The following is a 68,527-nucleotide window of genomic DNA, read 5'->3' on the forward strand; positions in this document are numbered from 1 at the left end:
ACCCGGTGTGCCGGCGCCGCAAGGCGGAGGATTAGCCTGTTGAGCCACGGCGCCGGCCCTTTCATACTTTAAAAAGATGTATTTATTTATTTGAGAGCCAGAGTAACACACACACAGATCTTCCATCTGCTGGTTCACTCCCCAAATGGCTACTGTGGCTAGGGCTGGGCCAGGTCGAAGCCAGAAGCGTAGAACCCCACTCAGGTTCAGGTCTCCCATAGGGGTGGTGGGCCATCATTTGCTGCTTTTCCAGGCACAGTAGCGGGGAGCTGGACTGGAAGTGGAGCAGCCGGGACTCTGCCCGGCACTCTGACGTGGCGTGCAGGCATTAAAGGCAGCAGCTTACCCCACTGTGCCAGGGAGCCCCGGCACACCCCCCACCCTGCCTTTCAATCTTACTGAACTCCTGCAGGGGGCTTTTCTGGCCCCACGGGGCTTTCCCCAGACCAGTGAGTCCTCATCGGCTGGGGGTGAAGGACTCAGTCTCCCAGGAAAGTGTGCACACATGCAGGGTGCTCACTTTTCTCTGTGCGTGCCCCTGGGTGTGGCGGACGCTGCCCTGTGGTGCCCAGGTCCTCTTTGGGGTGGAGGATTTATGCCCCAGAAGCCAGGAGCAAGGCTGGCAGGCAGCCCACGGCGCAGTCCTGGGGGACTGTCTTGTTTTGAAGAAAGCCGCCACCCCCAAAGCCACGCCTCCTTCAGGGGCAGGTAACTGGGGCACAGATGCTGGAACCTTCCGTCCCCTGGGGACCAGCTTACAGTGCCAGCTCAGCCACAGAGCTGCTCTCCGGGTGGGCCGAGAGCCCTGGGGCTGCCCTGCAGCTCGGCTTGTCCCTCTGCCAAGCCCGCACCCTTCTGCCCGCGCCAGACCACTTTCTGATCAAGGTCCTGCACGGGTCTCCACCCCGGGAGCCCGCTGGGCTTGAAGCCGGGCAGAAGGGGTAGGCGTTGTGCTGTAGCAGCCAAACATACCCCCTGGGAGCCCTGCAGGCTGCGCTGGCGTGCCTGGGACCAGGCCCACTCTGCTGCCAGCGGTTTGCTGCTGCTGCGCCTGGGGGTGGGGGGAGGCAGGAGATGATGGCCCCAGTACTTGGGTTCCCACTACCCATGCGGGAGATCCGCGTGGGGTTCCTGGCTCCTGGCTTTGGCCTGGGCCAGCCCCAGCCCTGGCTGCAGTGGCATTTGGGTAGTGAAGCAATAGATGGAAGATCTTTCCCTCTCTCTGTTACTCTGCCTTTCAAATGAATGAATGAATGAATGAACAATGAATAAAACTTTTTTTTAAAAGCCCTGTAGAAGTCCCTGGAGGTCGGGGAGTGCTTTCACAGTATTGTCTGTGCCCACAGCCGCTGTCACTGGGCAGGGATCCTGGGTGCTCCAGAAACATTGAAGGCACCGTACGCATTTTCTTCCGGTCCGATGCTGTCTCTCTATTGTCCCCAGCAGGTGAGCGCCCATCAGACATCCCAGAGACAGGGACAGCCCCACCAGCAGGAGGCCAGCGGGCCTGCTTCAGGGGGATGTGTGAGTTGCCAACGAGGCTGTAAATAACCATGGGAACAGACTCAAGCTAATTGGTTATTACAAAGCAGGGGTGAAGGGGCCCGGCGGATGTCAGGGCTGAACAGAGGCGGAGGCTGGGTGGAGGGGGCTGGGGGCCGGCAGGAAGCGGGTGGCAGTAATGGGGAACAGCTCTGCTTCCAGGGCAAACCATTTCCCTGCTGGGACCCGTGAGGCCCCCACTACTGGGAAGTCCTCCACGGGACACTGCCGGGCAGGGCGGCGAGGAGAGGGCCCTCGGGGGCGGGGCTCCGGGGCTGGCTCCTGCGTCCACTGGGCGTGCCGCAGGGTGTCCTCGCTGGGACACCTCCACAGTGGTCAGGACCGTGCGGCAGCACCGTGCGAACCGCTTGACTCGTGGCATTTTGTTACATCTTCACAAGAGACGCCAGTTCTTCCTTCTGTAGCAGGTCAGGGGGGTCAGCTCGGGACCACACAGCCGATCCCGGGCAGAGACGGGGTGTGCAACCCAGGCCAGTGTGCACTGCCACCTGTGCTTGACCCCATGAGCTCGGTCTCCACGTCTGTGAAACAGCAGCCACCGATTCCTCCTGCTCTGGGCAATTAGGGATTAACCAGCCCGTGAGAACTCCCAGAGGGAGCCCAGTGAGCGGTCCATTCCACTGTCTCATCCCCCTTGCCCACGCCCCTGCCTCAACACTTCCCTGGGCTGGGAGGAAGGGTGGCTCCAAGGACAAACGTGCGTGTCCCCAAGTCCACGAGTGTCAGCCATGTGGCCGGCGCTCACTGAACGCTGTTGACCTAAGTGGATTATCTGGGTGTCCCCCCCCCCCACCTGCTGCCAACCTCATGTCTCTAGACTATAGACTACATCCTGGGGACCGGTCTCAGCCTGTCGCCAGTCCGTGACACGAGGAGCTGCAGCAAGTACCGCAGGAGGATTCTCTTGGTGCCACGTGGCTCGGCTCTGCAGCCACTGGGGTTTTCAGGGTTTTCACAGCAGAGTGGAGCAGAAACAGATGGAGATGACGCCCCAAACCAACAAGGGGAGAGGGGAAGTGGAAGGGAGGGTGAGGGACGCCAGTTCCTGCCCGATGGCTCAGGTCTCTCCCACAGGCAAACCCCAGCCCGCCCTCCTGCCACCTCCACAGCGACTGCAGATGTCTCTACCTAGGGGGGGCGTCAGCCTTGTTTCCCCCAGAGGCTCCCGGGAGAGGTGGTGGACATGTCAACACTTACAGCCCGCACCTGCAGGTGGGTCCTCCCCTCCTCTCCTCCCACGGGGGCCCTGGAGCTGGAGGCTGTGCGGTGGGGACAGACACCACAGCCTCGGAGAGACGAGTCACATCCTTGGCTTCCCTCAACCTGTGCAAGTGCCGAGTTGCCATGGCGACGCTGCAGCCCCGAGATGCAATGGCTGCAGACAGCATGGGTGGTTCTAGGGCTCACAGCCAAGGGTGGACGCTGTGTGGTCTAAGAAGCCAGGTGATTGAGCGGGTGGGTGGGGGAGGAGAGGGCAGCCCCCTCGAGGCCTGGCTGGTAAGCGAGGGCCGTCATTGAACCCAACACACGTTTGGCGAGGGCTCTGCTCTGCACCTTGTAATTACTGCACCAGACGGCAGCGCTGGCTCCCTGTGCTGGGGAGGGGTCGGGGGAGGCACGCAGGGTGCCCTCAGCCACCTGAGCCAGCGGGCCCTGGCAAGTGCCCTCTGCTCTCCTGGCTGACTCTCCCCACAACATTGCCCATCGGGAGCAGGGGCTTCCTCTGACCTGGCTTCCAGGTCTGCGAAACCCAAGGTGGACAGAGGTGCCGCGGCCAGAGAAGGCACCCCGTGGAGCACCCTAGGTGCCACACCTCTGCCTGCTCCAGTGCGCTGGGAACTGGGCCTGGAAGCGGCTCTCGGTTCTACTCGCTCCCAAGGGCAGAGGCCAGTCGCTGGCCCCCTAGGGCTCAGCCTCTCTGGCTGTTAAGCCCGGGAGTGGGAGTCAATCAACCGGACGGACTGGTCTCCAGCAGGCGCTGGCCAGCAGCCAGCGAGCTGGGTCCCACCACTGCAACAGGCCCTGTGCTTGTTTCTGTGTGGTCTGCGGCTTCCTTCGAACCACGACGGCAGGGCGAGTAGTCGCGACAGATGCTCAATGTCCCCACACGGAGACCATTTACTATCTGGCCCTCCACAGCAACTTTGCAGATTTGTTTCGCAAGGACTGGAGACCTTGTCGGGCTCCACCTAGTCGGGACAGCTTTCCAAGCCCCATCCTGGCCCCGCCTACAGGGACCCCTGTCCCCTTCCAAGGACCCTTTCTGCTGGAAGAGTGCTCCGGCAGGCTGGGCTCCGGGAACCGCAGTGTGGGGCAATGGCGCCACCTGCTGTGAGTGCATGGAAGCACTTCTGCCCCTGGAGCCTCAGACCCCAACTCCTCTGCCTCCACTCCAGGCAGGCCAGGCACAGGACCACAGCACCAGCGCCAGGGCCTGGAGCTCCTGCCCCTACTTCGCAGAGGGAACTGCAGTGCACAGCAGCACAGGCCTCACCCAGGTCGGTGAGTGGCAGGTGCAGGTCCCTGGGGCCCCAGACCCTCCCAGGAAGCAGCTGGTGATGGATATGTCACGGATATGCGGCACACACAGCCTGACCGTGGATCCTCATTCTACCACAGTATTTTTTTTTTTTTTAAAGATTTATTTATTTGAAAGGCAGTTACAGAGAAGTTCCAACCACTGGTTCACTCCCCAGATAGCCAGAACTGGGCTGATTCGAAGCCAGGAGCTTCTTCCGGGTCTCCCACTTGGGTGCAGGTGCCCAAGCACTTGGGCCATTTTCCACTGCTTTCCCAGGTGCATCGGCAGGAAGTGGGAACGGAAGTGGAGCAGCTGGGACCCCAATCAGTGTCCATATGGGATGCAGGCGCCGTGTGTGGCCGCTTTACCCACTGCACCACAGCACTGGTTCCTCCACTACACATTAAGGAGTTTTATTTTTTTTAACCTTTTGGATCTTGGTTCCTTGGTTGTTGAAATGATTTTTAAAATAAAGATAATTAAAAATAACTGTTAGCAATATTGACTCCCTTAATCTTCAGAATGACTGAGACATTACTGTCCCATTTCACAAATGTGAAAACTACGGCAGAGCGGCAGGTGCTTTGCTTAAGGTCACAGAGCTAGGGTTCAAATCCAGGCTGAGAACGCGTCAGGACTGCGAGGTCCGGCGCTCAGCAGACACCCACTTCCTGCTTGCCGGGCGTGGTGGTGCCCACGGAGGGCCCCGAGGCGCACACGCGAACATGTGACACAGGGGAGGCCTGGTTCGTGACCCGCACTGGGCAAAGGCCTCTGGCCGGGGAGGGAGCGGAGAGGCCCGGCCCACGGTATCTCCCTGATGCCGCTCCTCCAGGCACACAACGTGGCCACTGCAGCGTAAGCCAGATCTCCCAACTATAAATACACCTGCTCCGAGAAAGGCCGTCCAGGTGATGAGGCCCCAGCCCCCACGCGCCCCTCGGAGAGCTGTGATGCCTCCGAATGGTCCTGGTCGCCAGAGCCCAGCCAGCAGCTGAGGGCAGTCTGCTCGCTCCTCCCACTGAATCCAGAGGGCAGGGTGGGAGCCACAGGCCCCTCGCCACACCCGTGGCTCCTGATCCACGCTTCCAGCTGCCACCGAGGGCGGCCCAGGCCCACAGCTGTGCTTCCGCGCCGCTGCCCGGCTCACTGCCGCACCTGCGCCACCAAGTCGTCGTCCTCGTTGTCGTCGTCCTCCTGCTGGCTGCTCCGCAGCAGCAGCTCCAGGTCAGGGCTGGAGCCCAGCCCTTTCAGGGGCTTGGGGCCGGGGTCACCTGGGATGAGAGACCACAGCTGCGGCGCGTGCAGAGCCAAGTGGGCCCCAGAGGCGTGGCGGCGGCGGCAGCACGGCCAGGCCTACTTTCTGAATCCTGGGGACAGGCAGTGCGGGGCACACGGCTCCTGGGCGAGTCCAGAGCCACCTGGCCCTCGCTGGCAGGGCTGGGGCGGGGTCGAGGGGAACTGGGAGGTGCTAAGAGCCTGGGCAGGGGCCTCCGCGTACCTGGGGAGTGGAGCGCTTTGAGGGCCACGTGCAGGCATATCCCCGAGAGGCAGAGGGCGAAGCCCAGCCAGTTCACCAGGCTGATCTGGTCGCCCAGCAGGTGAGCTGCCAGCAGCAGAGTGCAGACTTCCTGGGGCAGAGAGGGAGGGAGGGAGGGAGGGGATGAGCTGGCGCCCTGCACAGGGCGGAGTCAGGGCCCAGGCCGCCTGCTGTGCCCTCCCGCCAGCCTCTCCTCTGCTACTGAGATGCAACACAGAGGTGCTTTCCGCAGAATTCTGCCTGTCAGTTGTAAAAGAGGCAAACCAGAGGGGGCGGGGCAGAGTGGGTCCAGCGCAGATCAAGGCCACAGGAGCGAGGGCGCTGCGGGGCTCCCCCGTCCAGTGCGGCATCACGCAGGGTCCCTCACAAACTGCCTGCAGAGAACCCCAGCGGCCCCAACCCCTGGCTGGCAGCTCTCCTAGGAGACCGTCAGGAGCCCTGCATTTCTGCTGTAGCCTGGCCTCGGGCCCTGAGCGTGGAGGGCTGGAGAAGTGGCGGGGGTGGGGCAGGGAGGAAAAGGGAGAAGTGGGGAGGAGTGGGGGGAGAGGGGCAGGGCGAGTGGAGCAAGGCAGCGGTCAAGGAGAGACTGGCCACACAGGGCGCTCCCTCATAAGGCAACTACGCCTTACTGTGCCTTGGGCAGGCATCACCAATCAATCACGGAACTCTGCCGACAGTGCACGCTGGGCCTCCTCCGCTGACGGTCCAGGCCACTGCTAAATGACCAGAAGGGGCACCCCAGGCCTCGGAGTCAACCATGGCGGGGAGCCCCTTGCTGAATACCCCCAGTGGGGTGGCTGTTCCTGCTGCCTCCCCATCTCTGCCCCACTCAGAGCTGCACACCCAGCACCCAAGGGCCCCCTCCTCCTCTTCTCTGCAGAGACCTGCCGTACAGGAGCTGGGGTGGAAGCTGCAGGCAGAAGCCCCTCTGGGGCTCCCCTTACTACAGCACTGGGGTCACCTCCAGGTCTGTACCTTAAAGATGCCAGCGATGGAGAGGGTGAGGCTGGAGGTTCTGGAGACCAGGAGGAACTCAGAGAAACCCAAACCAAAGGCGAGAATCCCGCCAAGCAAGAGGCTCCCAAGTACCCGCAGGAGCAGCCCTGTGTCCTGGAAACGGAAGATTTTCTCAGATGTGGACAAATGGAGACCTGGAAGCAATGGGAGAGAGGGGGAGGCTGGGTTCGGGGGTGCTGTCTCAGCACCTGCTGACGTCCGAGGCCCTGGGCAACAGGTGCGGGCCAGAGACCTGGCGACACCGGGAAGCAGCGGAGGCTGCCAGGGCGCCCGGGGCCATGTAAGCCAAGCATTGAGGCAGCGAGCGCCGGAGCCCCAGGCTGCCCGGCACAGACGGAGAAGGCCCCGCCCTGCGCCTCTGCCACACCCACCTGCTGGGCCTTGGCCGGCTTCAGAGGCCCCAAGGAAAACGCGTATCATGGACAAACTACACATGCGATGCCAACGGGGCTTCTGGGCACCAAAACGAAGTTGTCTTCTAACTCCACCTCCCTACAAGCCCCGTGAAGCCCCTCGTGTTTACCTCCTGGTGTGGAGGGGTCGGGGCGTCGTGTGGTCCTTGCAGCTGTGAGGCCGGAGGGACCCAGGAAAGCTGGGCAGTGCCTGGCCCACGAGGCTCGTCCCTTGGTCCCACTGACCAGTGGACCCCGTACATCTCCACTTTAGGCTAGATCCTGCTGGGGCAGAGCTAGGGGACTGGGCCTTTGGTCTCCCTACTTATGAAGGGAGTGGACCGCGTGTAGACCAGGTTGTGGCTCTAAGGAGCACTGTAACCTGCCAACCATTTCTTCAAAAGAAATCACATAAACACATAAGGAGGCGACAAGGACCAGGGGCCCTCACTCCAGACGCACACACAAACAACTTCAGGGACAGCCACGGCCCCGGCCCCTCCAGCACTGTCCCCGAGTGAATGGTCCCCGTGGGGTCTCGGCAGGGGGCAAGGTCAGCCCCAACTCAGCACAAGTGTAGCAGCGGGCTGCCGCAGGGTGGGGGAGGGAAGCAGCGGAGAAACACAGAGTGACGGTCCCCCCCCCCAGCCGCCTCCCAGGGCAGGGCGCTTGTCTGCGCTGGGCTCAGCGGTGCCGCAAAGGCACAGTTCGGGGAAGAGCGACATAAGTCATGCAGGCGCTTGGGGGATTAATTTACCAGAAAAGATTAAAGGAGCTAAATCCATGCAGCTTTGCTAAGTGACGACGACCAGGGGCTTTTGGCCTTGGGTTTGCAGGGACGGGGAATGGCGTAAACACCCAGCGAGGGAGCGAGCGCGGCGCTGGCGCCGAGGGGGCAGAAGGAAGGAATGTGGAGATTTTAAGAAGGAAAAAAACAAGGCTCTGAACGGAAGTTTCCCGGACAACGGGCGGCAGAATAATCTTCCCGGGGAGGCTCGTGCCGCCTGCAGCCTACACAGGTGTGGCTCAGAGTTTTCTGTAAGGCCCCCGAGGGCAGAAGGACAGACAGACAGAGGACAAAGCCCAAGCCCAAAGGCCCAGAGGTGGGTGGCGCCTCCTTGCCCCCCTCCTCTGGAGGATGATGGCGGGGTCGGGAGGCGGGGACAGCCACTCCCGTCCCCAGCCCACCTCTGCACTGCCGGGACCCCTGGGCACTGCTGAACCTCCGGGCCCATTTCCCAGCATGCCCTGCCCCTGCCTGGCCCTCGTGCGGGCAGGATGCAGCCTGGGCCGGGCTTGGGCAGGCTGTCCTCACTCCCACACCTCAGCGTCTCAGCTGCAAAGGGGCGGTGGGAGAACTCCGTGAGTCAGTATGCTCCAAACAATGAGGCCAGTCCTGACGTGCCCTCAGGGGTGGGCAGGTCACTGTCATGGTCACCTCCTTGCCAGCTAGGATTTCTCACGCGGGAGCCCAGCCAATGTTTGCTGGGCTCAGAGCAGGGGCCTGGGATCTGCCTTACCAAGGTGCCCCTGAAGTGGATGACCCAACGTACCTTCAAACACGGCAAAGAGAGGGAAGAGCCCCAGGAACATGAGCGGCTGCAGGTGGAACATGGTGTCGATGGGGTTCTGCAGGCCTGTGGGGCGGGGAGACGGGCCCCGTCAAGCCGGGCCTGCGCTACCTCCACCTGGCCCGTGCTGGGCCCCTCCCCGGGGCGGCGGCACGTGCTCACCGAGCTCGGCCTTCTGCAGCAGCATCTGCGTGAGGGTCCAGCGAATGCCGCCGATGAACGAGGCGCCCAGCACCAGGGCGAAGCCCTCCACGTTGAACTGTGTGGACTTGTAGGTGAACATGAAGAGGCCCCCGGCGATGAGCAGGACCACCAGGACCAGGGCTGCGCGCTAGGGAGCAGGGAGCAGCTGAGCTGACCCGGGTGCTCGAGGGGCAAGAGCTCAGCACACCTAGAGTTGGGGGCCCTGCGTCCTTCACCCCCACCCAAGGGTCCCAGACAGCCCCCACGCACGTATGCACGCACAGCTGCCGGTCCACGGCTGTGTCCCCAGCCTTCCGGCCAGCTCTGAACACTGCAGCGCTTCCCCACGGTCCCCAGGCGGCCCCACCTCTCTACACCCTCCTGCTTTCTCCTTCACTCGGAACCCTGCCGGGCCTGGCACGCTCTCCGGAAGGGGAGTCACTGCCTGGGCTGGGCCCGTCTCCTCTCACGCACAGCGCTCAGATCCCCCGTTTTATACTGAGCACCTGCAGGGGCAGGAAGGAGAGAAGAGCAGCTCGGGCCTCACCAGCTCCTCCAGCTTGAAGATCAGAGAGAAGATCAAGATGAAGAGGACAGCGGACGATTTGGTCATTGTGTACCTGGAAGAGAACAATTCCCACAATGCAGCACGGGCGCCTGCGGCTCAGACCCCCCACCCAGCAAGAGGCCCCGGAGCAATCATGGCGGGGCAGGGAAAGGAGGGGGACCGCTGGGCAGCCTTGGTACAAAGATCAGAAGGAGCCGGCCTGGGTCTTCCGGGCAGCACTGGCTGAGAGGCCTCTAAGTGCCACCAGGGAGCAGAGGCGGCAGGGCTGACACTGAGCCCAGAGTCCCCTCCCTGACTCAGCCCTCAGCGGAGACCAGGCGGTGGGAGGGATGAGAGGAGTGGAGAAGGACAAGCGGGCAGGACCAGGACGGCACGCTCTGCAGCAAAGCCACGGCAGGGAGCGCCACTGCGCAGTCCCCGGCCACACGCCCCCGCCCCCACCCTGCCTGCTCTGCTCGGTTTCCCGCGCTGGGCAGCGGGTTCAGCTCCCCCGATTTCCCTTCCCGGAGAGCTGCTGGCTGGGAGGGAGGAGCCGAGAGCGCGGAGGGCACTCACAGTGAGACGGTGATGTAGAGGAAGCTCCAGTTGGACAAGCCCACGTCGAGGGCCGTCGCCAGGGCTGCGGAGACAGTGCCCTCGCCACACTCAGCCTGGACACGGCTCGGAGGCCCCCAGGCCTTCCTTACCACCCAGTAACTCCAGGGTTAACGTCTGCCCAGCCAGGCAGGAGCGGGTGTGCCTGGCGCTGGGGCCTGTGGGGTCCCACTCCATTGCAGCACTTCTCTGACGAGGGAAGCTCATCTCCCCGTCCCCTAGGAGCGGACTTCTCTCTTCTCCCTGCGCCTCACCCGCCCTCCCTCCTCCCCATCCTCACACCCTTTCACTTCCCTTTCAGAGTGCCCAGACCTCTGGGCCCATGAATGCCCCCAGGCACCCCCAGCCCGCTCAGGTCAGCCTTGAAGGCCTGGGCCCAGGAATCCTGAGCACCCTGCCTTGGTTAGGCCCCATGCCCCTGGGTCCCCACCACAGCCCTGCATAGACTCCAGCTCCAGGCCCAGAGCGTGCGCTCAGGGCGAGGGCACCCCAAGGCCAATACCACAGTGGGGCTCTCCGGGGCTGTGGGAGATGGGGTCAGCAGGAGGCAGAGAGCAGCGAGGGGGACTCAGGGGCACGAGGGCCTCGCTCTTGTTCTTGGCTGAAGGGTCCCGCCCCACCCCAGGCACGTACCCGTGGGAGCCACTCTTCTGAGGTAGTCGGCCCAGCTGAGCACCACGCGGGCCCTGTGGCTGGAGCACTGAACCAGCGCCCTGCACAGGGCGGAGAAGAGGAAGATCACGGCCAGGTGCAGCATCGTCATGAAGAGGGGGAAGTGGAAGCTCTGCGCGGGCCCAAAGCAGACGCCCAGGCCAGCTTTAGACAGCCTGCCCCTCCCCGGCCCCTCCCCCACCGCCACCTGGCCGCCGGGGCTCCGGGTGAGGTGGCCAAGCCTTCGAGGGGCCCAGTCGGCCTCCCTCTGGAGCGCCCACCGGAGGGGGCTGCCCAGGGGCCTGACCTTGTAGTTTCCACCACTTCAACACACTTGCTAGCCACCCGCTCAGCCCTCCCCTCAGCCTGTGGCCAGGTAAGAGCCCCTGCGCACCAACACACGGTATGAGCTGAAATCCCAGACTGCCCGGAGGCTGGGCGGTAAGGAGTTGCTGCCTTGGCCCCCAAGGTTCCCGGCTCACCCCTCCACGTCTCCCGCTGACCCACACATGTAAAGGGGAGGCCCAGCTTGGTCACACGGGGAGGCCCCCTGCCCTCCCTGCCCACAGGTACCTTGGTCAGCCATTTGTTGTAGAAGGTGATGCCGATGGAGAAGCAGTAGTAGAGCAGGACCAGCCCCAGCGTCAGCACTGCCTTCCACACAAAGGCCACGTCCAGGGCCCACCTCCCCATCCGCGGAGGCCGCAGCACCCCAGCTCGGGGCCAGCGGGGACGGCGCCTCTCGTGAAGAGCGCCCACAGAGGGGCCCTGAGCTGGACCTCAGCTTTCAACAAGGATGTCTCATGGCCAGAGCGCTCCCTGCGCCGCCATGTCCGTGCTCCGCGGAGCCCAGCCGTCCTCACCTGCGGGGCTGCTGGCCCGAGCCGACCCTTCCCATGGCCAACGGGCGGCGGGGCTCACGGTGCCCAGGTCCGCTGCTGGGGAGACAGAGAGGCAGCTGGGCAGGCGAGGCCGAGACCGAGTGTCCTGTGACCACAGGCCCGTGCCTGGCTCCACGCAGGAGCCCAGAGCCAGCACAGGCACTCACGGAGCTCCAGCCCACGGGCCGCCACCTCAGTGACCTGGAAACGCGGGTCGGATCACGTCACGCCACGCTGCCGAAAGCCTTTCTCTTAGGTGAAAGGCCAGGGCCCCAGACGCACCGGGCTCAGCCCTGCTCCCTGAGAACCGCACTCCCTGCAGACCTCCAGCCCCCCACCCCCCACCCCGGTCTGGCCTACGCGTCTGAGACACGCGGCTCTGTCCTTCCCGGCACGTGTGCTGAGTGTGGCGTGAGTCACGTTGTGTCCCCAGCAAGGCTGAGCCCCAGGAAGACAGGGACAGCACGTCCACACGAGCCTCCTGCCCACCTGGCGTCCTGAGTTCTCCACTCGGCGACAGAACGTGCGTGCACCGCTCAAGGCACCGATCTGGTGTTAAAAGGGTTAACATGGGCCAGGAAGGCCACAGCCACCTTGCCCTGGCCTGCATCAACTGCTCAGCCACTCTCTGCCTTCCTATCAGTGCAGCCGAGCCTAAGGAGAGCCCAGAGCCTGGCAGGTGTGCGGAGGGCGGGCGGACCTGTCTGTGCCTGGAGGAGCACTGGCCCGGGCACAGTCACACCTGCCACTTCGCCAGAACGTCCCCTCCTCCCTCCCTTCCCCAGCCTGCCTGTGGGGACAGTCTCAGCAGACCCCGCCCCGTCCTCCCCCCTCAGTATCGCCTGCTCTGCGCTCTGTACTCTGTACCCAGGGTTATCACTTCCCCTCTGGCCAGAGGCCCGAGGATGCCCCGGGGCTACAGCTTTCCTTAGGGGAGCTTTGGGAACCTGCAGAGGGGCCTGGGGCCTGCTCCGGACACGCAGTGAGGAGGGCGAGGTAGAGGCCCTCCACAGGACTAACTCCGTATCCCGCGTGACCGCGACCCCAGCACAGATCTACCTGCTATGCAGACACGCGTCCAAGAAGACAACTGCCACGGACGCCGAGGGGAGACTGAACTCACGGTCAAATGGGGCCATGTGTTCTTATCTGAGAATCCACGTCACTGGCGGCAAGGGCACTGGGGGCCTCGAGCCGCCAGCGCGACAGGGCCGTGCCAGCCTGCCCGTGCAGCTGTCCCAGGCCCAGAGGCTGCCGAGAGGAGAGGCCCGGCTGCGTCACTGGCACTGGGGAGGCAGACACCGAGACACACGTTCCCCCATCGTCAACTCCTCGCCTTGCAGGTTACGGCTGGGGCACCGCTGAGTCGTAGACAAGGAGGTGCAGGCAGCTTTATCAGCCGCGTTCCATTTCAGGGTAAGAGCGCTGCTACGACACATCTGCAGTAACGACGACTTAAGACTTGGTGGGCTGAAGCCACTGCCCTGCACGACCTGCGCGGTCTCACTCTGCGGCGCCTCCTCTGGGCTGCCAGCTCCCGGGTGAACCCCAGCTCTGACGCCCTGTGAGCCCAGGGACGTCCTCTTCACGTGGGCGTCTAACAGCAGGCAGCTCCCGTCCGCTGTGTCCAGAACTGGCTCCTGCTTCCACAGCCGCCCCCTTCTCTGCCCACGCCCAGCACAGCAGGCAGCGCCACCACCCATCCCCTGCCTAGGCTGAGCCCTCGCTCGCACCCCTGCTTCCTCCGCTCAGCCCAGCAACTCCTGCCAGCTCCACCTTCCAGTCTCCCGCCCTCCACCTCCACCACGCAAGCCCCTAATCTCCCCAAACGCCTGAGCTGTCTCCTCCAGGGCTCGCTCTGCCCTCCTGCGACTCCCCGGCGGCAAGAGCGGGCCGTGCAGGCCTCGAACCTGTGTCTACTGGGTTTCTCCTCTCGGTGGGCAGGCACCCTCTCCGGTGCACTGGAGGGTGTTCGGCAGAGTCCCTGGCCTCTGCCCACCTGATGACAGCAGCATCCCTCCCCTCTCAGTCCCAGGTCGCGACAACCAAAACTGCAGACACGGCCACCTGTTACCTGGGGGCCAGAACTGCTCCCCGTTGAGAACCACTGCCTACCCTACAGCGGCGGGCGCCGAGAGCTTTCTTCCCGGCACCGTCCCCTGCCCAAGCCGGGGCCGCCACTGTGAACCAGCTTCCTGCACCGTCTGCTTTGGCTGCAGGTCCTGCTCCGGCGTGCCAGGGCCACCCCTGCACCGCTGAAATCCCCACCTGCCCCCAGACCTGGAGGAGGAAGTGCCCGTAACCTCCTGCCAACAAAAGCTCAACGTCCACGGCACTCCTAGCCCACAAGCACCCACAAGCATGACGCCCGGCCTCAGCTGGAAGTCCCCTGGAGACCACCCAGCATTCATCCAGCGCCCTCAGGCCTACACTGCGGGGCCCGTCTCCCCTGCCCTGATTTTACGGTAAGGAAAGACAAGGGTCCAAGTGCTTTTTCACATCTTACTTCTCCCTACACGGCCTCAGTAGCCCCAGGGGGCTGAGCTGGGAGCCGTGGCCACATCCGGGTCCGGCCAGGGCACTGCTGAAGCTCTTAACACGGGCCCCACAGCTCAGAGCTTGCAAGTGGGGGCTTTGGAGTCAGAGACCTGGGATCGAATCCTGGCACTCACTCTGCGTGACCCTGCCATGGGATCTCTGGACTCACCTCCAGCCGTAATGGGAGCTGGAAGGGAGTCACTGGGCTCAGGTACCACGCGTGATGCCGGCTCACAGTAGGGGCCCCCCCTCTTCCTGGTCTCTTAGAGCCAAACTTCCCCAGAGGCCCCTGCTGCCGGCCCGGCCCCCTCACCGCCCACCCACCCTGCTCCCTGTCTCTCCTATCTTACACAACTCACCCCTTCCCTTCCCGGAGAAGCCTTCTGGATGCCTCGGCCCACTCACCCACTCACTGGCCTTGCTTCTGCTTTCTGGGTTTTTCTGCTGACACCTCCCCCTTAAGCCAACCAGCACGATGAGGTGCCCGAGGGGTGGATCCTGGTTGCTCCGTTTGGATGCTCCGCCCAGCCCAACTCCTCCCCACACCCAGTGGACTTGCCAGCGGCTGCTACATTCTTTGCATAAGTCCTTTTTCTGAAAGTTTCAGACCAGGGTATCTAACTGCCTGCTCGGCAGCTCCACCCAAGAGAACTTGGGGCCTTGGGGCCGGCGCTGTGGCGTGGCGGGTTAAGTCGCCACCTGTGACACCAGCATCCCATATGGGCACTGGTTCCAGTCCTGGCTGCTCTACTTCCGATCCAGCTCTCTGCTGTGGCCTGGGAGAGCAGTAGAAGATGGCCCAGGTCCTTGGGCCCCTGCACCCGTGTGGGAGACCTGGAAGAAGCTCCTGGCTTCAGACTGGCCCAGTCCTGGCCACTGTGGCCATTTGAGGAGTGGACCAGTGGATGGAAGACCTCTCTCTCCATCTCTGCCTTTCAAGTAATAACCGTGAGAACCTAAGCTGGCCTAAGATCTCTTAACTCCCTGCTTCCGCTCTTCTGCTCGTCTCTCACCTCCTGCTGTCTCTCACCTCCTGCTGTCGGTCCCCGTCAACAGTTCCTGACCCCTCTGCTTCTCTGCACCTGGCCTCAGCCCAAGCCCCAACTGCTTTCACCTCCTGACCTGCAACTGGCCTCCCAGCTGGTCCCCAGCTCCCTCCTCTGGACCGCACCAGGCAGCCAGGGGTGGCTTCAGGGCAGAGAGGAGACCCCGCCCTCAGGGGCCACCCCTGGGCACGGCCAGCAGGGACGGCCTCTGCCCTCCACAACGCGCCCGCACCGTGGTCTCCGCGTCCGCCAAGCGTCAAAGTCCGTTCTTGGCACCTGCTGTCCCCCAGGCCTCTGCTCGGCCCCACCTCCCCAGGCCCCCGCCCCCATCCTCGTGGCACTGCCATCGCCTGACGTGGTCTTGTTTGCTCACGTGGTCACTGCCCACCCTACCCCGCCTGCACGGCGGGATGCGGCCTGGGCCTGGCGCCCGCACGTCCTAGGTGCTCGGTCAACGCCAGGTGGACGGGCGCAGGGCAGGTGGCTCGCAGGCAGGCGCCGGAGACCCCCGGGCCCCCCAGGCACGGGGGAGCTGAGGCTCAGGGAAGGGCAGGAACTCGGCCGCGCCCTACACGTCCGCGCGCAGGGCATGGCCAGGAACGCGCCGCCCGGGCCCCGGCCCGGCCCTCCTCGCCCCCCGGGCTGCCGCCGCGCGCCCACCTACCTCGGCTCGGGGCGCTCCCAGCCTGATCCCGCGGCCGGAAGTACGAGGCCAGGCGCCGCCACTTCGCGCGGGGCGGGGAGGGAAAGCGACTTCCGCCGGAAGCCGCCGAGGGGGCGGAGCCGGGCGCTCTGGGCGGAGCCGGGGGGCGGGGCTGGGCGGAGCCGGGGCGGAGCCCTGTGAGCCTGGGACTTGCTCTGGATCCCCACAGCCGAGCTGGGCGTCCTGCCCACAGCAAGCGTCCCCCAGACGGTCACCTATTTCCTTTTATGGAACGAATTGCTTGTCTTATGCCCAAAGTGCCGCGCTACCGTGGAGGAAGCTACGATGTTAAGTCTCTCCCGAGCTCTCTCTCCCCTTCTGGGAGCTGAAGCCGGCTGGAGAGTGACGTTTGTGAACTGTTGTCTGTGTGCCTCCATCTCAGTTTCAACAGGTGGAGCTGGGGGCGAGCATCCCAGCGCGAGGAGGCTCCAGCCAGCCTTGCCTGGAGCCCAGGCACTCACACCGGTGGGTGAGGAGCTGAGGGGCAGGCTGCAGTGGCCCCAAAATGTTAGTCTAGGGAATTCAGCTTTTCCTCCTCTTGCAGGATCCATTAAAAGGGGCAGTATTTGTGCGCAGGGCGAACCACTCGGCCGGGCCGACTGGGCTGCACGCTGAAGCCCACTTTTGTTCTCTGCTCTCCCCCTGGGCTGTCCGCACCAAGACTGGCTGCAAACATGGATCCATGCAAGTGACTCAGCTGGGCTCCCCAGCCCCTCTGAACAGACGGCTCCAGGCCAGAGTGTAAGCAGTGCTTTGTGCAAACTGCTGCTGTCGCCGCCGCCAGCTGGCATCAGGAGGCGTTAGTTCATTCAGTGCTTACCAAGCACCTACAATGGTCCCCATCGCTGCCCAAGGTCTTGGCTCTCTTCAGTCCCCAAGGCCTGTACTGCGTGCACATTCTATGCCTTTTGAAAGAGCTTGTCCTCACCCCCTTCCCTCAGACGCAGGAGAAAACATCTATTTTCATCACTGCGGTCATTCAAGTCTCCCAGCTCCCAAGGACGAGGTCTGGAGCAACGGCCTAAAACACCAGCTGGAAGGCGGGGCCTGGGTCCAGCACACACAGGGTGAAGACCGTGTCGTCTTTGTGGGGCACAAGTACTCGCGCTGTTCCCTGGCTGGGAGAGGAGGCGGGCGTGTTCACGGGGGCGCAGTGTGCCGCCTGCTGCGCCTGGCAGGGCTGAGCAGAGAATCCTGTGCAAGTCTGTGAGCCCCCATCCCCAGGCTGTGTGCGTGTGCGTGGTGAGGGCAGGGTGGGTGAGAGGCGGCGGCGGCGGCTCTGGGAGGGTGGCTGAGGGCTGTCTGGGGGAGCTCTCCGGGCTCCCAGGCTCCCCGATATGAAGGCCGGCCTGCCTGCCTACCTGCCTGCCTGCCGAGGTGACTCCCCAGCCTGGGGCAGGGAGTCCCGGGGGCCACAGTCTGTACAGGAAAGAGTATTTATTGAAAACACCGTTACCGACAGGAAGCTGGATTGCTCACTGCTCACTGCTGGAAGTGGCACTTTTGTTCCTCAGTTTTCTCCCCCCCACCCCAGCATTCCATCAGGACAGGCTGATACTGTATAAATATATATACACGGCTGTATAAGTATGGCCTAGAGAGAGAACACGTAGTCCAGTCTTCACTGGGCAGTACCCACCACGCCAGCTACCGATGCTGAGTGCCACCGTGTTCACCGACAGGAGAGGCTACGCGCGTGGTTACGAGTGCTGAGCACCAGGGAGGCCCCGCTGGCAAGCTGTGGCCTCAGCCGGCTCCAGCCAGCTCCCTGAAGTCATGGCCGATGGCGGAACCCATGGGGAGGCGGGGATGGCAAATCTCCTGGGGATTAGAAGCACAGAGGAAAGCAAACTGGGGGGGGGGGGGGCACAGTTGGGAGGGGCACAGTTCAGGTCAGTGGGAGATTTCTCCTGAGGATGGCAAAGAGAGAAACATGGGGACGCGGTGTGGCCTTACCACAGTCCAGGCCAGGCCTCCGAGGGGCTTTCTCTGGAGCCGTCCCGCAGGCTAAGAGGGCCGGACTCGGCCTTGGGGGCTCTGACCGGCCCGGAGGAGACCGTGTAGGGACGCGTTTCCGCCTGTTTGGGCAGGAGGGACCTGGTGGCTCGAGACCAGAGGTGTTTGAGCCAGCCCTCAGAGGAGGCAGCAGCATCTTGGCACCGGATGAGCTGGGGCAAGCCCTCATGGAGAAGACAAAGCAGAGGCCCGCGGCCTGTACTGGAGCTGAGACACGGGCACAGTTGCCCACGGGTGGCCCTGCCAGGCTCTGCACGCCCAGCACATCTGTCCCCTGCACGCAGCCCTTCCTGGGCCAGCTCCTACTCACAGGGGACCCCGCCAGCCGGGCAGCAGGCTGACGGCGGGAGGGGGACCCGCTGTCGTGAAGTCCAGTTGCACACTCGGTTTCTCGGGCTGGCAGGCAAGGGCATCTGCTGCTCGTTCCTCGTGGCCCATTCCCAGGCTTCATGGCTGCGGGGAGGGCAGAACGCCCCGCCTTCAGGACTCTCCGTGGACAGGGGCCACGAGGAAGTGCTGGGTGGCCCGCGTGGGGTTGAGGAGCGGCTGGCATTTACCGGCCACCACGATCGCTACAGATTCTGTACAAGCGAGAGACAAGGCGGCAGGCTGGGAGTGCGGCTCCCGGGCCCCCAGCCTGGGTCCTGCGCTCCCCGGCTCCGGGCTCAGCCGTAGTGATAGACGAAGTCGTAGCTGCTGGGCTCCTTGGGCACGGGCGGGGGCGCCTCGGGGATCTGAATATTCTCCAGGTCCAGCAGCCGCAGCTTCATCTCCATGCTCAGCAGTGTGTCCAGGTCGCTCTTGGTCAGCTCACTGGACATGTCCTTTCCCAGGAGGGCACTGAGGCCGTCGATCCAGATGCAGTACTGTGGGGAGCAAGTTGCGAAATGTCACCTGCTGGCCCCGGGGCAGCAGGAGCTCCTGCCGAGGCCCCTCTGCTGCCGGGACTCGGGCAGTGCCCCGGCAGCGTTCGGTATGGGCAGACGTGGTAACGGCAGTGATAAACCACTTTCCCAAGAGACCTTTTGGTTTTTATCAAACATGGCAAAGTGAGACCTAAGCAGTGGGCCGTCACCTCCCCGAAACTCCCCCTAGAATTAGGAATGGGAGGGGAAACACGCACTGGGTGAAAAAAAGGGACACACGCAGGAATCCCTGTAGGATCCTAATTCTGTTCCAGAAATAGCAAATTAAAAGCAACCTAGTCATTAAATGTGTAAACAAAAACTGTTTAAGATGGGACCAGAGGGTCTCAGGGTGACAGAGCGCCTCTTGCCTGCCCAGCCCCCATCCCCTGAACCCCTACCTCCTGGACTCCGAGCGCCTCTGCCCCCCCCCCCCCCGTGTTGTTCCCTCCCCCAGGCCTTTGCTCACCTGCTCCCCCACCTGCTGTTCATCTCCTCCCAACCAAACCCCGGCGCTCAGGCCCCACCCCAGTGTCCCCTCTTGCAGAGCCCCGCTCTGGTCCCAGCTGGCGGCTCCGGAGCTCACCAGGACCTGGAGCCCAGGGGACCCTAAGTCAGAAGAGCTCCATCCAGCTCACAGCCCATGCTGGACTCGCTACAGCGTGTGGGTGGGAGCCCCGAGGAGACGGACTCCGTCGAGGTCACTTGGGCGGGGGGCCACAGAGGAACTGAAAGGGGGGAGTCTCCCTCCCTCAGGCAGGGCAGCCGTCCCCAGCTGACCCTGCCTGCCCGGAGGCGACCTGCAGCCGCTGCGGGAGTCGTGCCGAGCCCCGGCCCACAGCACAGCAGGCCCTGGCGTCCAATGGCCTTGGCTACCCAGCTGCACAGTCACGGTGAGGGCTCCCTACCCAGCGCAGCGTCACACTGCTCACCTCGTATTTATTAGGTGCGATGAAGTTCAAGGTCTCATCAGGGTCATACAGGATGGAGAAGGCCAATTCCAACACCTCCTGCAGGAGAAAGGGGTTCAGTTCCTTGGCGCAGTGGGACGGCCTGGGCTGTGCACACCAAGACCGTGGCCAGAGTCCTAGCAATCGGGCAGCATCACCAAATGGGAGGATTCAGGTGCGCGGTGAACCTTCGAACCCCCCCCCCCCCCCCCCCGGCACACGCACAGGTGCGGCTGGAGTGGAGCCGCTCCTAAGATGTGGTGTGTGAAGATGGGAGAAAGTTCGTTCTCCGCACTCGCACTCTTGAATGTCAGAGCCCACGACGGCCTAGCCTATGGTTTTTATGCTTCCTGGCCACGACAGCGACGTCCTCTGTCGTGCTGTGATTAGCGTGGGGGATTCTGAACAGCTGAAACAGTCACAGCAGAGCAACGGGCAGACAAGGACAACGTGAGCACCAGGAAACAACTGCAATGGGCTGAGGCAAATTTGCTCGGTTTAGTTCATAAAAATACTAAAAAGCAAAAAGCATACACACAGACTTGGCCACCGCCGGAAGATAGCAGGGGATTCACTCGCTGTTCCAAAGCGGTCCACACAAGCAGCAGCACACGTCTGTCCCCCTTTCCTACCAGCAGGGCACAAGGGCAAGCTTCCCGAATCAGAATAGTTCGGCTCTTAAGTGAAAAGGGATGACCGCACGACTATTGCTCATTTGCGAAGCTGAATTTACTCCTGGGATGAAGCAGCCAGCACCGCCCGTCTGCGGCTGTCGGAGGAGACGGCAGGCACTGTGCTGTGACAGGGTCCCGCCGGCACTGGGCTGGCCTCTGGATGCCACCACCAACGCACAGAGCTGGCACAGGCGGACAGCTTAAACTGTGTCACGGGGAAATGACTCGCGAAATCCCTGGAAAACTATCAGACAAGCAACTGGCATTTTTGCCACCAAACTGCAAAGCAAAGAATGGAAAAGACGGAAGAGAGCATCCAAATTAAGAAATGTGAAAGACTAATTATCACAGCAGCCTTGTTTGGATCATGATTTGAACAAGAGTAGGTGTGTGTGTGTGTCTGTGTGTGTTACACACATAAATAGGTACCTTATAACCTTTATGAGACAAATGGTAGAAATTCAAACATTGATGAAATATTTGAAATTAAATTACATTTTTATTTCCTGTTAGGTATGATAATGGGATTGTGGGTATGTGCAAAGACTCCCTATGTTTTAAAGATCTATACTGGGAGCTGGCGCTGTGGTGTAGCGGGTAAACCCGCGGCCTGTGGTGCCAGCATCCCATATGGGCACCAGTCCGAAATCTGGCTGCTCCGCTTCTGATCCAGCTCCCTGCTAATGCACCTGGGAAAGCAGTAGAAGATGGCCCAAGTCCTTCTCCCTGCACCCACGTGGGAGACATGGAGAAATCTCCTGGCTCCGGGCTTCAGACTGGCACAGCTCTGGCTGTTGCAGGCTTCTGGGGAGTGAACCAGCGGATAGAGGACCTCTCTCTCAGTCTCTCTCTCTCTCTTCCTCTCCTTCTCTCTCTGTGTAACTCTGACTTTCAAGTAAATAATAAATAAATCTTTAGGGGAAAAAAAGATCTATACTAAATATTTGCAGATAAAATGATTTAATTCTTGGGGTTTTCTTCAAAGCACTAAGGGAGAGGAACAGTGGATGGCAGGCTCTGCCTGGCTGCGAGGCCACGTGATCCACATCCGGGGTTCCACCTAGTCTTACGTACGTCCCAAGTTCTCCTTAAGGACACAACACGTTCGGGAAGAATTTCAATGGAGGGAGCGCCCAGCTCAAGCAGCCGTGCCCCGTCAGACCGCCCTCTCCCGGCCAGAGCTCACCCTCCGATGGGACGGCCCCCTCTCACCTTGTTCTGTTTCAGAGCACTTTTCTCTTTCATGTGGGGACAGTCTTTCCCAGTGACGATGGCCTTAATGTCTGCAACAGGAACTGACAGAGGGTGGCATTAGCCTCTGGAGGCCTGTGCTGGAGTCGGTGCTGGCAGGGAAGCCTGGGCAGAGTGCCCAGGAAGCGCAGTCCCCAGCCTCAAAGGCCACACTCGCTCGGGGGGGTGGGCGGGAGGGTGGCCTTGGACGGCTCCCTCCTCGGCGGTCATTTCCCATAGACCAGGGCCTGGCGAAGCTGTGTCAAAGCTCTCCAGGGGTCACTTCGGGGCTCCTGGATTCATCTCCCCAGGGTACGGGGCCTTGGACACCCCTCCCTTCCTCTCCCCCTCCCCATAAGAAAGCTGACAGTGGCACCTGCTTGCCAGCCGCCCTGGGGGCCATTCTGCATGTATTACTCACGCTGTCCCCTTCGGAGGGAAGTGAGGCTATTACTCCTGTTCTACAGGAGAAGAAACCAAGGAAGGGGGCAGAATTCCCCAGCAGGGAAAAGGCCAGGATCTGAATCCAGGATGCGGCTTTGGAGATTTTGCTCTTAACTACTGCCTTTCAACTTGGTCATGATCCGCACACGCGTGCCCACGGCTGATCGCATGCATTCTCCACACAGCCCGGTGAGGCAGGCCAGGCAGAGACGGCCTCTGAGAGAGGGAAACAGGTCTGGGGCAGTGAGGGCCCGAAGGCCAGGGAAGCAGCTTGACACGGCCAGCACCAGCACGCAGGTCTCCTGATGGGCCCAGCTACCACGACGCATCGACAGAGCGAGAACCTACTTTTCTCCTGCAGGGATTCGAACGTCACCTCCCCCTGAGGGTTGTCGTCCAAGTCGCCATAGTGCAGGACCTTGTGGTTCAGGGCCAGGCGGCAGTACCAGAAGCGCTCTGGAACACAGGGGAAGCCAAACAGGTCAAGGACGGTGCCGGGAAAGGCCCGGGCCGCCAAAGGGCAGCGTGTGGGCTGCCTGCTGCCCGCGGGAACGCCTCCCACCTTGTCTCCGGCGATTCCCAATCTTGCGGAAGCTGCTGCCCTCACAGAGGCGGTTCAGGCGCTGCTGCTTGATCAGCTCCAGGATCTCGGGCTGGATCTTCTCCCTCAGCTCCCTGGGGCAGACACACAGCGAGTAAGCCAAGGGCCCGGCGACGGTGGTGGTTGTTGGGGGCCGGCGGGGCCGGCGGGGCCGTACTTACACGATGGGCGGGGACTGGAAGTCATCCTGACTCATCCTCTCCGACTGGCGCAGTCGCAGGATCTCTGAGTAGCTCAGGCTGCGCAGTTTGCTCTTGAACTGATCCAGGGAGTTGGGCTTGGACGGCAAAGCTCGGGTGATTTGCTCTCGGACCACCTGCATGACCTGCGGGGGAGAGGACTGCTGATTCCCGCCGCCACCGTGGGGAGAGGACCGCCAGCTGTGGTGCACCTGTGCACTCTCCCGGGCCGGGGTCTGAGCAGAGCAGCCACTACAGACCCGGGGCTGGGCGAGAGAGCGTGCACACCTTCTTAGGTTACCCGGGCAGGTGACTGATGGCGACACATGGCTTAGTTCTCGCACATTTCAAATAGTCAGAGGGAAGGAGCCCGGGGCTGGAGTCAGAGAGAAAAGGCGCAGATTCTGTCCCCTCATCTGTTGATGGAGCAACTCGCTCGACATCCTCGGGCTTCCATCTACTTGTGTTTAAAGTCAAGGGAAGGAAGTGGCGTCTCCTGCAGCGCGAGACGCCGGTGCACGGAGAGCACGGCACGTGGCGCACCGCGTGCTGGAACACGTGTCTGTTCCTCTCAATCGGCGCCCATCAGAGCAACAAGCAGGACCCCGCACAGCCCTGCAGTGCAGCCTCACTAGTGGGGGGCAGATGCACAAGAAGAGGGGAGACTAGAGGACCACACAGAAGCGATGCGGTCGGCTGACCCTCTCCTCTTCCTGCTTCCCAGATGGGTTACGATGGGAGGACCACCTTCAACACTCAGCTCTGAGGGGCTCAGCTTTGGGGGCCCCCACACAACGCTCCACTGGAGTGGGGTCCCCAGAAGGCCCTGAGGGGTGGCCATCTCCTGAGAACCCGGGACGTGCACACCACGTCAGTCCGCTCTTGCCTCTCCTCACTCCTCCAGTTCACAAAACCACAGCAGTGCCTGCACACAGCAGGTGCCTGGGAAGCGCCAGCTGTTCCAGCCAGCTGTTCTGGCTGTGCCCTCACAGGGGCAGGAGAAAGTGCTGGCTTCCTGGAGCAAATGAAGGCCCGGGGCACCATGGGAAAGACACTTGCTCAGGGTCACAGAGGAAGCCACGATGAGCTGTGCCTGGGGCCCTCCGACACCCCAGCTGTCTGACTCAGCGCCGCAGGTCAGCTGGTTTTCCAGCTGTGGGGTCCCCCGGCAGTGGCCAGTGGTCAGAGGCTGCCGTGTGACAGCTTCCCTCTGTGCGCCCCAGAGCCGCTGTGACACTGACCTTGTTGAAGTCCTCCGCTGTCGCCCTCATCTCCTTCCAGGTCTTGTTCAGTAGCTGGATGCAGATGCCGAAGAGCTCTTCAAACGCTCGGTCGTGGGTGAAGAACATGGGGTGGTAGTCGTTGCGCCCTTCATTTGCTGTGCAGGTGGAGAAACGGGAAGCATGAAGGGCCCGCCGTGGGCCCGGAGCTCCTGTCCAGGAACTGCCTTCTCCACCCGAGTCCCGAGGACTGTGGCTAACGAGGGCATGGGACGGGCCTTTCTCCACTTCCTCGGCCATCTGCTCCAGGGTTTGCCCTGTTGCAGACTCAGTTGGCCTCACACGAGGCTGTGGGGTAGCTCTTGAACGAGGCTCAAACCAGAGCAACACCTATGACTCCCGGATATCAGACCAGGGTCCATCATTTCATGCAGTAATTAGGAACAACTGAAAACAACCCCCACCCCCACCCCGAGGCTGTCAGTCCTACTGACATCCGCTTATGATCTCGGGGTCACCGGGCTCTCGACCGCAGGGACTTACGGAGCTCCCCAACCTGGAGGATCTCACAGAGCATTTTCGTGAGCTCGATGGCACTGCGGCCAAAGGGGCACTCGTGTTTGTCTTCTCGGCTGCTGTTCTCCAAGACAATCTGTGGGGGGAGAGGAATGGGAGGGTTAGGGCGGGGAGAGGGGAAGGCAAGAGACGCGGCTCCAGGAGCAGGAGGGAAGGCCCCGCCTTTACCCGGATGTAGGTATCCTGGTGGACTTTTGCCAAGTACAGCATGTTGTCCAAGGCCAGCATCCCCGGAGGAGTCTGGGTGAAGTCTAGGGCTGGGTTGATGTGGTTCTGGAGAGGGAAAGGTTTGGTCTGCGATGTGATGCCCTGCTGTGTGCGGCATGAACCGAGCGGAAGCCCCATCGCCCTGCTCCCTGTGCCACCGGCACCTGATTCTCCTGTCTGGGATCTTTTTACACACCCACCTCTACTTCAGAACCGCGAGCCCTGGGGCGCTGGACTGTGGCGGCCTCACTTGTGCTCCCAGCGCTGTATATGCCGTATGTACGAAACATACTTAAGTAAATTAACCCCATCTTCACCTATCATCTATCACAAATATCCACTGTAGCTCTGCCAAGAACTGAGCAGCTTGGGCGCCAAGATCCCCTCCCCACCCTGGCCGGCCTCCTGGGTCCTCCTACAGGTAGGTTCGTTTCATGGGGCCAAACAGTGCACCTGCAAAGGCGCCTCCACAAAGCAAACCAAGCATCAGGGCCCTGCCAGCTTCCCGCTGCCACCCGTTCCAGGGAAGCCATCATGAAGAGGTCCTCGGGGCCCTATTTGGCTGGGCCTCCAACCTCCTGTCCGGGGAGAAGGCCTACCATCATCCATGTTTTGAGTACTTACAGTAAATCCGAGCATTTTGTAGTCCTTGGTGTACATGGCTTTGCGTTTTTCAGTCCCACTCCCAGGGACGTTGCTAGGATCAGAGTCCGCATCAAATGCGATCCTCCTCAGTTCAAATATAATGTCTCTTTGAGCCTGGGAGGTGGGACAGACAGCAGAGGTGAGTCAGCCAGGTGAGGGAAGCGAGGAGAGAAAGCCTGGTCAGGGCCAGGCTCTGCTGGACCAACCTCTGGCCCCAGCCAGTCTCTTAGGAGGCATCACCTCTACTGCCGCACAACAGAAATGGGCACGGCCCACAGGAAGTTGCCAGCAGGCACAGCTCATGCTAGAGTTTCCAGGGAAGATGCAAACCAGTTCTGCAAAGACCACGCCCAGTGCCTGGCCCACAGAGCAGGGCGCGGGGCAGCACAGCCATGACACGCAGCATAGGATTTAAGCCAGGAGGGCAGCGCCCCTCTGAGCACCTACCTGGTCATTGGGGTCCATCTTGGTCATCATCCTTTCTTCCAGGAGGTTAAAGGTCAGGACTTGAAGGACATAGAGCTGATGGGCCATCTCTGTTTTGATTGGGCGGTTCCCGCGGATCACATGCTAGAAAAAGCGAAGGCGGGAGCAAGGGACTGAATGGGCCGCCTGGTTCACTAAGGAGGCACGCCCTTGCCGCCGGCCGGAACAGCGCTTCCTCCCACCCTCGGGGACTTGGGGACTCCGTGTTCCATAGGGGGCTGCGCGATGAATGAGCTGCATTCAGGCAGACGTGAGTCACTGCAGGCCCTTCCTCCGCACTCCCAGGGCCGGGACCACAGCCCACCCTAGCCTCCCCACACGGAGGAGGCTAGGCCCTGTCAATCAGGCACCTCCCAGGGCCACTCAGTCCAGTGGATAGCAAGCCCGGATGCTCATTTTCCCCGTAGAAAAACGGAATGTTTCCATAGCTTCACCAGCCAGGGAGCCCTCAGAAAAGGTCGTTTCCTTTCAGTGCTCCTGAGACACCCACACAGAGGAGGAGGTGGAACTCCACGATGCAGCCCCCATACTCCCGTCACCCCGTGTTGTCCCTGCTCCCCCACCCCCTACTCTCCAGCTCCCTCCCCCCACCCCGCTCTGTGCTTCCGCTGCCCTCCCCCCACTTTCGGCCTCGTGTCTTCTCAGCTGTGCCCTTGCGTGTCCTTCTCCCGCACGCTACCTCCCCCGCTGTCTGTCCCAGTCGATCGCCACTGCACTGTGTTCTCACCCCTGCTCTTTCCTTCTTGCTCCCGTGCTCTGGGTCCCCCTCTGTCTTGAATTCTGTCCCTTCACTTCCCCGCAGGCCACGGCTATGCCCTCTACTGGGCAGTTCTATGTCTCCAGGGCTGTGTGGGCTGATGCGGCTACCAGTAGTTACATGTGGTCATTTGCAGTTAAACCAGTGAAAGCCAGTTGAAGTTACACGTTTAGCTCCTCGGTTGCACCAGCCAGCCTTTCAGTACCTGGCAGGCACCTGTGGCAGGTGGCCACGGTACGGGGCAGTGGAGGCGTGGCGCACTTCCCCTGGCACAGAAGGTCTACCGACAGCACTGCTCCCGGCTCTGCAACCTTGGACCAGTGTCTTTCAAGCTCCCTCTAACTTCAGGTCGACTCTCAGAGCTTGTTCTGGTTCTGATCCATTGCTTTAGATGTGTGCAGCCCAACGTGGCAGCTATAGGTGCATGGAGCTGTTGAACACCGGAAGTGTGGCTCGTCCACAGCAAGATGTGCTGTAAAACAGACCCCAGACCTCCAAGGCTTAGGAGGAAGCGTGAAGTACCTCCTTAGTGGTGTTTTTCCCTTAGCACAGATTGAAGCGATGTTTGGGGTAGCCTGGATTAAATAATTTTTAAACTTCATTTTTCCTATTCCTCTTTTTAAAGTCGCTACTAGAATGTTTAACATTACCCATGTGGCTTTGTCACATGTGCAGGGGACAGTGCTGCCAGACCTCTTCCCTCGTGGTGTGACGCCAGAGTTCTCTCCCCGCTCTGTAGTCTCCTTTCTATGCTGTGCGGCCCACCACAGTCGCCACCACTCACATATGGGCGAGTGGAACTAGAGGGGCTGGCGTTGTGGCATAGCGGGGCTGCTCCACTTCCGATCCAGCTCCCTGCTAATGCACCTGGGAAAGCAGCAGCAGATGGCCCGAGTGCTTGGGCCCCTGCACCATGTGGGAGACCCAGAGGAAGTTCTTGGTTCCTGGTTTCGGCTGGCCTACCCCTGGCTGTTAACAGCAATTTGGGGAGTGAACTAGCAGATGGAAGATCTCTCTCCAACTCTGCCTTTAAATAACTTTTTTTTTTTTTTTTTTTGGACAGACAGAGTGGACAGTGAGAGAGACAGAGAGAAAGGTCTTCCTTTGCCGTTGGTTCACCCTCCAATGGCTGCCATGGCCGGCGCACCGCACTGATCCGAAGCCAGGAGCCAGGGGCTTCTCCTGGTCTCCCATGGGGTGCAGGGCCCAAGCACTTGGGCCATCCTCCGCTGCCTTCCCGGGCCACAGCAGAGAGCTGGCCTGGAAGAGGGGCAACCAGGACAGAATCTGGTGCCCCGACCGGGACTAGAACCCGGTGTGCCGGCGCCACAAGGCAGAGGATAAGCCTATTGAGCCGCGGCACCAGCCTAAATAACTCTTAAAATTATTAAAAAAGTAAACTAGTGCTATAATCACACATGTGGCTCCCCGGCCACACTGGGCTTATTCTAGGTGCTCAGCAGCTGCACGGGGCTTCCGTGAGCCCACTTTAGTTGATAGTTGATCCCTGCCCCCTCCCCCGCCCCGGCCTCAGGACCAGGCTCTCTCTCCGAGATGCGCCATGCTCGCTTTCTCGCTCTGCAGCACAAGACTCAGTCCCAACGTCCCCGTCCACTCCCCCCACTCCCCCCACTCCCCCAGCTTACTTTCTCCTGCTTGAGGGCTCTGTGCCTCCTCCCCCTGCACCTTCCTCCCCATCCCTCCCAGAGCCCGGGGCCTCCTCCTGCCCCCAGTGCTAGCCTCCTCTCTTCCTTTGCCTCTCTAAGCCTTTTCTTCCCTACTGTTTCCTCTCTCTGCCCTGATTTCTTCCTACCTGTCTCTCCTTCCTGCCTCCTCACTCCTCTCCATGATTTATAAGACACTGTGAAGAGAGGAAGGTTCGTGCGCTCTCGGTCTGCGTTCACTTCAATCCCTCCCTTAGCAGGCACCGTGGTGGGGAGGAAGTCAATCACTCTGGGCAGCTCTGGCTCGCGGCACGGCTCCATCCCGAGGAGCAGTTTCAGAGGTTCCCTGGGGAGTCTTACTCCGCTGCCAGGTCCCTGCAGCCACACCCCTGTACGTCAGTGAGCGGGCAGGGACGATCTCCCTGCAGAACGCCCGAGCCCGAGTCCCGACACTGACTTCTCCTCTACAGTTGGATCCTGGCTTGTTCACAAGGCTTGATCCGGAAGTGAGCTGGATTTCTGAGCCCATAAGGTACATGTGAGAATCAAGCTGACTATACTTCCGCCAGAAGGCCACCCTCACCCCCACATGCAGGGGTGGTGTCCAGGACGGCTGCTCAGCAGTGCTGGCCACCTGCGCGTGCCGTCACCAGAGGCAGCAGGCTAGGATCGCTGGGGCAGGGGCTCCTGCTGGGCGGTGACCAGGGCCGCAGCCAGCAGGGAGGAGCCAGTTCCTCGAGGTGCAGTCTGGCAGACGACTCAAGTCTGCAGACGCGCAGAGCTCACTCCCGAATTCTCTCACCTGTGCACCTGATCAGGCGGGAGGAGGCAGGGTGCTAGCCAAGCGCCAGGCACCCGCTAAGCGCTGTGCACGCACCAGCTGCTCTAGTCCTCACAACCAGAGAAGCACATGGAAGCCCAGGGCAGTGATGTGACCTGCTCGGGATCAAAGGCTGGCCAGTGGCACAGCAGGGGCGGGTGGGCTTCCAGGCCCAGCTGCTGCATTCCTGAGCCCTCGACACGGCTCCTGAGCTTGCATTTCACTCCCCTCACTGTGTCTCTGTTCTTGTCTTTGACAACTGCTGTCACTGTCTTCTTTTTATCCAGACCCTTGGCTCTCAGCCCCAGCCCCCAGCCCCCTTCCCTCAGCCCTCGGGGCTACAGGGACTCAGACCTCTTTCCAGACCCTGGCCCCCGACTCTATTCTGCTTTCTTTCCTCGGACAGTCTCATCACACACACAAGTCCTTCGGTGCGCTCCTCCTAAGCTGACCGTTGGTGACTTCTCCAACCTGACTCCAGGCCCTCAGTTGTCCTTAGGAATGACGAAGGCTCCTTGGCCCACGCTCCCCAACTCCATTCGCTGCTGGGTTCCAGGTGGCTTCCGGCTGGAACCCCTACCCCAGCTGGTCTGCCCTGATCCTCCTAGGCTCACCTGAGGGCTTCCTGACAGCCACTCCCGCAGGGCCCTGCTCTGTCCCTCCTACACTCTACACCTCTACTAAGCCCTGCCAACACCTTGCCACGGCCACTGTCTGTCCCGCTGGGCCAGAAGGACTTGCTTATTTCTCTCTGGTCAGGGTTAGCGGATGAATTCCATTCCTTTGCTGTATCTATTCCCACGTGTTCCCTCTGGGGCCGCAGGTGAACAAGCAGTCTAGCTGGCTGGAGCCCCTCCCGGAGGCTCTGCGAGCCCGGGTGCAATGGTGTCCTAGGCTCAGCTCGGCTCACGGAGGAGTACTAGAAGAAGGTTTCCAGTTTAAGAAGGTTTGGTACCTGTCCTAAGTTTGCTCTGCACGCCCTCCCCACGCAGTAGTAATTCAATAGCACATTACCTATGCTGAGTATTTACTGCCACAAACGTAACCAAATACACTGTGTTCCAGGCACTCACATTCAGGATTATGGACCGAAGGTGCTTCTGTGCGAAGGCGTTGGCCATGTCCTAGGGAGAAGAATGAGCGAGGGTGAGGCAGGGTGGCAGACACGCACCTGGGAGTCCTACGGAGAGGCAGGCCGAGCCGAGCTCTGGGGCATCTCCTCTGAAAACTCCCCGCCCTCTGCAAATGTCCTCAAGTAGAGTCCCCTTCCCAGTGGCACACTCGCTGCCTCGTCTTCAAAGAGGGACACAGACTGCTCAAGGACGAGACATCGTGGGACAAAGATGCCGAGACACCGTGGAACAAAGATGCCAGGCGTGGACACTGCACGCGCGTGGGGCACACAGCAGATGACGGTTGCCAAGCCACATGCAGTGTTCCAGGCGGACCCCCTGCCAGGGCGGGGAGGGGCTCTCCCGAAGCTGCAGGGGAGGAAAGGGCTTGGCCCAGTACCCCCTCTGGCCTCCAGCAGAGAGGGCTGGGCACGGCTGCCCCAGAGCAAATGGACCCGGGATTCTGACTGGTCAGAAGAGCAACGTGTCGAGTACTTTTGGGCAAATTTTCATAAGAGATGATCTTTTTTATTTTATTTGGCTCAGATTTTGACAGCTACGTGTTTTATTTATTTAGCACACCCAGGAAATAAAGTGCCCCGCGATAAGTCAGTCTTCTCAGGAACAAAGCTGGGAGGGTTCTCTTGGAATCATTATTTTGACCATTCTTATGCAAATCTTAAAAAATACATTATAAGTGAGTGAGGAAAAAAAATCCATCATATACATTTATTTCTGAAGAGTCTACAATGATTATAATTTAATCACTGCCAAGGCCTTGGCTTCATCAGAAAGAACATCGGTTATTATTCTGTGTTGTGTCGCTAGAACACCCCGAGGAGCTGTGGAGATGCGAAGCTATTTCCCTCTAAACAAAACGGTCCTGGATTACAATGCTTTTAATTTTTCTGACAGCTTTTCATAATTCTGTCTCCTCCCTCCAATGTCAGCCATCGCTTCTCACTAATGTTAATTAGCATGACTTCCCATTCCAACTGCTGCCTTCACTCCACCGCAGAGATAATTCTGCCTCAGTAGGCCTGGGGGAGCTGTCACCCTCCCGCGGAGCCGTATCTGTGAGCTCTGCCATCTCTCCCAGGGCTCGCAGGCCGCCCTCACTCTGGCTTCCCAGACACATCCCACATGGCCGAGGCTGCCAGCAACAGCAGATTTCACTTCGCATCCTCTGCGCACGGCCCGGCTGGCAAAGGAGGAAGGAAGCCTAGAAGCGTCTTTGGTAACCGCAGGGGGTCAGCGGACATGAAGCTCACCGAGTGGGTAGCTGACAGCGGTCTAGAGCTGGGATATAAAAGTCGTAGACCAAAGCCTCTCGCAGTGCTGGGGGCAGCGCGCGCCCTCTCTCGCAGCCTCTCCAGAGCGTCCTCTAGCCCAGGGAGGAGCATCCGCACTCCCTTCTGTCAACTGCCGAACCCTGTCACAGCCCTGCCGTCTACTCGGAGTCCAGAAGGGGCACGGATCTACCTTGAGTCCTGCGCTAGCACAAGCAGGAAGGCGATGCTGCCGCGTCGTCTAGATGGAAGCCACAGGCTGTTACTGACTCTGACCTTCCCTGGTTGAACCAGAGACCCCGCGCAAAGGCAAGCGGCAGAGGGGAGACTGGGTCCCCGTCCCTGGGGCAGGCACCTGCTGATCCTTCCTGGGACTCCAGCCTCACTCGTGCTGAGCGTCCTGCCAGCGCGCCACCTCTCCCTGACACGGAGACCGGCCCAGCTCTGACCTTCCCACCTTTCCACACAGCGGGGCTACTTACAGTGACAGGCAGGTCTAGAGGATTAAGGTGCTTGTCCTGCCGGCAGAAAGCAAAAGGCACAGAGAGAAGCAGACGGAATGAGCTTTCGGCTTACGTTCAGACGAGGACCGGGGAGGAAGAGGTTAACGGAGCCAAGCCATCCAAAAAAGACGAGGACAGACAGAACCACAGATGGTACAGGTCCTCCCCCTCGAATCTCAAGAGCTGGGCGCAAGGCCCCGCTGGGATTCCATCTTACTGCGCCCATGGTATGGACAGAGTAGAAACGTTCGACTTTTGTGTCGCACTTGCGCTTCTATCAGAGACACGGAAATGCTAGTGTCGGAAGGGCCCTTCAAGGATCATTTCACCTGGCCCCTTCCTTTCAAAGGAGAAACTGGGGCGCACAGAGGCTAACGGCACTACAGCCCGTGGCAGGAGAGGGGCTCCGTCCCAGGCCCCAGCACTCGCGGGTCAGAGTTTGCTCCACCACCTGGCTGCTCCTGGTTTCTTCATTTGTAATCAGGGCAGAGGGCACTCCCGCGTCACAGGGAGGAAACTGAGGCGAGGTGGGGCGGGGCGGGGCGGGGCGGGGCGGTGTGTTTAACACCACATGGCTAATCGTCACGCCCGGTGTTGGACTCACTGGCCTCAACAGCGATGCCCGGGGGCTCCTCTTCCTTACTGCTGATCTCTCGATCCTCCGGATCAGGAGCCAGCAACGACGGCCACGCTGGCCCATCAGCTGCTCATGTAAATGAGGTTTTACAGGAAGACAGCTGTGCCGTTCACTCGCCTATCGTCGCCACCTGGTTTTGGCTTCAATGGTAAAGTGGAGTCGTGGCCAAACAGACCCTATGGCTCGTGAAGCAGGAAGTATTTGCTCCCTGGTCCTGCAGAGGGAAGGCCTGGCTACCCCCTCCCCACCCTGCCCCCAGGTCTTCCTCGACAAAACCGCCCTGCTGGACTCTGACCACGGCGGGCTGGGGGGAACTTTGGGGAGAGTGGGGTGAGAGTTCTCACAAGGAGCCCAGGTGGGAAGTTTGCAAAGGCAGCCACAGACCTGTCGCTTGTCCTCGGGAGCCTTCAGGAAGAGGGCGTTAATCAGGGCAATGGCGTAGGTCTGGATCTCCTGGTTGGAGCTGTGTCAATGGAGAAGGAAGCAGAGGCGGATTAGAAGGCCGAATAGCAGGACTGCGCTTAGAGACACTCACTCACAGGCTAGAATCAGATAATGATCGGGGCTAAGTCTGAAACCATTCGAAGCAGGGATGCTCTTGACCCAGCGATTCCTCCAACAGGCCTTCATCCTAAGACAGTTATCAGAGAGCTGTGCAAATTCACCGACAGGTGTTACTCTAAAGTCCTCTTAAAACAGAAAGAATGGTAAGTAATCCAAACGCTCCCAACGGCAACTCAGCTTACACATGAGAATCCCATGCAATTATTAAAATCATGTTTTAGGGTAAAGCTTCTTAACCTAGGGTCAGGGATGGGCTTAGAGTGCCTGTGAACCCCAGCACTAGTATGGACACCCGAGTAGTTCATTAACTGTGACTACTTTTCCCAAGGAGGCAGGAGTCCGAGGTAATTATTGGATTTTGAAAGGTATCTGAGATGCAAATCAGGTTTAGAACTACTCTTTCTGAGTGATCTTTGCCATGGAGAAATGTTCAAGATATATTATTCAGTAAAAGAATAGCAGCAGGTTAAAGCCCCAGCCTGCAGTGCCGGCATCCCATATGGGCACCGGTTCCAGTCCCGGCTGCTCTACTTCCCATCCAGCTCCCTGCTAATGTGCCTGGGAAAGCAGCGGAGGATGGCCCAAGTCCTTGGGCCCCTGCACCCACGTGGGAGACCTGGAAGAAGCTCCTGGCTTCTGGCTTCGGATCGGCGCAGCTCTGGCTATTGTAGCACATGAAAGATATCTCTCTCACTCTGTGTGTGTGTGTGTGTCTACGTCTCTCTGTAACTCTTTCAAATAAATAAAATAAATTTTAAAAAAAGAATAGCAGTAATCAAGGTATGCAAATTATGTGTAGTAAGATCCTGATTGTGGCAAAAATATGCGTAGAGAATGAAGACTGGAAGGACGTTCAGGTCGGTGGTTAACAGTGCTCACGTTTGGAGGTGAGACAGCAGGCAGGTAAGTTACTGTTTGTGCTTTCTGCATTGTCAGGCTTTGACTACACACTTACATTATTACTTTTTTATTTTTCAGGTAGAGTTAGACAGTGAGAGAGAGACAGAGAGAAAGGTCTTCATTCCATTGGTTCACTCCCCTAATGGCCACTACGGCCGGTGCTGCGCCAATCCGAAGCTAGGAGCCAGGTGCTTCCTCCTGGTTTCCCATGCAGGTGCAGGGCCCAAGCACTTGGGCCATCCTCCACTGCCCTCCTGGGCCACAGCAGAGAGCTGGCCTGGAAGAGGAGCAACAGGGACAGAATCCGGCGCCCCAACAGGGACTAGAACCTTGGGTGCTGGCGCTGCAAGGCAGAGGATTAGCCAAGTGAGCCTTGGTGCCGGCCACACTTACATTATTTTAAACAAACAAAACAACTACAACCGCACTCTGGAATCTGTAATCCTGTCACTTGATACCACGTGTCCACCTGCTGTATCTTGGGTGTGATCTGTGGATCTCTCTCCATGGCGGCTGATGGGCTTCCTGGTCAGGGAGGGACTCCTAGGAGTCTCGTGAAGGGACCAAGCGTCCCCCCGCAGAGCACACGAGCGCCAGTGATAGCCCTGGGGTCAAAGTAGTCACAACGGACCCCCGAGAAATGCCATATCTCTGTTGTCCTACTCATTCCCTATTTAGAGGCAAAGATACAGAGGCAGGCGCGAGGTCACAGGAAGATCAGAATTGTCTACCCAGAGTTTACAGTGTCCTCACACCAACCAGTGTCTCCGTGTCCCCGTGTCTCATAGTCTTGTTGGCTCTTTGGATGATAAAACCTGAGGCTAAAGAACTTCTGAAAAGTGACCAGGAGAAATCAGAGCTGCAAAAAAAAAATAAAAATAAAAAAAAAATAAAAATCACTGCTTTCTTTTTACTTGGGCTGGTGGGGGACACAGGTCGGGAGTGTAGCTGAACGAAGAGGAGGCTGCTAGAAACCCCCAACTCTGGGAGCCGGGACTCCCTCTGGAACTGGCGGTGGATTCTGGCCGCGTTCTGGCCACACCCACTGGACTAGATGTGAACAAGGGTCCGGAAGGGATCAGCAGGATCATTGCTTGTTGGGGAAGTCCACAGCCTTACACTGCGCAGACTGGTTAGGGGTGAAGTCAAGCGAACAAAGAGCAGAGACACTCGTCGCCATCTGAGTCTAGGATGTGCTTCTCAAAAAACAAACAAAAGGAGGCGCTGTTTGGCCTGGTGGTCAGGACATCCACAGCACACCTTCAGGTTCCTGGGTTTGACTCCTGGCTCCGGCTCCTGACCCCCGCTTCCTGCCAAAGCAGACACTGGAGGGCAGCCGTGCTGGCTCCAGTAATTGAATTCCTGCCACCCACGTGGGAGACCCAGACTGAGATACTGGCTTCCAGCTGCAGCCCAGCCCAGCCCAGCCCAGCCCAGCTGTTCTGGGCTTTTGGGAAGTGAACCAGTGGATGGGAGCTCTCGCTCTTGGGCTATCTGTCTCTCTGCCTTTTGAATAAACTGGAAAAAAATTTAAAAATTAAAAAAGCCCCAAATTTCTTAAATACCTAACCTATGCTGGCCACTATGCTAAGCCCTTTTGTGCCCTAAACTCTTTTGATCCTCTCACTGTCTGAGAGTTGGGGTCTAGAGACGAGAAACTGAGGTCAGAAGAGAGCAAGCCACCTGCTGAAACAGAGACCCGGGAAGCAGCAGGGCACGGATCTGAACTGCCATCCCGATCTCACGTCTCACACGGCACTTCTCACAATTCGCACGGCGCGTCGTGAGCTCAGTAAACACTCGTTCAACAAATACTGGCTGAGTTTCTACTCAAAGTAGGGGATGCAAAATGATTGGCCCCTGTTCTCAAGGAGCTCACAGTTCAAAATGGGCAACAGATAAAACACACACAGTATTTTATAGAAACACTGTCACAGGTACAGAGACTCCTGGGCCCTCAGGGGAGAAAGCCTCGAACACTGTCTGGCACCAGTGTGGGGGAGGGGGTGGCAGCCGGCATTTTAGGAGCACAGAGGGTTCCAGGCAGGCCCGTGTCCTGGTCAGGCCTGAACTCGGCAGCGGTGTGGAAGGTGACCTGAATGAACCAGCAGCCTGCAGCCTGGAATAGAAGCAAGGCAGAGGCAGGACTGAAAGAGTTAGGGGAGAGAAGAGAGCACCGAAGTGTGGGGTGGGGTCTCCTACTCACACCTGCAGGTGGGCGATGAGCTGCCCCACGGTGACTTCCTCAGCGATCTTCTGGTACAGACTCTGGCTGTTCAAGACCATGCTCTCCAGGATGGCCAGGGACCTCTGAAGAATGGACACGTCCACCATGGGCTGGCTCACGTACCCCGCAATCTGGAGCCAGAGGGGGCGACAGATCAGAGCTGGATGTTCAGGCACCTGACGCCAGCCCTCGCATCTCTCCTCTGAGACTCGAACCCTAGGCGAGGGTGATTCACGCGCAGATCATGGTTTCCCTACAACGGTACTTCCTCAGAATCTAACAGCTTATCCTGTTCTTCAGAATAACAGTTTAGCTGTGAGAAAGCCGGGAGGCTGAAAGGGCCGTGAAGCCTTATCGTCTGAGCCCCCTGCTCAATCCCATCACACCCTCCGCACACGGCCACTTCACTTTTGTCCGCATAGCTCCAGTGTGGCCGCATTCCCAATGCCACAGCCGAGGATCAGTGAAATTCTGGGTCAGCGGATGTAACAACGTTCATTAGCTTCAGGTCACTTTGTTAACGGGCACAGCCCCCCCCAGATGGAAGAGAGCACAACCAGAGGAAGCCCCCGCCCGCTGAGTTCACTCTGACAACCCAAACAGGCTGCTGCACGGATTCGGGAACGAATGCACACGTCTTAATCCGGAGAAGGAAGCGCTCAGGACGCAGTCCTCGGGGATCATACTGGCTGACGGGCTGGCTGCATCCCAAATCTGACAACCCAGGTCTACTCTGGCCACAGTCCAGTCTGAGAGCCCCGTTCCAGCTGCCCAGCACAGGCCCTTGAAAGTGCAACAGGGTAGAAATCTTTCAGGAGCCACAGGGAGACCGGCGTTTGAGGGTGGAAAATCTGGCCCCAGATAGAAGGCCGACCCTTGGGAGAGCGGCTGTTCTGCCCAGTATCTCCCCTGTAGCCCACAGGACAACCAGCAACTGAGGGAGGAGAGAAGGGGGAGGAGGGAGGGAGCGAGAGAGGCAGAGAGAGGGAGGGAGCCAGAGAGAGGATGAGTGGATGCCAGAGGCCTCACCTGCTTAATGAAGGTGATTGAAACCATGTCCCAGGAGACAATGCCATGGTCCATGAGCTCTAAGAAGGCAGTCAGGGTGAATGCCAGCATCTCACTGTAGCTGAGACACGTGCAACACACACACACACACACACAAAATAATAACGATTCAGTCGGGGAACTCAGGTGCAAAGGCAGCCACCAAAGGGACAGATTTCAATGTAAACACCCCTCGGGAAATCAGTCAGTGTAGCACTAGCGCCCGCGTGCACCCTTAACCAGATGAGGAGTAGACTCGGGTTTCCATCACTGGAGAAAAACCTGACTGCTCGGCTATAGCTTCGCCTTCCGCAGACTGCTGCATCTCAGGGAAGCAGGATCACTCATCTGCTCCCCAAGACCAAGGGGACAGGAGACCACTGTCGGTCTGCAGCATCACTGGGAACCTAAGGAGCTTACGTCCCAGGTTCACCTGCAGCCAAGAGGCAGCAGAGTGCACGAGACAGAGCACAGAGAGCGGCATGGGTTCAATTCCTGCCCAACCAAGTACTGACTGTGCACACGCTATCCCTTCCGACTTCAATCCCTCCCTCTGTAGAGTCAGGTCGGCCTCACAGCAGTACCCACAGGGCTGTGGTGAGAACAGGCTGAAGACGTGTGCAGAGCCCCCACGGCAGGGCTGGTGGAGCAGGAGGGTCAGATGCTCTCTCCTTGTTCCTCCTCTGTAAATGCCTAATCCCTGAGACATCTGTGCTGCGCTCCAGAATTAACAAACCACAGTCCCATTTATAAAGCGTGTGCAGACACACACCCTCACAGCCGCGCTGCAAGGGCGGTATTACCCCATTTTAAAGAGGAGGACACTAAGGCCAGTCTACGCCCGCACTCTTGGGAGACTGCAGAACTCCCAAGTCAGCGTGGACGGCAGCTGAGGGCTTCAGAACGTCGGTGCAGCTGCAAGGCCCAAGACTGAAAACAAACAGCTACGACCTGTTGCTTGGTTTAGCTGGAAATTTTCGTAGCTGATCCCTCGCTCAGCTGAGGGAAGCTTTCTGATCCCCTCTCTGGCAGTTTCGGCTCTGCAGGCTTCGCTGGAAACCTCCACGCCTGTGTACTCACTGCTTGTCACAGGCACAGCTCCCTAACACACTCACCTCCACTCTGCAGTGTTACAAACCTCTGGTCTCCTCCCTACCCCCACACCCCTGAAAATAGGTGGCAGGGACACAGCAAATAGGTAGGGGCAGCCTGTGGCAAATACAAGGCAGGCCTGTGTGCCGGTGTGCATACAGGGTGTGTGGGGGTGATGGTTAGGAGTAGACAGACACTTGTTCAGGGAGACGACGGACAGTCTGCTCATCCACCCCCCTCCCCCCCTACCCGGCCCAGCACTTCCTATCGAGGAAGAGGGCTGCCCTGGGCTGACCCCGCCTCCTTACGTCTGTAGCCCCCGCTTTGCTACACACTTGGTGCAGCACTGTCTGGACTGCTACTTAACCTGTGGGAGTCCAGCTAGACTACAAGGTTTAGACCCACGAGTAAATCAGACCTCTCTGGGTGGGCTCCAGGGCTTGGCACATGGCTCTGCGCACAGAATGTGTTCAATAAACTCCTCATTTGACTCAATGGAAATCAGAATAGGAGGCCCTGTAGAGCGTCATGAATCCATGAGAGCCCCAGAACAAGAGCTTGGTGCCACTCACTGGGACAAGAGCTTGGTTCCACTTTCCACGAGCCTTGTCAGCACAACGATGCCATCCATGTTGATGAACTCGGTAGCAAACGTCACGTCGGCAGAGAGCTTGGCCAGCTCCTTCATGGCGTCCAGCCGGGTCTCCATGCTGGATGACTGGGTCCTCTCCATCAGCTGGCGGGCAGCCCGGGACTGTGAGACCAGGGACAAGACATTGGCCATCTGCTCCTTGCTCCGGGTTACTAGTCTGTGGACAGCTCGCATGGGCCTGTCTGTGGACATCCAAGCCCAGGGCATAACGAGTTTTTCACACTGCTTAGGAGTTGCTAAATAAATGTTTATTTGAAGATCAATCAGGGAATCACCAGTATGCCAAGACCAGTCTTTTCTGTGCCACTTTGGTGTATGGATTAAAAAATAATTCCAGCCAAGGAAAAACAGGAGATCCACTACCTGCGATAAGTCACAGAAAAATAGATACTGGCTTAACAGGGCAGAGTTTTCTACTAATTGTAGCCGTCAGACAGTGGAAACGGTTCCTCTGAGACACTGAGCTCCCTGTCCCCAGCAGCAATCAAGAAGAGTCCAGACAACAGCGTGTCAAAGACGCTGCGGAAGAGCTTCTCGTCTGGGTAGAGAATTTAATCTGACGACCTCTACAGGCCCTTTCAGTCCTAGAATGCGATACGCCTAACAATTTCTTCTTAACGTGTGCTCTAAGCTGGCATCATTATTCCTCCAGGCAATAGTCTGGGGAGCTTTTAGGAAGCCACACACAGTTAATTTCCAAATATGCCTTTTTTAAAACGATGGCTGGCAAAGACGAGGCTTCTCTCTCCCGGCACGTGGACGTCTCCTAGCGGGACGCTTGCCCGCAAGCTGTGGCTAACATCCCCGCTCCGAGTTCATCGATCTTTCCTTTTGCTGGGTTTATTAACTACAAAGCCAGAGCCTCACCACTTACCACTTTTTCATTCTCTATTTTTTGGGAGTGTTCATTTAACTTTCTCCCCTGCAAAGGAGGGGGCTGGCACTGTGGCACAGTGGGTTAACGCCCTGGCCTGAAGTGCCGACATCCCATATGGGCACCAGTTCTAGTCCTGGCTGCTCCACTTCTGATCCAGCTCTCTGCTGTGGCCTGGAAAAGCAGTGGAGGATGGCCCAAGTCCTTGGGCCCCTGCACCCATGTGGGAGACCCGGAAGCTCCTGGCTCCTGGTTTCAGATCGGCCCAGCGCCGGCTGTTGTGGCCAATTGGAGAGTGAACCAGCGGATGGAAGACCTCTCTCTGCCTCTCCTCTCTCTGTGTAACTCTGCCTTTCAAATAAATAAATAAATCTTAAAAAAAAAAAAAAAAAAGGAAGACTCAGGGGCACACACATTCCTGCAGTGTTTTGTCTTGCGGTGCTCAGGGTGTGACCGGAACCCAGTTCCTGCTCTGGCCACTCGGTCAGGGCCACTATCCCCCACCCCCCAACTCTCCTCTTTTAGTAGCCCAAAGACAGCCCTCGTCCACACAGAAATCCTGCAAATCCTGTGGCAGAGAAAACGAGCCCCACAAGAAAAGGTCACAGGATAGAACGATCGGAAGAGCACTGGTCTGCATCACACTTGGCAACTTCCAGCCCCAAATGTCAATTTTCCTCCTGGGACAGCCTTTCCAGGCTGCTGCTCCCGCTCCAGAGATGCGAGGTCTGTGAAATGCCTCGGCACTTCCGTCCGAGAGAATACCTCCCGGGAAGCCAGACTGGCCACACTCAGGAGGGAGGCGTCAAGTCCTTAAGCTGAGACGAGTTCAGGGGGAAGACAGGGGCAGAAGAACATGACAGTGAGAAAAGGGCTCCGGTCAGACAGGGCTGGGCTTCAGAGCCAGCTTGAGGGTCAGCTTGATTTAGCTGAGTGGCAGGAGGCAAGGCATTTAACCTCTCGAGTCTTGGTTCCCTTTCCTGCAAAATGGAGCTGTCACCAGTCCCTGTCCCATCAGGTGTCGGTACGGAACAGATACATGTGCACCAAGCACCTAGCAGGATGCGGGCCGTCAGTCCCGCCTCTTAGATGAACCACTTCCCCACCACCTCCAAGCAAACGGCTGCCAGCATGCCCTTACCTTTCGGGCACAAACGGAAGCAAAGATACACCCAGGCCGACCACCTTCCTCGGGGCCTGGCAGTCAGGGTGCCCCACCCAGCAGGGTTCTGTTCTGTCAATCGCCCCTTCTTCCCGGCACCTCCCACCTCTCCCTTGTCCTTCTCAACCCAGGGTCCAGGACGCACACAACCCTGAGATCTGTGTTACACCTGCGAAGGCTTGGGAAGGTGGGGAACCGAGTCGATGGGGGGGCAGGAGTGTGTGTGGCGGAGACCTTTCACTGCCCTTGGTCAAAGCTTTTGATGTCTGAAACAGAATGAGGCTAACCTGTTTTCAAACAGCACGTATTTTAGACGCGACATTCCCCGTGAGCTCCCGCCTCCCCCATTTACTTCCTTTTAAAACCCAGCTCCTTGGTAGAGTGGTGGACCCAAGTGCGTCACCTTTGAACCCTTCTTGTACTCAACCCACGGCCATCGGGCCACCCAACCTCCCCTCCAAAGTGCTTTTGAGACCACCCATGGCCTCCTGACCTCCGAGGACCGCAGACAGCTCCTGGGACACCGCACACGCCCGGTTTTCTCTCTGCCCTCTGGCTGCTTCCACAGTCACCTTTAGGGACAAGTCATGCAGGAAGCGGGGAGGCGCCCACGTGGGGCTGCTGGCTGAATAAAGGAACTAAGGAGGGTGAGCACCTACCGGGGAGACGGCCAGCTGTAAGATGGTCCCGTTCTTAATGTCACTGCGAGTCTGTGGCGCAAAGAGAAAAACGGGAAGGCCGGAAAGTGACAAAATTGAACAATCAAAGTAGCACAGCAGGCTGAAGCAACTAGAACTTTCTGTCATTTTGAAGTGCAGTTGGCATTCCGACTCCACAGGCCCCACAGCCTTGGAGCCGGGCAACCGCTGACCAGAAGTGTCCCGAAACAAACTTGTGTCTGTCCTGAACATGTCCCTGGGTCTTCCTGACATTACCCTCCAAACAACACAGCGCAACGACCACTGACACAGCAGCGCAGCCTGCAGACGCCTCCGTCCACGGGGCCGCGCTGGTTTATACACATGCACCATGTTAGATAAGAGGCTTCTGGTATCCACTGGGGGTCCTGGAATGAATCCCCCCGACACCAAGGGACAGCTGCCATTGCAACAAGGGCCCTCCAGCCAGGCCCTCTTCTCTGTGGGCTCATTGTCAAAGAGCTTCTAAGATCCCCTTCCAGCGCCCCGGGCTCCCAGGATGTAAAAGGCACCATTTCTAGCCACTAGCAGAGAACAAGGCCTGGTGCGCCCCGATGTGTCCAGGGGACGGAAGCTGCTTGGACCCTGCCTCTTCCTCAGTGCGGCCCACAGTGCGGCCGCTGGCTGCCGTGTCGCTCTGCCCCTCTGAGCACTGACCTGCTCGGTGATGTAGAGCTGGGGACCATCCGCGTACCGGAGGGTGTAATACTCCGGGTTTGGCAACGACCACCTGTGGAATCAAAACAGTACATCCCACTCGGCCACTCCTCGGAGCCCGTGCAGAAGCCGCAAATAAACGGCTGCTCAAGGGGCCAGGAGACCCCCGTGCAGCGCAGTGTGTGTGTTGGGGCAGGGTGGGCCGTGGGGCAGGACGAGGCTTTGAGGCTGGCTTTCTGAAAAGAGCCTTCTTTGCCTTCCGTAAGGAGTATGCGAGGGTGGGTGGATCTCAGGTGCTACCAGGACCTCACTTAGGCCACTCCTGGACTTAGGGTGAAATTAAGATTTACAGGGTCCACAAGAGCCCCACCAGGGGGCCTCCTCACTGGAGCTCCTCGCAGAAGTCCCTTCAAGCTTTGGCTGTTCTCCTTTTGTCCTAGCTGCCACCGTCAAAAACAAGGTCAGCTTCAACCTACCCGTCACAGACCTCCTTGATGATGGATGCCAGGGGACGTTTCTGAAAGAGAGAGAGGGAGATCCCAACAGCAGTCACATCCTGACAAGGGGGCTCCCAGGCAGCATAAAGCTGGGGCGTAAGAATACATTTCCTGGGGCCGCGCTGTGGCACAGCAGGTTAAAGCCCCAGCCTGCAGCGCTGCCATGCCATATGGGTGCCAGTTCGAGTCCTGGCTGTTCCACTTCTGATCCAGCTTTCCTGGGAAAGCGGCAGAAGACGGCCCAAGTCCTTGAGCCTCTGCACCCGTGTGGGAGACTTGGAAGAAGCTCCTGGCTCCTGGCTTCAGATCAGCTCAGCTCCGGCTGTTGTGGCCATTTGAAGAGTAAACCAGTGGATGGAGAACCTCTCTTTCACAGTCTCTACCTCTCTCTGTAACTCTTGTCTTTCAAATAAATAAAATAAATGTTTTTTTAAAAAAGAATAAATTTCCTTCCTGGTAGTTATTTTTCTTTCCTTTTTTTTTTTTTTTTTTAAATTTGAAAGGCAGAGAGACAAGGATCTCCCATCACTGATTCACTCCCCAAATCCCCACAACAACCCGCACTAAGCCAGGCCAAAGCCAAAGCCCAGAGCTCAGTCCAGTCTTCCACGTGGGCGGCAGGGACCCAGGCGCTCGGCCATCCCCATCAGCAACCACAGTGTGCGTGAACAGGAAGCCGGGATCGGGACTGCAGCTGGGACGCACACCAGGCACTCAGACACGGGATCTGGCATCCCAGGCAGTATCTGAGGGCCATGCTGAATGCCCCCCTCCTGAGCCGGGTGGCCAACCTTCCCCAGGGGTGGCTGGGCCCTCTTGTGTGGCTGGTTCTTCCCCTGACACCAGTGGCCCTGTCTCTACGGATGTCCCCTGCCACACGTGCCCCGTATCCTTCCCTTGCGCCTGTGCTTCTCATTCCAGGAGCTTACCTGGTCAATCTCCAGGAGCTGGGCATTAGCCCCCGGCCACTCAATGGCCACTTTGACAATGTCCGCCGGTGGTGGCATCGCTCCCCGTGGGCCCTGCTCCTCCACGACACACACGCAGACTCAGCTGCCTGGAGAGAAGAAAGCACGAGGTCAGCAGGCAGACTTTCACTTTTCACTCTGGTTTTGGAGCGATGGGGTCTGAGACACGGTCTGTATACGGTAATACATGGAACTTGGCTTGAGTTTTTCCAGATCATACCACAACCTCTCCTTGGGCTTTTGTCTCTCTAGATTAAATCAGCAAGCAGAAATGCAACAAACCTATCTCTCGTCTACAGATCAGCCAGCAGCGAGGTCTGCCAACGTGACGCTCGGTTCAGGGTCCAGAGGCCGCCGCGGTGGAAGACGGTATTCACTGCGAACTCCTGCCTTGGGGCGAGCGGCGGCCTGGAAGCAGCGAGCTCTTCCTGCAGACGCCCTAGGAGGCTCCCGAGCAGCACGGCCCACGGCACGCTCGCCTGCCACCTCCTTACTCACGGCTGCAGCTCCTTCCCCTCAAAGGACAGAATGTGGAGCCTCCTCCGTGTGGGATGACGCGGGGTTCAGAAAATGGGGAAGAGAACTGGGACAGGAAATGCTATTTTAGTCCCCACTGCCAAGGGCAGGGCTGCTGAGGGCTCAAGTGGAGGGGGTTAAGGCTATCGCCACACAAAGGCCGCTCTATAGAAGAACAAGGCTTTGAAAGTACCTCTAACTGCCCCCCACCCAACTTTTCTGCAAAATAAAGGAAAAATAAATCATTTTGAGCAAGTCTGGAAGATGGGACCACGTGACTGGTATCCTAGGCAACTCTGACAGCTTGGTGGTATTCCAAGCAGTAGCTAAAGCAGTTTCTCTCCCAAGGTCTGACGAAGGGAAATCGCTCGACTGGATTCTTCCAGGGTCTACACTCCTTGCCTGCGGCCCAGCAGAGACCCCTCTCTTAATGAAAAGAGCCCTTCTACACCTTCCAAGCTTAGCCCCTCACCCACGGCTCACCAACAGGACTGCCATCCTCTCCTGGCACGCTAGCACAGCGTTTGCTAAGTGTTATTCATATAAGCTATCAATTTTTCAGCCCAAACACAGGTGACAGCTCACGGAGCCTGGTAGGTACAAACCTCTTTAGTGGAAAGGTGTGAAGTCAGTCCCCTATAAACCCACAGGCCTCAGCAAGAGGGAAGCATGGTCAAGGTGAAGGTGGGCTGTTTCAGAAGTCAGTGGTCGCCAGCGCCACGGCTCAATAGGCTAATCCTTCGCCTGCGGCGCCAGCACACCGGGTTCTAGCCCTAGTCAGGGCACCAGATTCTGTCCCGGTTGCCCCTCTTCCAGGCCAGCTCTCTGCTATGGCCCGGGAAGGCAGTGGAGGATGGCCCAAGTGCTTGGGCCCTGCACCTGCATGGGAGACCAGGAGAAGCACCTGTCTCCTGGCTTCAGATCAGCACGATGCGCCGGCCGCGGTGGCCATTGGAGGGTGAACCAATGGCAAAGGAAGACCTCTCTCTCTCTCTCTCTCACTATCCACTCTGCCTGTCAAAAAAAATTTAAAAAAATAAATAAATAAAATAAAATAGAAGTCAGTGGTCACAGGTACCAGCAGGGGCCAGCGTGGCAGCAGCAGCACATCCCCAGAGTCCTGGCTACTCTGCGTCAGACCCAGCTTCCTGTGACTGCGCCTGGGAGCAGCAGACGCTGGCTTGGGTCCCTGCCACCCACGTAGGGGACTTAGAGGAAGCTCCAGGCTCTGGCTCTGGGCCGGCCCAGCCCTGGCTGTTGAGGCCATTTGAGGAGTGCACCAGAGAATGGACAATCTGCTTCCCTTTTCTCTGTCACTCTGCCTTCAAGTAAATAAAGTCTTATAACAAAAACAAAAACAGCATTTCTAGAACATGACAACGTAAAAGAAAGGGCTTTCCAAGTGCTTTTCCTCATGTTGCTGAACACAGCTAAACTAAAGCTCCGAGTGTGGTTACGTGCCCAAGTTCACCCTGCACTAGAGTGGGACAGACCTCAGAGCCAGCTTTGGACAGTGTCTGTCCCCTGAGCTAGTCTGAATTTATTACTATTTTAAAAATGTATTTGAGAGAGAAAGAGTGAGCGCATTCCCATCTGCTGGTTCAATCCCCAAATGCCTGCAATGGCTGGGGCTGGGGCTGGGGCTGGGAAGTCAATCCAGGTCTCACGCGTGGGTGGTAGAAACCCAGTTACTTGAGCCATCACCACTGCCTCCAAGGGTCTGAACTGGTGAGATGCTGGAGTTAGCTAGATCCAGGAATCAAACTCAGGCACTCCCATGTGGGATACGGCAGGCTAAATGCCTGTTCCTTAGCTTGGATTTTTAAGTCCTAAGAGGACTTCAGTGGACTGGCCTGAAGCGCCCCTAAAATTTCTACAACTTCTGCAGGTGCAGGCAGAATTTTTTACTTGTAATTTTTATATAACTAGACGCCAACAGACCTCTGAAAAGAAACTGCCCCCATCAGCATCACTTCGGGTTGAAACGCTCTGCTCCCATGATGCCATAGCAAGGCGAGGGGTTCTCACAGCAGGGGTGGCACCACCAACCTCTGGATGCCTAGAGCAGGTACCCTCATCCCATCAGGAAGTCAGCTGTAATTAGGAGGTTTGGCAGCACAGTGGTCATTTTTAAGAACTGAGATATAATTTACATACAACAAAATGCATAGAACTTAAGTGTACATGTGTATACAAAATATATATATATATATATATATATATAAATGCATACACACACACACACACACTGCAACCACGCCTCAAAATAAAACACTGAGCATTGTCATTGCCCAGAAAATTCCCTCCTACTTCCTTCCCTCAGTCCTCCACCTTCTGGTCCATGCAAAGGCAACCTCTGATCCCTATCACCGTGGAGGAGTTGAGCTTGCACAGTATGGCTTTTGAGACCATTTCTTGGTTAGTCTGATTTCTTCTGCTTTTTAAGGTAAGTAGGCCATGTAGGTAGAACAGAGAGCCCAGGGCTGGAATGATTCTCCTGCTGGAGAAAGCAATTGCACTTACAGCCAAGGGGCGCTGGCCCCAGCCCTAACTGCACCGTGGTATATCCATGTCCCATCACCCGGTGTAGTGTTCTTCAGCTGTAAGATCTGAATGTTGGACTCACGTGTGTCCGAGGGGACTTCTAAGTCTAAAAGTCCACGATCTAAAGCAGAACTTAAAAATGCAAACGAGGATGCCCTTCTAAAGTCCTCAGCGAAAACTGTAACCTTATTTCAGCGTTGCTCCTAAGAAACAAACCATATTCTTAAAAACCCCTTCCTGCCTATATCGTTGGAGATGAGCAACCTAAAGCTCATGACTTTATAGCTTTGTTTTGACCACATACGACACTTCACAGGTTGACTGTCTTTATTAAACCTGGCTCGGAATGATCTGGGGCAGCTCCAAAAACTCAGAGTCGTTTGGAAACAGGGGAATCTGCGGCCACCAAGACCACTCGGGAGACACTGGCAAGCCCCCACTCCCTCCTTCCCCAAAGCTCCGGCAGTGACGTGTGCAAAGGGGCCCTCTCCCCAACTCCCCCACAGCGGAGGGGCCTGAAATAAAACCAACTTTGGCTGGATGAATCCACTTTTTCTTGAACTTTAAACACAAACACTGGGGTGCGTGTTGTGGCGTGGTGGGTTAAGCCACTGCTCGGTGCCTGCCTATCATATCACAGCGCTGGTTCGAGTCCTGGCCGCTCTGCTTCCAATCCAGCTCCCCGCTAACGCACCCTGGAAGGCAGAAGACACTGGCTCAAGGGCTCGGGCCCCTGCCATCCACGTGGAAGACCCGGATGGAGCTCCTGGCTCCTGCTTTGGTCTGGGGCCGAGCCCTGACTGTTGCAGGCATCTGGGGAGCGAACCAGCAGACAGAAGATCTCTCCCCTTCTCCCTCTGCTTCCAGTTGCTCTTTCAGGTAGATGAAAATAAATTTTAAGAATCAGGAGGCCGGCGCTATAGTGTAGTGGGCTAAGCCTCCGCCTGCAGTGCTGGCATCCCATATGGGTGCTGGTTCGTGTCCCAGCTGCTCCTCTTTCAATCCAGCTCTCTGCTCTGGTCTGGGAAAGCAGTGGAAGATGGCCCAGGTCCTTGGGCCCCTGCACCTACTTGGTTGACCCAGAGGAATCTCCTGGCTCCTGGCTTCGGATCGGTGCAGCTCCAGCCACTGCAGCCAACTGGGGAGTGAACCAGCAGATGGAAGACCTCTCTCTCTCTCTCTCTCTCTCTCTCTCTCTCTCTGCCTCTCCTCTCTCTCTCGCTGTAACTCTTTCAAATAAATAAATAAAATCTTTTTTTATAAAAAGGCACTCCTAAAAAAATAAAATCTTTTAAAAAAAGATTTAGGAAAAAAAAAAGACAAAGACTAAGGGACTTGGGTGACCATCGGCCCTGGAGCAGTAAGGTCACAAGTCAGCTTGAGGGCAAGCCAAAGCCACTCACCGCCAAGGACTGGGAGGTGGACAAAGAGCCGTGCAGAAGGAGCCGTTCTGCGGGAGACTCCAGACACAGACAGACCAGCTGAGGTCTGAAACAAGAAACCACAAAATCCCATTCAGAGATGGAAAAGCCGCAGCCTGGTGACTTGCCAGACTGCACGGCTACACTTCCTACATTGGGGTTCCTGCAGCCCCTGCTGATCGGACCCTTCCACATCACACTGCCTGCGTTTCCGGTCATCGCAAGTGGCATGTCTAAGGCAAGACTGACCTCAGGTCCTGAAGAAGCTCTAAAGCCAGGTCAGAACCAACAGTGCAGCACTGGCGTGAGACGCCGGGGGTGAGGGGCACTAAACACTGGCTCAGTGAAGGAGAGCACGGCCCTTCTGCTCGGAAGGGTCTGGTTTGTTTAAAAGATGAGTGAGTCTGCGGCGCTCGCCTTATGTGGAACGGGACCTGTGGACGGCCTCTTCAGAGCTGACTGCTCACTTCTAGCATCTTATCACGGTTGGTACCGGAATCCTGGACAGCACTCCTGGTTTATGGGCTGGACAGCTACAGTTTAGAGAGGCTGAGAACCCTGTCCTTCATGTACCTCCTTCTATGGCTCTTCCCCAAAAGGAAGGAAAGTAGGAAGAAGAGAGGCAGAAAGAAAGAAAGAGGGAAGAAGGGAGGGAAGGAGGGAGAGGGGAGGGAGGGCACCAGAACTGGATCCCAAGCCTATGCCTTGTGACTCCAAAGTCCATTCTTCCGTCTACACAACACTTCCTCTGCATGACGACACCGGTGTACAGTTCCATTATGCAAAGGCAATGTCCCAAAGGCTGTGGTCATTTAATCCACACAGGGCTGCACGTCATTATCCCCAGTTTCCAGGGAAGAGGACAGAGGCACAGGAAAGAGCAGCCGACACACAGCATCACACAACGAGAAGGTGGCTCAGCAAGCTTTGATCCCAGGATGTCTGGTGCTGGTGGAAAGCCCTGTGTGGACTGCAGGTTTCGGGTTGGGCACCTGAAGCTACTACACTGAACACAGGGGACTACGTAACAAGTACTCACTGTTTGTGTTTTTTTAAATATTTATTTATTTAGTTGTTTGAAAGGCCAAGTTAGAGAAGACACACACACACACACACACAATCTTCCATCCACTGGTTCACTCACCAAATGGCCACAATGGCCGGGGCTGGACCAGGCTGAAGTCAGGAGCCTGGAACTCCATCCAGGCCTCCCACGTGGGTGACAGGGGTCCAAGCACTTGGTCCACCTTTTGTTGCTTTCCTAGGCACATCAGCAGGGAGTTGGATGGGAAGTAGAACAGCCAGGATTCGAACCGGTGCTCACATGGGATACTGGCAGCGGTTTAACCCGCTGTACCACAGTGGCGACCCTAAGTATTCACTCTTTTTTTTTTTTTTTTTTTTTTTCGGACAGGCAGAGTGGATAGTGAGGGAGAGAGATAGAGAGAAAGGTCTTCCTTTGCCGTTGGTTCACCCTCCAATGGCCGCTGCGGCCGGCGCATCGTGCTGATCCGAAGCCAGGAGCCAGGTGCTTCTCCTGGTCTCCCATGGGGTGCAGGGCCCAAGCACTTGGGCCATCCTCCACTGCCTTCCCGGGCCATAGCAGAGAGCTGGCCTGGAAGAGGGGCAACCGGGATAGAATCCGGTGCCCCAACTGGGACTAGAACCCGGTGTGCCGGTGCCACAAGGCGGAGGATTAGCCTGTTGAGCCACGGCGCTGGCCAGTATTCACTCCTTCAACAGCACATTCCACTGTCTACTGAGGGTGACCCGCACTCCTTGGGAGCCGTTCAGTCCTTCACAATCTAGCTGGATCCTGCCGGGACTACAAGGTTTCTGCAAGGCAGGTTACGCCCTCTCCCTCTGAGGCCCCTGCACACTCTCCCTGCCCGGTCAGAAGAGCTCAGATGTCACCTCCTGTCCACACCCATTCTTCACCTTCCTCCAGCAAAACCAAACAGGACGGGAGCCACTGTGTGCTCACAGCATCCGGCTCTCACTTCTCTGAAGGATCCTGAACCACACCAGTGAAGTTCGTATCTGCATCACCTCTTCTCCAGCGCCTCCTACTGGGCAGGTACAACCCCGCGGCCTCACAACCGGGCACAGCACCTGCCCCACCGTCAAGGCTCAGGAAGCACCTGTGTCTGCTGAAATCCTGTGGCTCTGACTTCCTCCAGCCCCGCGAACCAGTGCTGGCTCTGAGGTGACAAGGGCGGGCACAGACTGCCCAGCTTTTCTGGTGTGCCCTCCGTGTCCCATCGCCTGCCGGCTACCCGGCGGGTCCGCTGCTTACACCTGCGCTTTCATACCTAACACCAGAACAAGTGTTCCTGCAAAGCCAGATTCTAGCCACAGGAAAAGGGGGACAGCCTCTGCCGTCCCTCCTGGGGCCGCAGCAGGAGCTGTGGGAACAGACGTACGACACCCTCCGATCACAGTCCCAGGAGACGCAGCCGTGCTGGGGGCCTCCAGCACGTGTTTGCTTACTCCCCATTTTCACTTTAGAAAGGAAGTGGAAATTAGGTCGAAGCCATTCAATAACATTGCAAAATTCTCCGGGTTATAAATAGCCTCCTGCTCTGCCCTCAGCAGTACTGTGGTTCCAGAGCCCAAGGGCAGGACCCGGGAGCCGGGGTTCACGCGCAGACCCAGGGCCCTCCTGGTTCACTACCTCGCCACCCTCCTCCTCCTCACCCCCTTTAAAGCACCGCGGATATAAAGACAGCTTGGAAACTGTGAAATGTCACAGACCAGGAGAGGCCCACACTGCTGGAAGGAGCCGGTTCTGCCATGAGGCACAAGAAAGCCCGGCCGCCAAAGCCAAAGTTGAGGATCGGGTCCCCAGTGGGCCGGTCAGGACATGTGCTCCGGGAGGCGCGCTCACCACCGCAGTGCCCATGGAGCCAGCGTGGAGCGTGATCAATCACCCTGACCGCAGGGTGGGCCGCAGGCTGGGCAGGCCTAACTCCGGCTCGGCTGGGAGGAAGGAAGTGAAAGACGATCCCTTGTGTTAGCAAGGAGGCCCGGCGCCTCTCCCTCCCCCACTCCTCTGAGGATTGGATCCATGTGTGCTTTCTGGTCTGTTGCTTTTGGTTCAGTGGGGGAGGCATGGGTAAGTCTGCTTCCGGCCAGGCAGGCCAGGGGAGGCCACACCTTCCTTCTCATCGAGAACACAATCTCGAGCGAGGCTTCCCCCGCTGAAACCTTCTCATCTGAGAAGTGACTCAACTTCCCCCCCACCCCCCCAGGGCTGAGAGCCACTGGGCGAGGACGAGCTCCGAGTTCAGAACAGGGGGGATTCCGTTGGCAGAGACCCAGGTTCCAACGTTCACTGCTAGGACTCACCCAGACGTGATTCAAAGCCACTCAGCTGCACGGGGACAAGAGTGCGGTGAGCAAGGAGGTGGGGGCGGCTCACTGGGCTTCTCCCCCATAGCCCCTCCCTGAAGAACCCCCTGGGCTTCCGCACACTCCTGCACTTAGGGAACAGCCCTGCAGACATCTCACGGGGGCCGGCATCTGCCGGTGCCACTGTCCCCTCCACCTCCTCCTGCTGGCACACTCCCACTCCACCTTCAGGGCCCAGCTCAGCCTCTCCTACGCGGCTCCCTGCATCTTCTCACTTCAGGTAGTGTTCATCGGGCCCTCACCTGTGCTCCTGGAGTGCACACGTGTTCTCGCGAGCCTGTTGAGTGCTAATTCCCCCCCCACAGCCTCCTCCCTGGCTATAAAGGTGGGATCCACACGCGGGCAGCACCAGCATCCCGCAGCAGCCTGCCTCCAGCCCGGGGCCCACCGAGCCAGAATGCCCTGACAGACCCAGCCTGGCCCGTGTGCCTGGTACAGGCTGGTGAGCGGGCTCTGGACCAGGGCTTCTCAGCTCTGCATCACTGCCCACCTGGGGCCTTAAGGCCGCAGCTCCAGGACAGCTGCCAACCTGCGTCTACCCCCGCCCCAGCACACGGCTGTCCACAGAATTCTACACCACACACACCCTCCACGGAGCCCCAGACCTGATGCCTCAAACAAAGTAAACCAGCAGAGAATAATCCAGCCCCCAGAACTTTCCAATCCCTACCTACAGTAACCAAGGAGATGGATTGAGAAGGGGGTCAGAGTTCACAGCCCACTGCCCTGTTTTTGGAAGTGAGAGAAGAAACAGAAACTGAGACGGAAGGTGCACATGAACTTGAAGAAACTGTTGCCTATGAACAGTCGCCCACGGTCGCACAGGGAGGCGGCGCTGGGCAGGGAGGGGTGGCGGGGCAGAGGAGGGTCTGGGTTACGCCTGCAGCCTCAGGCTGTGCGCCCGACTTCTTCAATAGGAACCCTAACAACACGGCACTGTTCTCGTTGTAAAACCCAGCCAAGCGCCCTCATAAAGAAGGGAACAGAGGTCCGGAGAGGCTGGCAAGGCCATGCCACAGCGGGGGACAAAGGAGGGCTCGGCTCCCACTCTGCACCCAGCACAGGCCTCTCTGAACCCAGTCCTGACGGACAGGAGGGGGCTGGGCAGGGGGCTTCCAGGTTTGCAGACCCTGACTTTCTAGGGGGGCAGGACAGCCGAGCAGTGCCTGCCTTCCAGAGCGGGATGGCTCTAACAATGTCCCCATTCGTCAGATGAGATTGGGAGCAACTCTGCCGGTGCGTTGTTGGGATAAGACGCAGAAAGCGCCAGCAGGTACCTGGCACCGAGCGAGCAGAGTTCTGTGTGACCTTGAGGAACATTATAGCCATGTTTCCCAGTATGAAAAAAAAAACCACACGTGCCAGGCTGTGGCACCTTGTTCCGAGAGAGACAGGACACAGAGGAGGGCACCTGGCGAGGAAAGTCAACACAGAGGCGAGCACCGTCTGCGTTGTTCTACCACTGTGATGACCATTCCCTAAAGGAAGGACCTTCTTCACGGTCCTCTCGGAGTGGCAGCCAACGCAGCACCGGGCAAACACTAGGTGCCCAACAAATGTTTCCCACCAGCTCAGATTAAACCAGCATACGACTGGATCACAAATTCTAACGCCTTCAGACGCCAGGCAGAGGCGTAAATAAACCACGCAGCCCACACCTCGGCCAAGGCGGCCACTTGGCAGCCCTGGCATCCCGCAGACTCTGGTTCTTGGCCACCCCACGCGACGCCATGCAGCTTTTCTGGTCATTTTACGTGATCTGGCCTTGTCTTTCCGAGTGTATGTGAGGATGAATGCTGCGGCCTGTACCTGCCAGGCCCTGCAGAGGGCCTAGAGCCTTGCTGGTCTCAGGGCCAGCGTGGCTACTGGCCTGCGTGAGCAGCTGCTGAACGCGACAGCCAGACGGCAGCCCCAAGCCCGCACTCCCGGCACCTCTGAGATGCTGCAGCCTGTGGAAGGTTTTCCGCCCAGATGCTGGGACCAGGCTGAGTCAGCGCGGCTGGGCTGAGCCACGTGACGGAGTCAGAAAAGGACTTGGCCTTGGAGGATTTCCTTCAACTGCACCCAGCACGCTTGCCCTCGAGCCGCCTGGGCAGGGGGCACGGACGCATGCAGACCCGGCACAAAAGAAGCCAGAACACGCAGGGGTCCCCACTTCCTGCTCTGCCAAACCTTGGCACCACTTAGGGGCGGCATGAGGTAGAGGAAAGCCCAACTGGAGAGTAGGACAAGGAGTCCTAATCCTGCCCCTCCACCCACAAACTCCAGGATGACCCCTGGTGGGGATCCCAATAGGACCATCCCTGTTTTTATCAGTAAACCAGGTAACAAAGGGTATCTCAGAACACACCCGAGCGGACTAGGCCTCAGCAGGTCCATCGAGTGACAAACACTTGTGACACTGCACGGCCTGATGCAGCAGCCCTTACTCACGTGTGGCTACTGAGCATCTCAAAACTGGCAAAGGGGCCGGCGCCATGGCCTAGCGGGTAAAGCCGCCGCCTGCAGTGCGGCATCCCATATGGGCGCTGGTTCAAGTCCCTGCTGCTCCTCTTCCGATCCAGCTCTCTGCTATGGCCTGGGAAAGCAGTAGAAGATGGCCCAAGTGCTTGGGCCCCTGCATCTACCTGGGAGACGCAGAAGAAGCTCCTGGCTTCAGATCAGCACAGCTCTGGCCGTTGCAGCCATTTGGGGAGTGAACCAGCGGATGGAAGACCTTTCACTCTGCCTCTCAAATAAATAATCTTTTTTAAAAAAATAAAAACCTGGCTGAAGTGGCTACTGTAACAAGAGACGGGCAGTCCTAAGTGGAAAACACACTCTAGACTTCAAAAAATTATTACGAATATTGTAAAATATCCCATTAGGAATGTTTTTATAACAATGTCACAACAATATTGGGAACATAGCGGGTGAAATAAAATGTTACTACAATTACTTGCACCCTTTTTTTTTTTTTTGACAGGCAGAGTTAGACAGTGAGAGAGACAGAGAAAGATCTTCCTTTTTCTGTTGGTTCACCCCTCAAGTGGCCACTATGGCTGGTGCGTTGTGGCCGGTGCGCTGTGCAGATCCAAAGCCAGGAGCCAGGTGCTCCCTCCTTGTCTCCCATGCGGGTGCAGGGCCCAAGGACTTGGGCCATCCTCCACTGCCTTCCCGGGTCACAGCAGAGAGCTGGACTGGAAGAGGGGCAACCGGGACAGAATCCGGCACCCCGACTGGGACTAGAACCCGGGGTGCCCGCGCTGCAGGCGGAGGATTAGCCTAGTGAGCCATGGCGCCAGCCCCGTTTCTTTTCATGTAATGAGGCTACTAGAAAAATCTAAACAGGATATATACCATCTTCCTATCGGACAGCATCACTTTAGCACAGAGGCCGACATACACAGAGTATTCCAAATGGCGGTCTCCTTCCATCCCAGGCACGACATCAGGGATCAGGGCTCACAGCCCCTTCCTCTCGTCCAATCCAAGCCCTCCACTCATTTATCTAGTGCCTGTGTGTAGCGCCCGGTCCTATGCAAACCGTTGAAGACGGAACAGGGAGCAAAACCACGCAGTCGCTCGTGGACCTATCTGGTGGGACGGCTACTAACACGCACCTTGGTAAACGCAGGTACAGCTGCAGGTGCGCAAGGGCTGCGGGGAGTTAAAGTGGGGAACTGGCCTGGTCAGGGCCCAGGGATGCCCCTGGACATCATAGGGGAGATCTGAAGCATGGAGAGAAACGTACCAGACTGAACTCAGGGAGGAGGGAGACCCTGCGCCGGGAGAGACCTGGGGTGGAGAAGGGACAGGGGACTAGCAGCACACTGAGGCCGGGCGACCGGATCTCAGGGCCTGGGTGCCGATGGGCGCCGACCCTGCCAGGGGCCCAGCACCCGGCCAGCCTGAAGCCCAAGTGTCCGATCCTCAATTGCATTTTGAAAACACTTCTTCTCAGGGCCGGAGCGAGGCCCACGGGAGAGCGGCCTCAGTGCTTGTGGGCATCGCCACCGTCCAGGCAAGGAGCGAGGCCTGGGCCCAGGAAGGCGGCTACGGAGCCGGCAGGATCCACGGCAGGGGGTGGTGAACCAGGGAGGGGGACGAGGCCAGGCGCGGTCCCAAACGCTCTGGGGCTCCTCCCAGGCCCCATCCCATCGCCTCTCTCGACCCCCGCCCCCATCTCTTCACCGCGCCAGGCTCCATCCTCCGACCCCCGCTCCTCACGGTCCCGCCAGCGCCCTTTCCCACCCGGCGCCCCTTGCAGGTCCGGGACTCAGTCTCCCCTCCGGCCGGGTGGACCCTCCTGGGCCAAGACCCTCGGGGGGGCCCGCGCGGTCCAGCCCAGGCCCGCCCTCTCCCTAGCCCCCAGGGCAGAAGCAGGCCGCAGCCCCGGGCTCCCATTCCCGCTCGGCCTCTCTTCCTGTGTCCCCCGGGCCAGGTCCCTCTCCACCGCCCGCCGCGCCCCTCACTCACCAGGGCGCGGACCTAGGCCCAGCTCTAGCGCCCGGGTCTCGCAGCCGCGGCTCTTCCAAGCCTCCGCCCGCCCGGCCTTCTCGGAACCCCGCCCCGCGCAGCTCGGCCCGAACTCCTATTGCTCTGTTTTGCCGTCACACTGAAAGCTCTTTCTTTAATTGGTCAGTTTATCTGTCAGTGATGAGAGGGCGGGTGCAGCCGCCGGGAGGGGGTGGGGAACACCGGCAGATCCCGCCCCCCGGTGGAGGCCTCTTAAAGAAACAGGACGCCTCTCCCTCGCCGGCCGAGGGGTCCGGAGGAGCCTGATTCCCAAGCAAGGCCATGAAGCGGCTTCCACCCCAACCTCGCCCCCAAACTTTCTGTCTGCTTGTTTGCATGCACAGCCCCGGAGTGACGGAAAAGGCTTTGGTTCCTCGCGGCAAATGAAAGGCGGTGAGGACCACGCTGTCCTCGGGAGGCCCCCAGCTCTGTGCCCAGCGTGCACCTCCACAGCGGTTTGGGGAGTGGGAGGTGACAGCCGTGTCAGAGGCTCACCACCGAGATGGAGCTAATTATACCGGCACCCGGGGCTGCCCGTGGGCGCCGAGCCCAGGCAGGGGGCGCGCTCGGCGGGACTGTTGGCAGCGCCCGTGGGCGGTGGCGCTCCCAGTGCACCTGCAGGGCCGGGCGCCGCGCCAGGGAGCACTCCTGCCATCTCCCCGAAGGCGCACAGCAACCCTGGGAGGTAGGCAGTGTGTGGATCTCTTTCCAGCCAGGAAACTGAGGCCCAGCGAGGGGGAAAGATCACGGGACTGGGGGTGGGCAGGGCGCCAGGCTGTGCCCACAAGAGTCGGAGGACGGGGCACTCAGCAAAGAAGCCGACACAACGATTGCATTTTGCATGGCCCCGCCAGGTGTGCAGAGCGGTTCTACGTGTGTTGTTTCAGTCCTCGGAGTGTTCTGGAATGGCAGGTGATTTCGATGAGCGCGTCTTCCAGGTGAGCACAGCGCTGCGGCAGAGGCTGAGGCGTCGCTCAGCTGGCCCTGTGCAAGGCTGGGCAGCAGTTGCCCCTGACTTCCCAGAGGTCCCCAGGGTACCGACTTGCGGCCCTACAGCCTCAGTCCTGGCTGCTCAGCTCCACTCCCAAGGTTGTGAACGGAGCCGCGGACCACAGAGAAACCAGTGTGGCTGTGACCCAGCAGAACCTCGCCCACAAATCAGGCCGCGGCCTTGGTTCCAGTTGGTTTCAGCATCCCTGGGATGCATCACTTTGCAGGGCATCAAAGCCTTTTGGAGGCCATTGCTGTGTAGGATCCTCACAATTATTACCCTGGCCGCTGTTGTTCATCGTTAAGGTATCATTATTAGTTTACAAGACTTATTTATTCGAGAGGCAGAGCATGGGGGGGGGGGGTATCAGCCATCTGTTGGTTCACTTCCCAAATGGCCACAAAAGGCAGGAGCCAGGAACTCCGTTCGGGTCTCCCACAAGGGTGCAGGGGTCCAAGCGCTGGGCCGTCCTCCGCTGCCTCCCCTGGTGTATTAGCGGGAGCTGGATTGGAAGCCGAGCAGCCGGGTCTCAAACAGGGGCTCAGACGTGGGATGCTGGCATCCGGAGCGGTGACCTAACCCACTGCATCACAACACGGGGCCCTGGTGTTGTTTCCCTCTCTCCAGAGTTCACCCTGCTGGGCTGGAGCCCTGGTGATGGCCCCACCCAGATCTCCCCTCTCTGTTCTGCCCCCTACCTGATGACAGGTCACACCCCTGTGATGTCCCCAGCTCCAGGGCTTGCTCCTGAAGTCCCCTCCTCGGGCTCACTCCCTGCCTTCTGCAATTACTCCAGCTCAGAAACATCTCTCCCTGCCTGAGCCCAGATGACGCCTGGACCCAGCAGCCTTTAACATTACCTGTTGGGGGCTAGTGCTGTGGCGTAGTGGGTAAAGCCACTGCCTGCAACGCATTCCATATAGGCAATGGTTCGAGTCCCTCCAGCTCCACTTCTGATCCAGATCCCTACTAATGTTCCTGGGAAAGCAGCAGAAGTGCTTGGGCCCCTGTGCCCACCTGGGAGACTCAGAAGAGGCTCTAGGGTCCTGGCTTCAGCTTGGCCCCACCCCGGCCCTGTGGCCATTGGAGAGTTCTTGGCAGTGGACGATGCTCAGGGAACTCGGACAAGGCCGCTCAGTGATCAGGCCTCGCTCTGGCCTGCTCTTTCTCCTTCCCACGGCATGGGCCCAGCCTTCACCTTGGGACAATGTTGACATGCTCAGAGCCTCAGTGTAGAAGGTGCCAGGGGCCCTGCCTGATCGCATGGACCAGAAAGCTGTTGGCTGCCCTGGGTCGTGGCGCAGTGGGCTAAGCTGCCACTTGCGATGCTGGCATCCATATGAGTGCCTGTTCAAGTCCCACCTGCTCTGCTTCTGATCCAGCTTCCTGCTTATGTGCTTGGGAAAGCAAAGGATGAAGGCCCAGGTGCTTGGGCCCCTGCCACCCGAGTGGGAGACCAGGATGGAGCTCCTGGCTCCTGGCTTCTGCCTGACCCAGCCTTGGCTGTTGCAGCCATATGGGGAGTAAACCAGTGGTTGGAAGACTCTCTCTCTCTCTCTCTCTCTCTCTCTCTCTCCCTCTCCCTCTCCCTCTCCCTCCCTCCCTCCCTCTTTCTCTGATGCTCTGCTTTTCAAATACATAAATCTTTAAAAATAAAAGAAAGCTATGTGCTGACAGGGAATGCTCACTTTAAGTCACCTGTTTGTTGGCGCTGATCCCACGCTCACACAGCCCCAAGGGGGAGCCTCCTTCCCTCTGTGCCCTGGCCCTGCCCCCCACCCCACATTTACCCAAGAAATGAGTTTTCCCTGTGGCCTCATGGTATCTTTTTCTCCGGATGTGCCAGTGCAGGTTCTTTGACCACACGTCTCAGAAACCGATTCTGGCTGATTTTAGCAGAAAAAGATTTGATTGTCAGGCTCTGGCTCCCTCACAGAGGTGACAGGAAACTCAAAACCTTGACTTCCGAAAGGACAGAGACCATGGATCCTTTGGGCATTCAGGGAGCAAAAATGAATCAATTCCGTTCTTTCCTCCTCTCTCTTGATCGAAGATTTCTTTGATCCGAGTCAAAGTTCCTGCAGCAAGAGTCCAGCTGGCTGGACATGGTGACACGTCCACCCGTCAGCGAGGAGGGCGGGCACCTTGATGGCTGCACACAAGAGGCCCAATCCCTCCGCCTGCACCCTGGCTGCCACCCCTGGGCCGCCACAGGCAGATGCCCTGTGATGACCCCCACACACTGTCTCGCACATGGGAGCACGCAGTTATTAACATCTTAATCTCTGCCACCACCCATGTGCCCTTGGGTGGCTTACAAGGTGTCTCTGAGCCTCAGTCTCCTCATCTGTATAATGGGGAGAGTAACAGCACCATCGTTAATGGATCGCAGTGAAAATTAAGGGAGATGGCAACCATGCCACACCTAGCACCGTGCCTGAGACATTGTTACTAAGTGCGCAATAAATGATGGGTTTTCATTTATTTATTGAAGGCATAACAGGCCTTCAACAAGTGTTTGTTGGGGAGTGAATTATCTGTAATATCGGAGTTCCCCGTGAATCACTTCTGATATGGGAACTCCCGGAAAGGCCCCCTGCACTCTGCCGGTGCAGCTGCCCTCCGGCGTGGGGGACGCCCCCTCTGTGATCTCACTTCCCCGACCTGGCTAGAACCCCAGTCTTCCCCACACTCGCCCTCCTCTGCTCCTGCTCAGCTGGCCTGTTCCCTCCTCCCTGCAGTCACTCACTGGGAGAACCCCACTGTGCTGGACCCAACTCACCACTGATTCTTTTTTTTTATTTGACAGAGTTAGACAGTGAGAGAGAGAAACAGACAGAAAGGTCTTCCTTCCATTGGTTCACCCCCCAAATGGCTGCTACGGCCAGAGCTATGTCGATCCAAAGCCAGGAGCCAGGTGCTTCCTCCTGGTCTCCCATGCAGGTGCAGGACCCAAGCACTTGGGCCATCCTCCACTGCCTTCCCGGGCCACAGCAGAGAGCTGGACTGGAAGAGGAGCAGGCGGGACAGAATTGGCACCCATTATGGGATGCCAGCACCACAGGTGGAGGATTAACCACATGAGCCACAGCGCCGGCCCCACCATCGATTCTATACCTGTGCCTAGCAACTGACTGGGGCCGGAGAAAAATCCAGAACCTTTCTGGGGTGGGCCTTGTGGTGCAGCTGGTTAAACTGCCCGCCTCTCAAATTGGAGTGCCTGAGATCGAGTCTAGCCTCCGCTTCCCAGCCAGCTGCCTGCCAACGCGCCTGGGAGGCAGCAGGTGGTGGCTCAAGCAGTTGGGTTTCTGCTTTCCCCACGAAAGCCCTGGATGGAGTTGCAGGCTCCTGACTTTGGCCAGGCCCAGCCCCAGCTGTTGCAGGCATCTGGGAAGTGAACCAGCAGATGGAAGACCCCCCCCCACACACACACATGTCAAATAAATAAAACAAAATTTAAAATGCAGATCTCTCTGGCTCAAGCTGGCCTCTCTTGCCGTGGGACTATTGTTCCCTGTGTCTCCCTGGCCAGGTTCCTCTCACCAGCCCAGGGAGGAGAGCTACTGAGTCCCAGTTCTCCAGTGGATGTGATGGGTGGAGCCTCAAGCCAGGCCCCTGGGCAGGCGGCTGCTGGGTCTCCCCCTCTCCTCTACCTCCAGCTGCAGGCTCTTAGCTGATGACCGTCTCATCTCCTGGGGGAAGGGAGGAGGAAGAAACAATGTGATATCGCTCTCTGGTTTCCTGTCTCAAATCTGCCAGTGTCCTCCAGATCACTGGGCTCCCCTCACTCTGTGTGCACCCTTCCTGCTGCTGCCTGGGTCTCGCCCCCTCCCACCTCCTTGGAAGCGTGGGTCCTGCAGTTGTCCCACTCCCCCTGCAACGGCAAAGTTTCCGCCATCCGCATCTTCACTCACAGACGCTGCCACCTGGCCCGTCTCCAGGGAAGATCTTCCCCATGGTCTGCAAGAACCCAGACGACGTGGACTTGACTGCTCGTCGGGCTTGATCGAGCCCCACGCTCCCTCTAGCCTGAGTCTCAGTGAATCCCCGATCTTTGGACACAGTTTCTTCTTCCCACTCTGCACCTTTGCACTGGCTGTTCCCTCTCCAGGGATGCTTTTCCCCCAGGCCATCGCCTGACTCACTTTGCATTGTGCAGGTCATGCCCTAATCCCTCCTGAGACAGTGTCCTGGAGCCCAGCCCCCACGGCACCCTCAGCCTGCTCTTGTCTTCACTCTAGTCCTTGACGTCACATCGCTTTCTTGATTTCCGACTTCCGTGCAGGTTGTCAGTCCCAGGACAGCAGAGGCAACAACTGTCGTATTCCTAGTTGTAACCCCAGCACTTAGCCTGTAACCGGTGTGCAATATGTGGTCCGTATCTTATTTACTGCACCACTTAAAAAAGATTTACTTATTGCCAGAGAGAGAGAGAGAGAGAGAGAGAATTCCATCTACGGGTTCATTCCCCAAATGGCCTCCATGGCCAAAGCAAGGAACTCCAGCCATCTTGTGCTGCTTCCCCAGGCCATTAGCAGGGAGCTGGATTGGAAGTGGAGCAGCCAGGACTTGAACCGGCACCCATATGGGAGGCTGGCATCACAGGTGGCTGTTTAACCTGTTATGCCACAATGCCAGCCCCAATACTGTCAACTTTTTTCCTTAAAAGATTTACTTATTTATTCAAAAGGTAGAACTACAGAGAGAGAGAGAGAGAGATCTTCCACCTGCTGGTTCACACCCCAAATGGCCACAACAGCTGGGATCACACACACACACACACACACAGATCTTCCATCCACTGGTTCACTCACCAAATGGCCACAATGGCCGGGGCTGGACCAGGCTGAAGTCAGGAGCCAGGAACTCCATCCAGGTCTCCCACGTGGGTGCAGAGGCCCAAGCACTTGGCCATCTTGCGCTGCTTTCTCAGGCCACTATCAGGGAACTGGATCGGAAGTGGAGCAGCCGGGACTCCAACTGGTGCCCATATGGGATGCCGGCATCGCAGGTGGCCTTACCTTCTGTGCCACAGCACCAGCCCCATACTGTCAACTCTCTAAGGAGTATGAATATGGCCCATTTTACAGATGAGAAAGACTGAGATTTAGAGATGCACAACAAACCTGCTAAGGGCACACAGCACAGCTGGTGCCCAAGTCCGACCAGCCTCAGAGTGCACATGTGCCTCCTAACACGCCGGGCGGGAGCAGCCCCTCGGGCGTGTCATTCCTCGATTCACGCCCTTTTCACACGTAGGAAGCCTGGACACAGATGAGGCGACACGCTAAGGTCTTCACGTGATTTGCCTCATTTGCCTCCTGTTCCTAGGACGTGCACCTTCCTCTTACAGGAGGGGAAACTGAGGCTCGGAGCTGGCAGACGTTGGCCGGGGTTATCTGGCTGCGAGGTGAAGCCCCCATCCGACTCCAGCGCTGTCTGATGGCAAGGCCTGCGTCTCTTCTGCTACACTGCGCTGTCTCCCTTGAGACAACTCTGCCTCAGATAGAGGAGAAGAAAAATGGCCAAAGCCGGCGAATAAAGTATCATTAAGAAAATTCATGGTGACTTGGTTCTTTAAGCGGGAAGCAAAGGGCAGGAGGCAGACAGCCAGTCTCGCATCAGCTCCTGCAGGCTGGGGGTCCTCATAACTCACGATAACTTCATTTGCGAAGATCGTTCTTCCGGGAACTGGGGGTTATGCTGGATTTGTGAGCGTGCAAGTCGGGGAAGGGGCGGAGGCCTGGGTGGGGAGCAGGCGGGAGCTGTCGGCCCAGCGGGGTCTGGCGCCCCCTGCCGGCGAGAAATCATCGCGTCCCAGCGTCCACGTCGAGGCACTGGCCGCTCACCCGGTAAACTGAAATAGCAGCAACACCTGGCACCCGAACGAGGGGGTGGTGGTGAGGATTTTACGTTAATTTGTTGACGCCCGGGGACCCCGCGTGCTGCATCTAATGTCAGCCTCGCCCAAGCCTCTGATTTACTCCCGTCTCCCCGGGAGGGAGGGAGCGGTGCGGCTACGGCAGGTGGCAGACCCCGGGCGCCGACGAGCGCACTGCGACCCCGGGTGCCTGCGCGGTGGAAGGTGAGGCCCCGCGCCCCCGGCCCCGCGCGGGTAACCACGCCAGCGCCCGGTGCGGGGTCTGCCGTTTTCCGTGCGCCGGCGGGACAGGCTGCAGGTGCACCCGGACACGCGGCAGCCCCCGCCTCCGCCCGCACCCGGGAGAAGTCCGCAGCCCGAGCGAAACCCGGCCCTGGGGTCTGCTCATCGGTCCTAGTTACCGATGCGGGCTCCTTTGCACCCGGGGGGCCGCGCGGCAACGGAGCGGACCGACAGCCTCTACCCCGGGGTCCCGCCGTGTGGCCGGGCGTGCGGGGCCGGGGAAGGGGCAGAGGTGCGGCGCCGGGGACAGCACGCGGAGATCGGGGACTGCTCGCGGCCCACAAAGACGACAGCCGGCAGGGCTGCTCCCTGCCAGGCAGGGCCACGCACCTCCCCGCAACGCCTGCTCCTTCCCGGGTCACGCGGGTGGTGACAGGAACACAGGCCTTGGAGCGGCAGGCAGCGGGAGGTCGCTGTTAGGGCCCAGCAGGGGTGCATGTGCCGTGCTTGTGTGCATGCATGCATGCGCGTGTGTGTGCACATGTCTGTGTGTGCTGTGTTTGTGTGTCCATGTGGGTGTGGGGCTGTGGCTGTGTGTATGGGCCGGGGGGAGCCAGAGCCTCGCTGACCACCTTAGTGCATTTTGCAGCACTCTAACAAAGTGCCTGGCGCTGGGAGACCTGCAGGAAACAGGTGGACTTGGTTCACTACTCTGGTGGCTGGGATACAGGGAAAAGGACCCCACCGCGTGCAGAAGGGGCCAAACAGGTGAGGCGGCCTTGCTTTCTAACCCACTGCCCCCAGAAGGAATCCACTCCGGGACAGCAGCGCTAACCCGCCCTGAAGGCACAGCCCACGCCCACTGACCTCTCACTAGGCCCCGCCTCTTAAAGACTACACTTCCTCTTTTTTTTTTTTTCAAGATTTATTTATTTGAAGGGCAGTGTGTGTGTGTGTGTGGGAGAGAGAGAGAGAGAGAGAGAGAGAGAGAGAGAGCGAGAGAGAGATACAGGGAGACAGGAAGAGATCTTCCTTCTGCTGGTCCACTCCCCAAATGGCTGCAATGGCCAAGGTTGGGCCAGGCTGAAGCTGGGACCCTGGAACTCCTTCCGGGTCTCCCGTGTGGGTAGCAGGGGCCCAAGCACTTGGGCTGTCTTCTGCTGATTTCGCAGGGGCATTAGCAGGGAGCTGGGCCAGAAGCGGAGCAGCAGGGACTCGACAGGTGCCCATATGGGATGCCGGTGTTGCAAGCAGCAGCTTAACTTCCTGGGCCACAACGCCAGCCCCCTTCGCTGCCTGGTAACACCACCACTGTGAGGACCCAGCCCCCGGCACATGAAGCCATGGGAGACGCACAGTATGCAGATGTAGCACGTGTTGCAGGAAGACGGCGCCACTGCCAAGGTGAAGATGCCCGGGTGGTGCCCAGAGGGATCCCTCAGGGGGCAAGCACGGAGAGCCAGGCCTTTTCCTCTCGCAGACTCGCAGCTGCCCGCTAGCTGCCCCTTTAGCAGACTTGGAGGGAGCTGCTGGCAAAGCAGAGCGCAGGTTGCAACACCCTGGCTCCCGCACGGGAAGCAGGACTGGGGTTCGAACCTTTGCCCCACAGCTCACGTGTTGGGCACTGAAACCCCATCTGCGAGGTTGGAGGGACTCGGAGATGAGGCTTTGGGTGGCAATTAGCGGGGGTCCCCAGGGAAGCGGGGGCCTCGCCATGCACCAGCCGGACCCCCCACCACGTCGTGATGCAGCAGGAAGCTCTCAGCAGGCGCCGGCACCTCGGCGCGGGACTTCTCGCCCTCCGGTTCGGGGAGAGATGGATTTCTTCTCTGTATGAATCGCTCAGCTACAGAAGCAGAAAACGGACTTAACCCGGTCCGGAAAGGGTCTGAGAGTCCACAGCTCAACAGGCGGCAGCGATGACATCCTTAGCTCCGCCTCCGTCCCATGCAAAGTACATCGGTTAGGCATCCCAGATGGGAAGCCGCCTCATTGTCGCCTCACTGTCGCCTCCTGGTGGAGGGAGCAGTGCGGGCGCCGTGAGCTGACTCCCAGCGAGGCAGTGAGGGACACAGGAAGGGTCCAGTGTAGTGAGAGCTCAGCCCGGACAGGTCTCACCCTAGGAAGTGGCCACAGTGCGTTTGCACTGCGCCCTGGAGGGTGAATGATGAGCAGAATTTCAACAGAGGCGGCAGAGAGGTGCTGCGTGGCCCATTTCACAGGAGCGACTGAGAGTCCGTTTCTGGAGTCAGACCCCTTAATCCGGCTGCTTAGTCAGAACCCCTAACCCACAGCCCTGGGGCCATAGCTAGCACTTCCTGTCTCTGGGGACAGTGGTGAGGGTTAGCAGGCTTCGTGTATGAAGTGCACACAGGAGATGTTTGGGGAGACAGATGCCCCGTGCACTCCCCCGCTCCTCCCCAGCCTTGCAGCGTGCGGCTCAGATTCGTGCCTTGGCGAAGTCACATATCGCTCCCAGTGGCAGCTCTGCGGGTGGCAGGGGTGGCCAGGTCCCCATGGAGCGGCAACCGGAGGGTAAGAGCTTCGGACGCCGCTATCCCAGCGAACACTGACCATCAAGGTGATGCTAATGTGGAGGCCACGCTTCTGCTTGACGGGGCCCACCACGGGCATGCCAGCTGTTCCTCGTGCAGGGTTCCGCAAACAGGTGTTGGGTGTGCACTGCACGCCTGCTCTGTGCTTGCTGGTGCTACTTACTGCAGTGAAACTGGGCAGTGGGTGTTTTTTAAAAATTTACAAGTTTATTTTCATTTTCTTTGAAAGGGAGAGAGAGAGAGAGAGAGAGAGAGAGAGAGAGAGAGAGAGAGAGAGAAATACCTTCTCTTTCATCCACTAGTTCACTCCCTGATTTCCTGCACCAGCTTGGGCTGAGCCGGACCCACGCCAGGAGTCAGGAGCTCCATCTGGCTCTCCCGTAGCGGTGGCAGGAACCAGAGGACTGGAGCCATCATCTGCCTCCCAGGGTGCACCTGGGTCAGAAGCCGAGGAGCTGGGACTGGAACAAGGCATTCTGATGTGGGATGTGTGTGTTCCCAGTGATGTCTGAGCCGCTGAGCCGATGCCCGCCCCTGAGTGGTCGCTGTTATTGTTTCTATTTTATAGACCATGAGCCTCCTCTGTGCCACAGGGACGATAGTGACCTGACGTCTAGGCTGTTTGAGGGATTACGGTTGACACGGCGTGTCGCCTGGGGCATGGCAGGTGCTCAGTACACGCTTGTCCTCCATAGATCACCAGTGCTGCTGCTCCTAGGGCAGCCACTGCTCACGGCAGCCGCTGCTCAGCGGTCCCTCTGACCCGGCCCCTCCCCGTGCTCTTCATGTGGGGCCAGTGTCCCGCAGAGGCTGCCCTGGCACAGGGTAGGCCTGGTTCCTGGGAGAATCTGTTGGAGAGGAAAGGAGGAAGAACCAGCGGTCATCAAGGCAGGACAAGAACACAGCGGCAGTGGTCAGCATTTTCCTTTTCTGATTAAGCCATGTGTGGGGGCTGGCGCTATGGTGTAGCGGGTAAAGCCACCACCTGCAGTGCTGGCATTCCATATGGGCGCTGGTTCAAGTCCTGGCTGCTCCACTTTGGATCCAGCTCTCTGCTATGGTCTGGGAAAGCAGTAGAATATGGCCCCAATCTTTGGGTCCCTTCATCCACATGGAAGATCCAGAAGAAACTCCTCTGGGAAGTGAACCAGCAGATGGAAGACTCTCTCTCTCTGTCTCTGCCTCTCTGTAACTCTGCTTTTGAAATAAATAAATAAATCTTAAAAAGAAAGAAAGGAAGAAATCCGTGTGTGAATGATTGGGTCAAGGCAGCCTTGCCCTCCCCCACCACCTAGAAATGGCAGGTGCGGGCGCAGAATCCCATGGGGGATCAGGAAGGCGTTGCCCACTGTGTGCTTAAAGAGCCCCAAACCCCGCCTGGTGGATTCCCAGAGGGAAGGGCTGGGGACTCCGCGGACGGTGCGAGGTGGCTGATTCTGGCACTGCAGCCGTGGCCGGCCGGGCACGGCGGCTGCCTCCTCTTCCCGCCTCCCGCTTGAAAACATGACCAAATGCCGAAAGGTTAGCACTCACAGTCCACGTGCAATGGCGTCTCTCAACAGGGCGCTGTTGAGACTTGGGGCAGAACAGCCCTTCGCGGCGCGTGGCTGAGCCACACAGCAGTTGCCTGTGCCCTTGACCCACCGTTACCCGCCAGGGGCATTTTCCCTCACCCTGACTGTAAGACACCCCCATGGGGGGGGCGCTGTACACCTCTGGTGGAGAGCTCGCAGGGATAGAGACAGAAAAAGAATCTTGGAAGAAAACGTGGGCCACGGGGAGCACAGGGAAGCAAGGAAGTAAGCAACACTTATTTCAAAGACTACATATCTCTGCTTACGTAATGAACCAAGACGGGAGATGAGGGGCTGGCGCTGTGGCGTAGCAGGTGAAGCTGCTGCCCGCAGTGCTAGCATCCCATTTGAGCACCGGTTCACGTGCTGGCTGCTCCACTTCTGATCCAGCTCCTTGCTAATGCACCTGGGGGAGCAGCAGAGGGTGGCCCCAGTCCTTGGGCCCCTGCCACTCACGTGCGAGACCCGGAAGAAGCTCCTGGCTCCTGGCTCAGGTCTGGTCCAGCTCAGACCCTTGCAGCCATTTGGGGAGTGAACCAGCAGATAGAAGATTTCTCTTTCTCTCTGCCTCTCCTTCTGTGTAACTCTGACTTTAAAATAATTAAAAAAAAAAATGCCTGGAGATGAGAATGTGGGATGGAGAGTCTGGAAGGGAGGCAGGAGAGAGCAGGAAAAGTGTGCTGAGAGTCTCACTTCTAGTTAGAGGAAAACCTAGATATTAATCGAGCCTAGAAGCTGATTAATAATATGTTTAACCAAGTGTGAGCACAAAATGTAACGATAATAGAACAAATCATATATTTTCCGAGTCATTAGAAGGAAAATTAATTGGGAAGCAAATAAAATGCTATCAACCAACCAACAAGCAGGGGCGAACAAGAAATACAAGAACAG

General features: G+C 58.6%; 2 protein-coding genes across 4 annotated transcripts; both read right to left on the reverse strand.

Annotated features, from left to right (window-relative positions):
* Positions 1-4,185: 4,185 nt before the first annotated feature.
* On the reverse strand, positions 4,186-15,807 carry SLC35C2 (solute carrier family 35 member C2). Of its 3 annotated transcripts, none has more exons than XM_062204287.1 (10): positions 15,730-15,807; positions 11,174-11,538; positions 10,583-10,733; positions 9,911-9,974; positions 9,335-9,407; positions 8,767-8,935; positions 8,587-8,670; positions 6,600-6,775; positions 5,586-5,715; positions 4,186-5,358 (listed from the first exon to the last, which is right to left on the reverse strand). In XM_062204287.1, exons 2-10 carry the CDS (start codon positions 11,291-11,293, stop codon positions 5,231-5,233), a joined length of 1,095 nt encoding a protein of 364 aa, XP_062060271.1. In that variant the 5' UTR covers positions 11,294-11,538; positions 15,730-15,807; the 3' UTR covers positions 4,186-5,230. The 3 variants fall into 3 exon arrangements, with proteins under 3 accessions (XP_062060271.1, XP_062060274.1, XP_062060275.1); XM_062204290.1 differs by having other exon boundaries at positions 11,174-11,535; positions 15,730-15,784; XM_062204291.1 differs by lacking the exon at positions 15,730-15,807 and having other exon boundaries at positions 10,583-10,662; positions 11,174-11,262.
* Positions 15,808-17,195: 1,388 nt separating this feature from the next.
* Positions 17,196-56,455, reverse strand: ELMO2 (engulfment and cell motility 2). The gene is made up of 21 exons (XM_062204292.1): positions 56,372-56,455; positions 43,983-44,110; positions 43,033-43,073; positions 42,557-42,629; positions 41,861-41,911; positions 39,086-39,267; positions 37,404-37,503; positions 36,354-36,505; positions 33,068-33,146; positions 30,216-30,266; positions 25,863-25,985; positions 25,395-25,529; positions 24,732-24,836; positions 24,531-24,639; positions 24,009-24,145; positions 22,750-22,913; positions 22,550-22,662; positions 22,336-22,443; positions 21,526-21,608; positions 19,622-19,699; positions 17,196-18,650 (listed from the first exon to the last, which is right to left on the reverse strand). The coding sequence occupies exons 2-21, from the start codon at positions 44,058-44,060 to the stop codon at positions 18,450-18,452; spliced, it is 2,163 nt and encodes a 720-aa protein (XP_062060276.1). The 5' UTR covers positions 44,061-44,110; positions 56,372-56,455; the 3' UTR covers positions 17,196-18,449.
* Positions 56,456-68,527: the final 12,072 nt, after the last annotated feature.

This window comes from Lepus europaeus, chromosome 10 (assembly GCF_033115175.1).
Source record: "Lepus europaeus isolate LE1 chromosome 10, mLepTim1.pri, whole genome shotgun sequence".
NCBI lineage: Eukaryota > Metazoa > Chordata > Mammalia > Lagomorpha > Leporidae > Lepus > Lepus europaeus.

What these genes read in the sequence shown, in the direction of transcription:
- ELMO2 (XM_062204292.1), bottom strand. Translation starts at nt 44,060, where the DNA reads ATGCCACCACCGGCGGACATTGTCAAAGTGGCCATTGAGTGGCCGGGG. An exon ending in AGATGGACCCCAATGACCAG is followed by an intron (nt 25,530 to 25,862) that starts GTAGGTGCTCAG and finishes CCCACCTCCCAG; the next exon opens with GCTCAAAGAGACATTATATT. An exon ending in ACAAAATGCTCGGATTTACT is followed by an intron (nt 24,837 to 25,394) that starts GTAAGTACTCAA and finishes TTCCCTCTCCAG; the next exon opens with AACCACATCAACCCAGCCCT.
- SLC35C2 (XM_062204287.1), bottom strand. Translation starts at nt 11,293, where the DNA reads ATGGGGAGGTGGGCCCTGGACGTGGCCTTTGTGTGGAAGGCAGTGCTG. An exon ending in TCTTCAAGCTGGAGGAGCTG is followed by an intron (nt 8,936 to 9,334) that starts GTGAGGCCCGAG and finishes CCTGCTCCCTAG; the next exon opens with CGCGCAGCCCTGGTCCTGGT. An exon ending in TCTCTTTGCCGTGTTTGAAG is followed by an intron (nt 6,776 to 8,586) that starts GTACGTTGGGTC and finishes CATTGCTTCCAG; the next exon opens with GTCTCCATTTGTCCACATCT.